This window comes from Dama dama, chromosome 2 (assembly GCF_033118175.1).
Source record: "Dama dama isolate Ldn47 chromosome 2, ASM3311817v1, whole genome shotgun sequence".
Taxonomy (NCBI): domain Eukaryota; kingdom Metazoa; phylum Chordata; class Mammalia; order Artiodactyla; family Cervidae; genus Dama; species Dama dama.
Window position 1 is genome coordinate 1459724 of NC_083682.1, and position 66812 is coordinate 1526535.

At 64.6% G+C, this 66812-nt stretch overlaps 3 protein-coding genes across 11 annotated transcripts in view; 2 read left to right on the plus strand and 1 right to left on the minus strand.

Moving 5' to 3' along the window:
- The first annotated feature begins 6690 nt into the window (after positions 1 to 6690).
- On the plus strand, positions 6691 to 48921 carry LSP1 (lymphocyte specific protein 1). Of its 7 annotated transcripts, none has more exons than XM_061161298.1 (12): positions 6691 to 6765; positions 7257 to 7483; positions 33965 to 34102; positions 37632 to 37802; positions 39377 to 39572; positions 39927 to 40016; positions 40211 to 40254; positions 43020 to 43101; positions 43906 to 44040; positions 44315 to 44392; positions 44536 to 44638; positions 48512 to 48921. In XM_061161298.1, the coding sequence occupies exons 1-11, from the start codon at positions 6706 to 6708 to the stop codon at positions 44623 to 44625; spliced, it is 1311 nt and encodes a 436-aa protein (XP_061017281.1). In that variant the 5' UTR covers positions 6691 to 6705; the 3' UTR covers positions 44626 to 44638; positions 48512 to 48921. The 7 variants fall into 7 exon arrangements, with proteins under 7 accessions (XP_061017281.1, XP_061017258.1, XP_061017268.1 ...); XM_061161275.1 differs by having other exon boundaries at positions 6735 to 6851; XM_061161285.1 differs by having other exon boundaries at positions 6735 to 6851; positions 43026 to 43101.
- PRR33 (proline rich 33) lies at positions 46097 to 47841 on the minus strand. Its single transcript, XM_061120978.1, has one exon. The coding sequence runs from the start codon at positions 47543 to 47545 to the stop codon at positions 46097 to 46099; it is 1449 nt and encodes a 482-aa protein (XP_060976961.1). The 5' UTR covers positions 47546 to 47841.
- A 7976-nt stretch (positions 48922 to 56897) lies between the features above and the next one.
- Positions 56898 to 66812, plus strand: part of TNNT3 (troponin T3, fast skeletal type) — a 12213-nt gene continuing 2298 nt past the window's right edge. For 2 of the 3 annotated variants that reach the window (XM_061161307.1, XM_061161308.1), the window contains exons 1-10: positions 56898 to 56910; positions 57984 to 58001; positions 59365 to 59379; positions 61701 to 61719; positions 64250 to 64295; positions 64993 to 65109; positions 65213 to 65290; positions 65538 to 65651; positions 65729 to 65838; positions 65923 to 66013. In XM_061161307.1, the coding sequence (XP_061017290.1) occupies positions 65026 to 65109; positions 65213 to 65290; positions 65538 to 65651; positions 65729 to 65838; positions 65923 to 66013 (477 nt within the window). In that variant the 5' untranslated portion in view covers positions 56898 to 56910; positions 57984 to 58001; positions 59365 to 59379; ... (1 more) ...; positions 64250 to 64295; positions 64993 to 65025. Of the gene's footprint in view, positions 56911 to 57983; positions 58002 to 58138; positions 58181 to 59137; positions 59159 to 59364; positions 59380 to 61086; positions 61120 to 61700; positions 61720 to 64249; positions 64296 to 64992; positions 65110 to 65212; positions 65291 to 65537; positions 65652 to 65728; positions 65839 to 65922; positions 66014 to 66812 lie in introns of those variants that run through there. The other variant, XM_061161306.1, reaches the window with a different exon arrangement.

A 66812-nucleotide genomic window follows, 5' to 3' on the forward strand; every position in this document is an offset into this window, starting at 1 on the left:
CCCAGCTGCCCCTCCCCAGACCCCAGGCCCCCAGACGGGCTTGGGGGGTGGTCCTGGACCAGACTCCTGGGGGCTTCAAGGGGCTGGGGTCTGTCTCCCCCCGGAGACTGGTGACTAAAGAAGGCAGCCCCACTCTAGGCCCAGCAGGAGGCCTGGCCCTCCTTCCTGCCCGACCCTGGCCCTGGCCACCCCTTCAGGGGACGATGTCCCTGGCATGCCCAGACGGGACTGTCATAGCAAGGCCGCCTTCAGCCTCAGCCTGAGGGATGACGGCGCGGTCCGCGAAGTCCCCGTGCTCAGATCTCTGGTGGGGAGGCCAGGCCGCAGTGGTGATGGAGCGGCTGTCGACCCTGCCCTTGCCCTCGGGAGGCCCCCGGGACTGATGCACAGGGGCCTGGAGCCTTGAGCCTCGAAGGAGGGACGTCAGCCTGCCCAAGGCCTTGGCCCGTCCCGCTGCCTGGCCCTGCTGCTGCAGCCCGGGGACTGGGCTCTGTCCTGCGAGCACCTTCCTGCGGGCCCTCTTGCTACCCTGCGGCTCAGGGCGGGCCCAGCAAGCCCTCCTGCTCGGCTAGCCTAGCGCTCCCGACGGCGGGCAGCTCACGAGTGCGGAGCCCAGAGCGGGCAGGCGGCAGGCGGTGGGCTCCAGGACTGAGTGGGCTGCGGTGGCCAGAGCTCCCAGTGGCAGAGGCGGTACCCGCCCCCCACCCCGCAAAGTGAGCCCAGCACCTGTGCAGGGAAAGGGGGCGTGACTCTGTCCCCGGGGCTGGGGGCGGGGCACCCCAGGGAGGCGACCCCCACAGGCGGGACCCGACTCTGATGGTTTGGGGAATGATCTTCACCCCATGGACTGTAGCCCGCCAGGCTCCTCTGTTCATGGAATTCTCCAGGGAAGAACACTGGAGTGGGTAGCCATTCCCTTCTCCAGGGGACCTTCCCAACCCAGGGATTGAAGCCACCTCTCCCCCATCTGAGTCACCTGGGAAACCCCCAGGCTTATGGGTGCTTGTTACATTTTCCAATGAACAAACGACATGACTGAGGACCATGTGAACCAAGCCAGACGGGCAAACACCCACCACATGCAGCTCGGCCTGGCTCCACGCCCTCTGCCACCCTCTGAGGGTGACCTGTGTCCCTGCAGCCGTATGGACAAGGGGCCAATCGGGGAAGCACGTAGTCCAGCAGCAGGCAAGTGGTGAGGACTCGGCCTTCTAGAAAGTTCTCTGCAGCGTGGAGAATGGCTAAGGCTGGAGGCAGGAAAGGAGCCACTGTCGCTCCTGGGAGGCAGGGGGAGAGCGGCAGTGGGTGCAGAGAGATTCGAGAGGCAGAGCCCGCAGGACGTGGTGGACCAGGGGGACGGGGCACCCAGGCCTGTGCCCAGAGCGGGGACAGGGCTGGTTCTGCGGGCGGAGGAAGCAGCTGCTCCCAGACAGACAGCTGGGCTCAGGGGTCGGGGCTGAAGATGGGGTCTGAGCATCCTCAGCGTTGGGCAAGGTCCCTGACAACGAGTGGGGAGGCAGTGACTCCTGGAGCGCCCGAGCCGGCGCTGCCCGGGAAGAACCCCCGAGGGCAAGAGGAGGCGGCAAGACATGCAGGGGACGTGCCCACCGGGGATGATGCTGGAGGTCAGGAAGTCCCAGGGGACTTGGCTCAGCTGGGCCGGGGGCCAGGTGAGGCTGGCGGAGACTGGCTGGATGCTCCCGGGAGGTGCGGGGTGTGTACGGATTTGGGCCTGCAGCTCGCTCCATCCTGCCCCTGCGAGGGCACCCAGACACCCGGGGCCTCGGTCCCTACACTGTCCTCCAGGAAGTGAGCACGGCCCAGGGGCGGATGGCTGAGCACAGGGGCCGTGGGTGCCCAGAGAGCCTGGACCGTCTCGGCGCCAGAAAGGAGGAGGGCGGAGCGAAGACAGAGTAGACCCAAGGAGGGCAGGTGGGCGGCAGGCAGGGGTGTCCGGCGAGAGCTCCGCGGTGGACTGAGGCTGGGCCTGCCCTGCGGTCAGGGAAGAGGGCTGCTCCTGTTTTAGGAAAGACTGTGAGTCCCTAGGAGTAGAGGAGGCTGGAAGAGGGGCAGAGACGGCAGGTGACGGAGCTGAGGATGTGCAGGGGCTCTGAGGGTCAGTCTTGAAACTTTTCTGACAGCCTGAAATAATTTCCTCCCAATTAAACCTTCTTTAAAAAATGTCAAGCCAAGAAACCTCTTAAACAATGGCAAAATGGTTGTTCTTCAGTTGCTCAGTCGTGTCTGACTCTTTGTGACCCCATGGACTGCAGCACGCCAGGCCTCCCTGTCCTTCACTATCTCCTGGACTTTGCTCAAACTCATGTCCATTGAGTCAGTGATGCCATCCAATCATCTCATCCTCTGTCATCCCCTTCTCTTTCCCAGCATCAGGGTCTTTTCCAATGTGTCGGCTGTTTGCCTCAGGTGACCAAAGTATTGTTGCTTCAGTCCTTCCGATGAATATTCAGGATTAATTTCCTTTAGGATTGACTGGTTTGATCTCCTTGGTGTCCAAGGGACTCTCAAAAGTCTTCTCCAGCACCACAGTTTGAAAACATGGATTGTTTGTCACTCAGCCTTCTTTATGGTCCAACTCTCACATCGGTACATGACTACTGGAAAAACCATAGCTTTGACTATACGGATCTTTGTCAAGAAAGTGATGTCTCTGCTTTTTAATACACCGTCTAGGTTTGCCTAACTTTTCTTCCAAGGAATAAGCATCTTTTGATTTCATGGCTGCAGTCACCATCTGCACTGATTTTGGAGCCCAGGAAAATAAAGTCTCTCACTTTATGGTGGGAGGCCGAGGACCCAGACGGGGATCTCGGGAGGGTTCCGGGCCCACCCTTCTTCAGCAGGTCGGGTGAGTGCGGTGGGCCAAAGAGATAAGGCGGGGCAAGAGGTGCCAGCCTCAGGGATGGGATGCTGCCAGGAGTCCACTCAGGAGCAGACAGAGCCCTGTGGACTAGGACGGGTGTCTTCCCTGTCCTTCACCATCTCCTGGAGTTTGTTTAAACTCATGTCCATTGAGTTGGTGATGTCATCCAACCATTTCATCTTCTACTGCTCCCTTCTCCTCCTGCCCTCAATCTTTCCCAGCATCAGGTCTTTTCCAACGAGTTGGCTCTTTGCGTCAGGTGGCCAAAGTATTGGAGTTTTAGCTTCAGCATCAGTCCTGCTAATGAATATTCAGGGTTGGTTTCCAAGGGACTCTCAAGAGTTTTTTTCCAGCACCACAGTTTGAAAGCATCAATTCTTCGGCATCCGGTGGTTTTTATGGTCCAACTCTTACACCCGTACACGACTATTTGAAAAACCATGGCTTTGACTGTTTGGACCTTTGTCAGCAAAGTGATATCTCTGCTTTTCAATACACTGTCTAGGTTTGTCATAAGTTTCTTTTCAAGAAGCAAGCGTCTTCTAAGTTCACGGCTGCAGTTACCATCTGTAGTGATTTAAAGCCCAAGAAAAGAAAATCAGCCACAGCTTCTACTTTTCCCCCTTCTATCTGCCATGAAGAGATGGGACCGGATGCCATGATCTCCATTTTCTGAATGTTGAGTTTTAAGTCAGCTTTTTTACCCTCTTCTTTCACCCTCATCAAGAGGCTCTTTAGTTCTTCTTCTCTTTCTGCCATTAGAGTGGCATCATCTGTGCATCTGAGGTTGTTGATATTTCTCCAGGCAATCCTGATTCCAGCGTGTGCTTCATCCAGCCCAGCATTTTGCAAGATGCACTCAGAATATAAGTTAAATAAGCAGAGTGATGATATACAGCCTTGACATACTCCTTTCCCGATTTTTAACCAGTCCATTGTTCCGTGTCCAGTTCTAACTGTTGCTTCTTGACCTGCATACAGGTTTCTTGGGAGACAGATAAGGTGGTCTGGTATTCCCACCTCTTCAAGAATTTTCCGCAGTTGGTTGTGATCCATACAGTCAAAGGCTTTCTTGTAGTCAATGAAGCAGAAATAGATGATTTCTGGAATTCCTGTGCTTTTTCTATGATCCAGCGAATGTTGGCAATTTGATCTCTGATTCCTCTGCCTTTTCTAAAGCTCATACATCTGGAAGTTTTTGGTTCACGTACTGCTGAAGCCTAGCTTGGAAGATTCTGAGCATGACCTTGCTAGCATGTGAAAGGAGCGCAACCGGACGGTAGTTTGAACATTCTTTGGCTTCCTGGCAATTCCAGGCCCACTGAAGCTGCCCCCCTTGCAGGGAGACCCAGCCAGGTGCCCGGGGTCCCAGGCGCACCCCTCGGCCTGACCCCCAGCCCCCATCAGGGCTCACGTGTGTGCACAGACACCCTGATCTGTTCCCCATCTCCGATGGCTCCTGTCACCCACCTGCCACCCCCGGGCCCCCACCTGCCCTGGCAGACTCCCTGCCCTTTCTGTCCCCAGGCCAGGACCCTAGGCCCCAGCTCCCCTGACGCGGGAACACGCGGCAGTGGTGGGGGGAGCTGCACCACCAAACCCCGAAGCTCCTCCCAGAGGAAAGCCCGCCCAGCATTGCGCACGCTCGCTCGCGTGAAAGCCGAGCACACGATGAGGGTCACGGTGCAGCTGGAGACCCCGGGCCTCCCTCCGGCCTGCTCACTGCCGCCCGTCTCTCTTCCGGTGTCTCCCCGCTGTGCCCACACCCACACAACCCTCCAGGACACCTCTGCTTGGGTTTCCGCAGTCGGCATCCATGTCCAGACCCTCTCGAGACACGACCTTCTCCCGCTTTCTGTCTGTGCTTGCTGATGCCACGCCTGGGTCCCCGGTGCCTCCAGGCACTCTGACTTCTCAACCCCGTCCCCAGCCTCTCTCATGGTCTCTCCACCCCTCCCCTGCCAGCCGGGGCTCCGAGGTCCTCGGAGGAGGGGCCTGGGGCCCCAGGATGTGGGCCCCCTCCCCTCCCACCTAGATGGGGCTGAGAGTGATGCGCTCTTGGCGCTGAGCCCCGAGGTGTGGGGCTGTTTGTTGCAGCAGCTCCTTCCTTCCCTGACGGGCACATCCCCGAGTCAGCGTCCAGGGCACCGACAAAGGCGAAGCACAGCCCTGCAACTCAAACGGCAGGGCTCACATCTCCAGGCCTGGAGGCCGGAACCCAGACCCGGGTGCGGGCAGGGCTGGCCCTCCTGAGGCCTCCCTCCTGGGCGTGCGGACGGCCGTCTCCTCCCTGCGTCCTCCAGGGTCGCCCCTGTGTGTGTCTGAGCCCTGACCGCCTCTTCCTATAAGGACACCGTCAGCGCTCAGCCGGATCAGACGTGCGTCACCCTCTTCTGCCTTGACCTGTCCCTGCGCTGACCACTTTCCTGATCTTGACCCCTGCTCCTCACACACCCCACCCTCTCTCTCATTCACCACCCCTGCCCCCAGCATCTCATCGCCCGGTCCCTGGAGGGTGGGGTCCTGACACTGCTTTCCCCGGGGCCCTGTCTCACCTGGGCCTTGGAGACCACCTCGTCCGTGGCCCGGCCTCCCCGGGGTGGTCTGCCTGGGCGTCTCGCAGGCAGAGTCAGTGCCCCTGGGCCTTCTGACCCCGTCCGCCTCGCCCAGACCTCCTCCCGGCCAGCACCTCGGGCTCAGGACCTGCACGCCTGGCTCAGAACCTCAGGGGCCAGAAGCCTCCCTGGTGCGCACCCCGCCCTCCCGCAGGACGCGCTGTTTCCCCGGTCCTTCTCGTTGTCGCTGGAGACCCCGGCAGGCTGGGCGCGAGCGGGGGGCTGAACGTGGCCTCGGCCTCCTGAAGGCCCCTCTGGAGTCTGTGTGATCGACGGCGCGTCTGCTTCCTGGGTGGACCCTGGGCTCTTCTGAGGAAGGCCAGCTCTCCTCACCTGCCCCCCAGCGGGGCACAGGGGCCCTCGGGCTCAGGCACTGGGTCCCCAGCAGTGCTGTCTGCCTCGCCCATGTGGGCTGGACGAGAGGGGTGGAGGTGTGAGGAGGCGGGCCTAGGGCATTTCTGCCTGAAGGTGTGAGATTCCAGCACATGCATGCAGAAACGGGCTGAAGGGAGCAGGGGAGGCTGGAGGCATGGTCAGCAGCTGGCTGGCCCTGGGACTTGGGGGCAGAGCCTCAAGGCAGGAGCTGGACCTCAGGAGGGGAGAGGGTGGCGGAGCGAGTTGCGGCCGAGAAGGGGGACCCTGGTGAGTGGGGGGACGCTGCCCTCCGTGGGCCCCAGAGCCCCGAGGCACCCTTGGGCACGGCTGCCATGGGCCCCCACCTTCCAGGCGTGGAGACAGGGTGTCTCCCTTCCTTTCGTTTCGGCAAGTGTCAGGGCCACTTTGCTGGACGCACAGCGGGAGGCAGGGGTGTGAGCGTCCCCGAGTGGCTGCCACACCTCCCGTCCTGCAGCCTGGAGGCAGGGACCCAGCTGTCACAGGGGTTGTTCCTGGCCCCTCCCCAGCGGCTGGTGGTTTCCTGGGGCTTTTCGGTTGGAGACACACCACCTACACCTCACTTTCATCTTCAGTTGGCATCTCCCGACAGGCCAGTCTGCCTCCAAATTTCCCCTTTTGGTAAGGACATCAGTCATCCTGAATTATGACCTAGTGACCTCATCTTAACTGATTGCATCTACAATGACCCTGTTTCCAAATAAGGTCCCATTCTGGGGTGCTGGCCAGCGGGACTCCAGCCTACAGATTTGGGGACACAGTTCAACCCCTCCACAGGAGGGATCTGTTGTTTCTGGGCCTTCGAGGGTGGGGATGGGCAGAGAGGACACACTGTGGAGGGCTCTGGGGTCTGGTGAATGCTTGGTGGTGCGGGTCAGTCCCGAGTCCCCGGCCATGGGAGCTGGCAGAGTCCAGGGGCAGCAGAGAGACCCCAACAGTTCAGGAAAGTAAAGAAAACTGTGAGCAAACACAGGGGTGGGTAAGGGGGCATCTGCGGGCAGAGCAGCTCAGGCTGGGTCCTAGACGTTTGGAGAGCAGGGACCAGTGAGGGGTGAGCCAGGCGAAGACCCGAGATTCGGGAAAGGGGACCATGCTCTGGGAGTGCACACAGGAGACACCACCCAGGGAGGTCACCACGCTTCACGTGAAGGCTTAGGGACCGGGACCGTGCCCCCTGCTTGGGGACACCAGCCAAGCAGAGCTGGACTTCGAGGCCTGGACGGCGGGTGGGTGGGTGGCTCCGGTGTGGGGTCCCAGCCCCCACACCCTGCACCTCCGCCTCACCTCCGCCTCCGGGCCCTCCAGGCCCCTGCAACTTGCTTAACGCTTCCTGGCGACTCGTGTTTTTTTCTCTTCTCTTGCAGCAACAGATTAGAAAACAACACCCCAACCCCAGCCCCGATGCCTTCCAAACCTCAACCTGCAGCCGGAAGGGGGAAGTGAAACCCGGCTGGGGGTGGGGGCTCCGGGACGGCCGCCCCAGGAAGCGCCCAGAGCTGCAGCTCACACGCACAGCGAGGACCATGGCGGAGGCTCCTGGCAACCCAGGCTCCGAGGAGCGGCGGGAGCTGCTGGCGGAAGAAGACACAGGGTAAGGCCCGGCCGCGTGCGCGCCCAGGTCCGCACAAGCTTTTGCATCCGCACGTTGTGGGGTCGCGCTTAACCCGAGGTCTGCGGCAGCGCGGGGCCCGGAGGAGGCTCGCAGGCTGCAGGGCGTCTTCCTGGGTTCTTGTCCCCACCCACCCCCCCGGGGCAGCGAGATGCCTCCTTCCGTCTGCCTCTGTAGCTGGGCCTTGCTGGAGAGGTGGGTTCTGCCACCCGCCAGTAGGATGCGAACCGGGCTCCAGGCGGGCTGGATGCCGAGGGAAGAGCCTGGGCCTCGGGCAGGCAGGGCGGAGACTGTGAGGGCAGGAGGTGGGGTGGGCCCCGTCCAAGAGGCCTGGCCAAGATGGGGTGCTCAGCCTCGGGACCCTCGAAGCCTGTGCTGGGAGCCCGGCCGGGCCCTCTCCCGGGCCGCCCCGCCCCGCCCCGCCGGGGTGAGCAGGCAGAGGGCTCCACGGGTTCTGAGCGCCCGGCTGGCGGTGGGCCGTGAGGGGCCGACCAGGGCTTTGGGCAGGGTGCGTGTGAGCACAGCCGGAGCCGGGGGTGGGGGGGGACGCTGGCGACCCGGGCGTCTGCAGGAGGCCGCTAGGCTCTGTGGAGCGCCCCCCACCTGAGACAGGGCGAGGAGGGGTCCCTGGCTGTGGGGGTCTGCTGGTCCCAGGGTGCGGGGGCTGGACACGGGAGCGGCCAGGGTTCGCGGGTGGACAGACGTCCTGACGGTCGGGGCGTGGGCAGCCGTGTGGAGAGAGACCACGGGCCCAGCGGGAGGATGGCAGAAAGGAAGGGCAGAGGGAGGGGGGTGAGACGCCCAGAGCCACAGGACTGAGATGGAGCCGACCAGCCGCCCCCCTACTGGCTCCAGAGCTGCTGGGGTCAGGGGGTGGGGCAAGGGAGAGCCCGCCGGCCCACTAGGACCCCAGCCGGCCGAGCCACCACAGGCTGGGCTCCCCGCGGCCTCAGGCTCTCCTTGCAAAGTGGATTCTGACCCCAGCTCTCGCACGGGAGGCTGGAGGCAGTGGTACCCGGTTCCGTGATGATGCTTTTAGTGCCGAGGAAGGGAGGCTGGAGCTGTTGGTGAGGCTCATGCACCGGCAGGTGAGGGAGACGCCCTTGCGTCTCCTCCTGGTCAAGTTCCAGGGGAGCCCTGGGATGGGGGCCGTGGGGCTGAGTCCTGGGGGGGCGGGGGCGGCTGGGCAGCTGGGGTCTGGTGGGGTCAGGGTGCGCGTGCCCACCCTGGGCTGTCCGGGGTAGCCAGGGGGTGCCGGGTAGGACCTGCCGCTTGCTGCAGAGGAAGGGAGGGAGGCATGACCCAGGCTTGGTGCCCCAAGGAGGCGGCCTGGCCTCCTGCGGGGGCCGGCCACACCGCATGGAGCAGGTGACGGGAACAGCTGTGTCCTTGCTCGGGAACGGCTCCTCACGTCAGCGCCGCCCAGCCTGGGCTCCCCTGCGCCTCCGGCCGCCGCATGCCCATAGAAGGGCATGGCTTGCGTGGCCTGGCAGGGGCCTGCCCGCTCCTTGGCCCCATCCTTGACCCGCCTCCCCCCAGCTGTTGCGCACCCGGAGGAGAGGGGGCGACGGAGGGCACGGCCACCAGCTCCGGGCCGGGCGGCTCCCCGGGGCCTGTCCCTGGGACTCGGAGTCTGTCGGGCGCTTGGCGGGAGGACCAGTACAGAGACACCCCTGCCCTGGAGCTGGGCGACCCCATGACATCCACCCCCCAGCACGGTGCGCGTCCTGACCTTTCAGAGTGAAACTGAGACCCAGGGTGGGGGCGGGGGGGGTGGTTCTTGTTTCACAAGGTGACGGAGGGAAGCAGGGATTTTCCTGTCGGGGTAAGGGAGAAGTCCCCGATGCCCAGGCAGGGGACCTGTGGCTGGGAAGCCCCTCCCGGGGGCGCCCGGGAGGGCCAGGGTCTGCTGGGGCAGAGAGCAGAGCTCAGAGACGGCCGCGATCTGTCTCCCAGCCCCCACTGGCTGCCCATGGCAGAGCCGTCAGGTCTGTGGGTCCATGGCAAGCCATCCCCTCAGACTGCCCAAGCACAGGACCTGCCTCCTCAAACTGCCCCAGACGCCTTGCAGGCCCATGGGCACCCCAGCCGTCCCCGAGGCCAGGCCGGAGCACGCGGGTCCTCCCTGCACCCGCCGCCACCCGCAGGCAGCGTCCCGGGCCCCTCCCCACCTCCCCCGCCCCCCCAGCTGCAGCCCTGCGCCTCCCAGGTTGGCTGGGACGACGGGGTGGCCTGCAGACCCCTGCCCCTTCCCCGGCCATGCTCTTTGTCCACAAGCCATTGGACTACATCCTTCCACGCGTGGAACTGTGTGCCACGGAGCGGCACGCCCCACGCCCCGGGGCGGCCACTGCTGCCCCAGCCACACGGCCCTCACTGCCCCACAGTCTGGCCTTCCCAGCCCTTCCCCGTTCTGGAAGGTGCCGGAATCATCTCAGACTTTGGACAGGACCCTCCTCAGCCTCTCTGGCCACCCCACTCCCTCTCCAAGCTTCCGAAGTTTCCTCTGAACTCACCTCCGTGGGTGGCCCCTAACCCAGGTTTCCTTTGCATCCACCACTGCCCATGGCAGGGCCCGTGTAGAGCTCCGGTGTGTCCCCTCCCGGGGACAGGGGCAGGCCCTGGCTGACTGTGACTGGGGTGGGATGGGGTGAGCAGGTCTCCCTGACCCCCAGGACACTGTCGCCCCTCCTGGCCCGCCAGATAGGGTGTGACCCCCGCCCAGGTGACGCTGCCCCCTCAGTGCTCCGTGTGCCGAGGTCAGGGGGCAGGCAGGCAGCAGGGGGACAGCTTGTAGGACCCCTTTCTGGGCCGTCTGTACCTACAGGCCCTTTTCAGCCTGCCCTCTGCGCTGCAGGGTCTGCAGGACAAAGGCTGCTGGTCCCCACGGGGCAGCGGGCAGTGGATGAAGGTCTGAGCCGGCCTGGAGGCCTCGGACATGTCCGTCCGGCCGAGGGAGCCGGGCTGGGAGGGGCCCGTGGCACCGGAGAGGCCCTGGGTGGGGACCCCCGGGCACTCCACCACTCTCCCTGTCGCCCACTTGCCCTCCCAGCAGGCCCGGCACCACCTGGCACAGCTGGGCATGCAGCCTGGAGCAGCGAGAGGCGCGAAAGCCTGCTCAGGAGGGCGGCCGGGCCCAGGCAGCGTCAGGCACCCCCCAGCCGCACGGGCTGATGGGGCGGAGGGATGGGGGCCACACACTGGGACTGCTCTCCCGGCCTCCGGCCCAGATCCGGGGGCGGCAGTCAGAGCTGGGTCAGGCCTCAGGACCCCCAGGTGGGCCTCATCTCCTCCTCCCCCAGGTCAGGGGTCTCGGGCGCCCGGAAATTTCCCAGGGGAGCGGGAAGGCTGAGCTCAGCGCAGATGATGGATGCCTTCCTCCTGCGCCTCCTCCCGCCTCCATCTGGACCCTTCACATCCCCTCCTCGGTGCGGGGGAGGGAGAGGACCTTCACACACACTTGGGAAGTCACTGCAGGGCCCACCCTGCCGACTTGGGAAGCCGGAAACCCTTCCCTGCCTCCCCACCCCCTTCCTGGTCCCCATCTGCCTCCTCAGAGAACAATCCTGGAGCCGCAGGGGCAGAACCAGGGGGGTCTTGGGGCCAGGATGGGCGGCCCTGCCCTCCCCCCATGCCCCCCGCCCCAGCCCGCCTCTGCCCCAGCACCCCTCACAGGGCCCAGAGCGAGGGCCAGCCCGCCTCAGGCAGCAGCAAGAAGCCCCCCGGGCTGGCCCTGAGTGTCACCTTTGCCTTCCTCGGCTCTGACCCGGGGCAGGGGGTGGGTGGGCTCACCCCGAGCCCCAGGGCAGATGGTGCCAGCTGCTGGGACTTTCTGGGGTGACTGCATCCCAGCCTGAGGTCTCAGTTTCCTCAAGTGCACAGTCATCGCTCACTCACACCCTGAACCAGCCTCGCTGAGTGCTGTAAACCAAGGTGCTCACTGCCCAGCCAGACAGGCCAGTGCCAGGGCCCCCTTTCGACGGGCAGAGCTGAGGCTGGAGGGCAGCTGGTCGCCAGCTCTGAGCGTCTGCTTCCTAAGCCTGCTGTCCTGCAGGAGCCCAGGCCCCCCAAGACCCAGCGAGGAGTCGGCGGGACCCAGAGTGGGCTGGGCTGCCCTCGCAGGCCCTCAGAAACCCCACACACTGGTGCCCCCTGAGTTTCCTGGGCTGTGGAGAGCCAGCCCGACTAGGGCACAACTCAGAAGACACCCCGGGGTCCGCCCTCGAAGCAGACACGGGGTTCAGCATGCGCAGGGGGAGCAGGTCCTCTCCAGGGCCCCGTGGAGCGGTGCCCTCAGCTTCTCCCCCAGACCCAGCCCCAGCTCTGTGCATCTCGGGGTCCCTTTCCCACAGGCTGCTCAAGGCCTTCTTGGAGAAAGGGAGTGGGGAGGGGGCCTGGGCCACGAGGCCACCAGTGAGGGCAGTTCCCAAACCTCCCCAACCCTGAGCCAGACTCCCGCCGCTGTGATGAGTGGAGACCTAGCAGGGAGGGCACAGGCGGGCGCAGGCCCCGGGAAAGCTCTGCCAAAGGGAGCCCCTCACACCTCCCCTGACACCCGAGAGCGGAGGGAGGGCGCCGGTCTGGCCTGCGAGGGTGTGGAGTTTACAGGAGATAAGGGGATGGGGAAAATCAGGCCTCCTCACGCTGCTCGGCCAGCACGGCCCCGCAGTGCCAGACACAGGCAGATAAGGGGTGGGGGGTGATGGGAGAGGAAAGCCCTGGCCCTTTCCTGGGGTCAGGCCCGTCTGTCCGCACTCCGTCAGCTCCCCGCCTCCAAGCCAGGAAGGTGGGAGCGGGTGGGTGGAGGAGGCCGTCTGGTCCCCCTGGCTGGCGGGGAGGGGCTGTCTGGGAACCTGGGAGCTGGGTGCGCCTCGCCCCGCGGGAGCCTGGACCAGGGCCAGCGCCGGGGGCAGGGGGACGCAGCGGTCAGCAGGCAGAGCTGGCAGGGAGCGGGGGCGCAGAATCAGGCAGTGGTGGTGGGTGCAGCCTCGGCCTCCCTACTGTCCCCCGCGAGAGTGAAGACCAGGAGAGGGTCGCCGCCCGAGTCTGTGCCTGGGAGGTGGGGGTCTCAGACGCTGCCCCTTTCCACCCCCAGGGGGAAAACACAAGCCCCTCACTCCAAAGCGGTCTGTGTGCCTCCGGGAGAGGAGCCTCCTCTGCGAATGGCTTCCCTTCTGAGGTCCCAAGGCTGCCCAGGCACCTTCTCCTCTTCAAAAACAAGTGGGACTTGGGACAGACGGATCCAGCCAGTTGATTCTAGAGGGATCTGGAAAGACATCGTGGGTCTTTCTCCTGGTCCCAGCCCCTCCCCAGATCCCAGCTTCATGGGATTCCCACCACAGCACGACCCTGGCCCCCTCCCCGTGCAGGACTGAGACGCACACAAGACAGATGAATAATCAGGAACACTGCTCTACTGGGGCCACCCAGGAGCCCCTGCCACTGAGACCGCCGGCCCTGACCCCTCTTCCACACTCCGTCCCTCACGGGCTCTCACTGTTGGATACACATTTTTAAAGAAAAATTCATTGATCTGGCTTTACTGGCCCTTACTGGCAGCACGCAGGATCTTCAGTGTATCGTGTAGAATCTTTTGTTCTGGTGCATGGACTCTCCAGGGCAGCGCGGGCTCCAGGGCCCGGGGCTCAGTAGTTGCAGTCTGGGCTTCATTACTCCGCGGCATATGGGATCTTAGTTCCTGAACCCGTGACCCCTGCATTGCAAGGCGGAATCTTAACCACTGGACCACCAGGGAAGTCCCTGATGCAACTTTCACTGAGATACAGCTCTGTAAGCATGTGTGTGTGTGTGTGTGTGTGTGTGTGTGTGTGTGTGTATTGAGAATGTCTAAACAAGAGGACAGATCCCTCGCTCCCCAGACCCTATTTAAGTTTTGTCGTGGCACTAACCTTACTGGGGAGAGGATATGGGCCTTTACCTTCTTTAGCCACAAGTTTATGAACCATGTCTTAGTCCCAGAAGAAAGAAAAAAGATAAAAAGACTCAACAAGAGAAAAGTATAAATGAAATGAACGGTAGATGAAGAAAGGTAGGAAGTAGGAACAACTAGATGATGGATGGGTGAATAGATGGCTAATAGGTGGGTGGAGGGATGGAAGGATGAGCGAGTAGATGGATGGATGGTGAGTAAAGGGATAGATGTGTGGATAGATGGGCGGGCGGATGGGTGGATGGGTGGATAGATGTATCAGTAATGACTGAATGGATGGGTGTCTGGATAGATAAATGGTGGGTAGGTGGGGAGGTGGATGGATGGATGGATGAGTAGATGGATGGAGGGATGAGTGAAAGGATGGATGAGGGATGAGTAGACACATGGATAGATGAAGGGGTGAATGGATGCATAGAAGGATGAAGGAGGAATGATAGGTGAATGGATGGAGAAGTGGATGGATGGATAGGTGGGTGGGTGGATGAATGAATGGATGAGTGCTTGGTTGGGTAAATGGATGGGTGGATTAAACAGATGCAGAATGGTGGGATAGCTGGCTGGCTGGATGATGGTTGGATGGGTGGAAGGATGAATGGATGAAAGAATGGGTGGATAGATGGATGGAGAGAGGAGGGATGGTTGGATGAATGGATGATGGGTGAATGAGGGGATGAAGAGAAGGAATGAATGAGTGAATTTATGGTTGAGAGAATAGTTGGATAGGTGGGTGGATGGATGGATGAGTGAAAAGATGGATGGAGGGGTGAGTAGACAGATGGATAGATGAAGGAGTGAATGGGTGCATAGAAGGATGAAGAAGGGATAGAGAGGTGGATGGATGGAGAGGTGGATGGATGGGTGGGTGGATGAGTGAATGGATGAGTGAATGGGTGGATGGAAGGATAAGGGGTGGATGAATAAATGGATGATGGGTAAGTGGATGATGAATGAATAGATGGATGGAAGGACAGATGTACAGATGGATGAGTGAATAGGTGGATGGATGAATGAATGGGTGAGTGGATGAGTGGTTGGTTGGGTAAATGGGTGGGTGGATGAATGGGTGGAGAATGATGGGATGGCTGGCTGGATGGATGATGGTTGGATGAGTGGATGAAAGAGTGGGTGGCTAGATGGAGGTAGAAGGGAGGGATGGTTGGATGAATGGATGCGTGGCTGATGGGTGAATGAGGGGATGAAGAGAAGGAATGAATGAGTGATTTATGGATGAGAGAATAGTTGGATAGGTGGATGGATGGATGGATAGGTGAATGGATGAATGAACAGATGGGTGAATGAATGAGTGTATGATGAGTGGATGGATAGAAGATGGATGACTATAGATTAATTTTGGGTAGATGGATGAATGAATGGATGGATGGATGGATGGATGAGTGAATGGGTAGATTGATGAATGTATGAATGGAGGGATGTTTGGATGGATGGATGATGTGTGAATTGATTGGTGGGTAGGTAGATGGCTGGATGGCTGGATGTAAAAATGGATTGATAATGGGTGGATGGATGGATGAATGAATAGGTGGATAGATGGAAGTTGATTAAATGGATGGATAGATTATGGGTGGATGAATGGGTGGATGTAAGGGTAGATGAGTGAATAGATGGATGATGGGTGGATGAGTGTATGGATGGATGTGTGAATGAATGGATAGGTAGATGGATGATGGATGGATGAGTTTGCAGATAGACATAGGAATGGCATTAGTGTATGGGTAAATAAATGTAATGTTATAGATAAATAACTGGGCAGATAAATGCAGATGGGTATACATAATTGGTAGATTTTTATGAGTGGACAAATTTAATTCAAATGACCATTATGTTTGCTACTGTGGGAAAGAATCCCTAGAAGAAGTGGAGTAGCCCTCTTGGTCAACAAAACAGTCTGAAAAGCAGTACTTGGGTGCAGTTTCAAAAAGGACAGAACAATCTTGGTTCATTTCCAAGGCAAACCATTCAATATCCCAGTATGCCCCAACCACATCTATGCCTCAGCCACTGATGCTGAAGAAGCTGAAGCTGACTGGTTCTGTGAAGACCTACATGATCTTCTAGCACTAACACCAAAAAAAGACATCCTTTTCATTATAGGGGATTGGAAGGCAAAAGTAGGAAGTCAAGAGATACATGGAGTAACAGGCAAGTTTGACCTTCAAGTACAAAATGAAGCAGGCAAAAGGCTAATAGAATTTTGTCAAAACAATACACTGGTCATAGCAAACACCCTTTTCCAACAACACAAGAGACAATTCTACACATGGATATCACCAAATGGTTGATAACAAAATCAGATTGGTTATATTCTTTGCAGCCAAAAATGGAGAAATTCTCTACAGTCAGCAAAAACAAGACCTCAAGCTAACTGTGGCTCAGACCATTAGCTCTTTCCTGTAAAATTCAGGCTTAAATTAAAGAAAGTAAGCTATGCAGGTATGACCAATAGTTCATTCAGGTATGACCTAAGTCAAATCCCTTATGATTATACAGTGGAAGTGACAAATAGATTCAAGGGATTAGATCTGATAGACAGAGAGCCTGAAGAACTGTGGACAGAGGTTCCACAGTACAGGAGGCGGTGACCAAAACCATCCTCAAAGAAAAAGAAATGCAAGAAGGCAAAATGGTTGTTTGAGGAGGACTTGCAAATAGCTGAGAAAAGCAGAGAAGCTAAAGGCAAAGGAGAAAAGCAAAGATATCCCCATCTGAATGCAGAGTTCCAAAGAATAGCAAGGAGAGATGAGAAAGCTTTCCTAAGTGAACAATGCAAAGAAATAGAGGAAAACAACAGAATGAGAAAGACTAGAGATCTCCTCAAGAATATTAGAAATACCAAGGGAACTTTGCATGCAAAGATGGGCACTATACAGGACAGAACGCTATGGCCCTAACAGAAGCAGAAGAGATTAAGGAGAGGTGGCAGGAATGCACAGAAAAACTGTACAAAAAAGTTCTTAATGATTCAGATAATCACAATGGTGTGATCACTCACCTAGAGTCAGACATCCTGGAGTGTGAAGTCAAGTGGGCCTTAGGAAACATCACTACGAACAAAGCTAGTGGAGGTGATGGAATTCTAGTTGAGCTGTTTCGAATCCTAAAAGATGATGTTGTTAAAGTGCTGCACTTAATATGGCATCAAATTTGAAAAGCTCAGCAGTGGCCACAGGACTGGAAAGGTCAATTTTCATTCCAGTCCCAAAGAAGGGTAATGCCAAAGATTGCTCAAGCTACTGGACAATTTAGCTCATTTCCCATGATAGTAAGTTTATGCTCAAAATCCTTCAAGCTAGGCTTGAGCATTATGTCTACTGAGAACTTCTAGATGTAACAGCTGTGTTTAGAAATGGCAGAGGACCCAGAGATCAAATTGCTATCTGTTGGATCACAGAGAAAGCAAGGAATTCCAGAAAAACATCTACTTCTGCTTCATTGACTACAAGAAAGCCTTTAACTGTGTGGATCACAACAAACTGGAAAATTCTTAAAGAGATGGGAATACCAGACCACCTTATCTGTCTCCTGAGAAACCTGTGTGCAGGTCAAGAAACATCAGTTAGAACCTTACACAGAACAACTGATTGATTCAAAATTGGGAAAGAAGTATGTTAAGGCTGTATATTATCATCCTACTTACTTAAGTTATTCATTTCAGTTCAGTCGCTCAGTTGTGTCCGACTCTTTGTGACCCCATGGACTGCAGCATGCCAGGCTTCCCTGTCCATCACCAACTCCCAGAATTTACTGAAACTCATGTCTGTTAAGTCAGTGATGCCATCCAACGATCTCATCCTCTGTCGTCCCCTTCTCCTCCTGCCTTCAATCTTTCCCAACATCAGGATCTTTTTCAATGAGTCAGTTTTTTTGCATCAGGTGGCCAAAGTATTGGAATTTCAGCTTCAGCATCAGCCCTTTCAATGAATATTCAGTACTGATTTCCTTTATGATTGACTGGTTGGCTCTCCTTGCAGTCCAAGGGACTCTCAAGAGTTTTCTCCAGCAGCACAATTTGAAAACATCAGTTCTTCTGCACTCAGCTTTCTTTATAGTCCAACTGTCTCTTGAGAGTCCAAGGGACTCTCAAGCGTCTTCTCCAACACCACAGTTCAAAAGCATCAAGTCTTTGATGCTCAGCTTTCTTTATAGTCCAACTCTCACATCCATACATGATAGGCAGAGAATATCATGCAAAATGCTGGGGTTGATGAATCATAAGCTAGAATCAAGATTGCTGGAAGAAATAACAACCTCAGATATGTAGATGATATCACTCTAATGGCAGAAAGCGAAGAGGAACTAAAGAACCTCTTGATGAGGATGAAAGAGGAGAGTGAAAAAGCTGGCTTAAAATTCAGTATTTAAAAAACTAACATCATGGCATCTGATCCCATCAACTCATGGCAAATAGGAGAGGAAAAGTAGAAGCAGTGGCAGATTTTCTTTTCTTGGGCTCCAAAGTCACTGTGGATGGTGACTGCAGCCTTGAAATTAGGAGATACTTGCTTCTGGAAGGAAAGCTGTGGCAAAGCTAGACAGCGTATCAAGAACCAAAGACATCACTTTGCCAACAAAAGTCTATGTAGTCAAAGCTATGATTTTTTCAATAGTCATATATGGATGTGAGAGTTGGACCTTAAAAAAGGCTGAGTACCAAAGAATTGATGGTTTTGAATTGTGGTGTTGGAGAAAACTCTTGAGAGTCGCTTGGAGAGCAAGGAGATCCAACCAGTCCATCCTAAAGGAAATCAGTCCTGAATATTCATTGGAAGGACTGATGCTGAAGCTGAAACTCCAATTCTTTGGCCACCTCATGCGAAGAACTGACTCATTTGGAAAGACCCTGATGCTGGGAAAGATCAAAGCCTTAAGGGGAAGAGCGCAACAGAGGATAAGATGGTTGGATGGCATCACCGACTCAACGGACATGAACTTGAGCAAACTCTGGGAGTTGGTGGAGGACAGGGAAGCCTGGTGTGCTGCAGTTCTTGGAGTTGCAAAGAGTCAGACACAACTGAGTGACTGAACAACAACAATGTAAAGATAAATGTAGAGATGAATAAATAGATGGTTGGTTGGATGAGCTATTCCCTGGTAGCTCAGACAGTAAAGAATCTGCCTGTAAATGCCAGAGACTGGGGTTTGATCCCTGGGTCAGGAAGATCCCCTGGAGAAGGGCACGGCAACCCACTCCAGTATTCTTGCCTGGGAAATCCCATGGACAGAGGAACCTGGGGGGCTACAGTCCATGGGGTCACAAAGAGTCAGACACGACTGAGTGGACATGACTTAGTGAATGAGAGATGGATGAATGAATAGATGAATGAAAATAATAGTAACTACCATTGATTGAAATTTACTATGTTCCAATAACTGTTTCAGGTATTAACTCATTTGGATGGTCTTATGGGCAAAATAATGGATAAATATGTATGTGTGTCCAGTTCTTTTCATCCCCGATGGACTGTAGCCCACTAGGCTCCTCTGCCCATAGAGTTTTCCAGGCGAGAATGCTGGAGTCAGTTGACAATTCCTGCTCCAGGGGATCTTCCAGACCCAGGGATTGAAACCACATCTCCTGCATCTCCTGTATTGGCAGGTGGATTCTTTACCCCTGCGCCACCTGAGAAGCCAAATATATACACGAGAGGAGGAACATATATATTCATGTACAGGGGGATGTGTGAAGTGCTAGGCAGGAAGATGGGTGGACATGTGGATGGATGAATAGGCAGATACATAAATGGATGTGCAAATGGGAAAGATAGTGAAATATTGATATTTAGATGAATATAAGTACAATAGGATATTTAGAGAGATAGAAGGACGTATAAAAGAATGAACAAATAGTTCACCAGCTGAGTAACTGGGCAAATGGATATACAAATTGATGGATACATGGATAATAGTAATTAACATATGTTCAGTAGTTATTTTGTTCAGAATGGATGGATGCCTAGCTAAATGATTCTTTTAAGTGTTTTACATGCTTTACATGTATTAAGGCCTTTAAAGAAATGCGCGGATGGACTTGTGGGGGATGGATGGATAGGTGATGGGTGGAGAATGGATGGATAGATGATGGATGGATTGAGTATGGATGGATTGATATTGAACAGAAGATGGATGGACAGATAAATAGATAGATGGATGGATGACAGATGGTGGAGGACGGATGGATGGAAAGATGATGGACGGAGGATGCACGGACAGGGGGATAGATGGATGGATGGAGAGAAATGGTGAAGCTGACGTCAAATGCTCTGCCCTATTTTTCCTGTTGGGACGTGCCGTGGTTGTGAAACTGTGAACCCTCACCTCGGCATTTAGAGTTCTACTCTTGCTATTAATCCCTCCCACCCATAAGTCTGATAAGTAATTGTGCAATTCTATTTCAGTTTCAGGGACAGGAGACTCCCACCACCCCAAGGCAGCCGTTTCCCCTGTGGAAATATTTTTCCTTCTTTTGAACTGAAATATGCTCTGGCACATTTCATTCCTGGCTGTCTGTGCCTGGGATTACAGAACTAAGAGCAAGGGGCAAGGAGGATATGGCCAGTTGAGATGGGGACAAAACGTAAGCTTCCCTTCCCGGGGTAATCTGGCTCAGCCTGCAGCCCATCCCTGCCATCCCCCACAATCCCTCCTCCTCATCCCACCAGCATCCGGGGGTCTCTGCATCTCTGGCCGGGGGCTGGGATGCGCAGTGGGCACAGCGGCCTCTGCAGCACACCCCGCGAAGTCTCTGGCCCCTCCTGGCTACTGCAGGGGGAGGCGGTGGGTCACGGGCTGCAGCCTGAGGCATGGGGGCCAGTCTGAGCTAGAGGGACCACCGCAAAGTCTCCAGCAGGCAGCACCACCCCGAGTCACCGAGGACCCGCGGGCCACGTGGAGTCTCTCTGAAGGCTGCTGCCTCCTCCAACACTCGGGGATTCACCCCATGCCCACCCACTCTCTGGCCTGATCCCAGCCTCGCTCTTTGCCCCCTCGCACGTCTGCAGTGCTCCCAGCCCCAACAGGCCAGCGCAGCCAGAGGTCAGACGAGTTAGGCAGGCAGAGTCCGCGGAGTGGCACTGGGGTGGCCGGCAAGCTTGGTTCTGGTTCTGCCGGGCCCGGACCCTCTGACCGTGGGTACCAGTCCGAGCCTTGGTCTTCCCACCTGGGGCATGGGTGTACGGTGGCATCTGCCTCTCGGGGCGGTCGAGGGCATGGGTGAGCCCAGCCAGCTGCTGGACGCGAGGCAGCCCGGCCCGGAGCTGGCCCTCGGCGGCCCCCCGAGGGCGAGCCGGCTCGGGCCCTCCCCGGTCCGGACACTTGCCCCATGTGCTCCGCGGTGAGTCACCCAGGGCGCCTCAGCCCAACCGGAGGAACAGTGGGCTGGGCTGCTGCTCTGGGGCCTCGGCCAGAGCCTGGGGGGCAAGGGGGGCTGCCGGCCAGGCCACCGCGCTGACCTTGTGCCACTGGCCACTGGTGGGGAGCACGGCTGTCCCGCCCCGACGGGCGAGCCTGCGGCGGCCTCAGGAGCCTCGGGGCCCTGAGCCGCCCCGGGGCCGTCGGGCAGAGGCTGGGGTGGGCAGCAGCCTCCCCACAGGGGAGCAGACGGCATTCCCGGGGTGCCCCGGCCTGCCCCTCGAGGTGATAACAGGAGCAGGGAACTGGAAAGAAACAACGGGAACATGGAGACCAGGGGAGGGAGGGGAGGAGGGAGGGGAGGAGGGAGGGGAGGGGAGGAGGGAGGGGAAGAGGGAGGGAGACAGAGACAGAGACCGAGACACCGGAGGGAAAGAGGAGGCTGTGGGACGGGGGGGGGGGCCGGCGGGCATCAGGCGGAGCGCCGGGCCTGGCCTGGGGCGGCCGGGCGGGGGGTGAGGGCTGGGAGCCCCAGGCCAGGGCCAGGCCCGGGGAGGCGGGCGAGGGCGGGCGCCGGGCACTAGCGGGCGGCGGGCCTGGGCGCGGGGGGCGGGGGCGCTGCGAGGCGGGGGCGAGGGCAGGAGGGGCACTGGCAGGCGGGGGGCGGCCGCCCGCCCGGCACAGGCCTCCCAGGTCTTGCTTAGGCCCCAGGCTGCCGGGCGGCGAGGGCTTCCCTCTGACATTTTTACTAGTCTCAGAAGGAGCTGGGGGTTGGGGGGGGGGGCGGGGGGGTGGACGAGGACGAGGCGGGCGGAGAAGGGGGCTGCGGGGGACCAACGTGAAGCAGCTGCTGGGCGTCCTGGCGCAGGAGCGGGGCCCGGAGGCCCGGAGCCCGCGAGGCCGCAGAGACAGGGCCATTCGGGGTGCCCGGGGCAGCCAGTGGGCAGCCCAGCCAGGTGACCCCCAGGGGCCAGAGGGGCCAGGACAGACAGACGGACGGAGGGTCACAGACCCACAGAGAGAGAGAGGAGACGGGGAGGGGGTGTCAGAGCCGGAGACCAGCCGGCCAGGCACAGGTAGAGGCAGAGCAAGAAGGGGGTTGGGGTAGAGAGAGGAGGGGAGCGGGTCCAGGGCAGGAGGAGCCGGGCCAGCGGGCAGCAGCCTCTGAAGAAGCAGCCACAGCCTCCGGCCCCAGGGCGGGGGTCAGGCCAGGTCGCCGGGCAGCCGGGCACCCAGCAGCATCATGAGCAGCTCTGCGCTCCTGAGGAGGAGTTCTAGCAGACAGGGCCTGGAGAGCCTCCTGAGGTAGGTCCCTCCGCCCAGGCCGGGGCATGGAGGGCAGGGCAGGGTGCCCGCCGGTGCCACCCATGGAGGACGGGCACTGCGTGCCTCCCTGGCGCCCGGCCTGGCGGCCCTGCGGCCCCAACCCACGTGTGTGGGCACCCGCCTGCCCGCCGTCTCCGCTGCCGCTGCGTCCTTCTCGGCTGCCAGCTGCGCACCCGCGCCCCGGTGGCAAGCACGGCCCCCGCGCGGCGTCCCCCGCCTGCTCTGGTCCTGGGGGCCATCGGGTCACCCCTGATGTTGCAGTGGGTGAAGCTGGACCTGGCCCCGCGTTCAGCGCCCTGGCCGGCCCTTGGTGCGCCGCCCTGGGGGGCAGGCGTCGCGGCGTCTGCCTCTCAGAGTCCTGGAGAGAGGGCAGAAGTGAAGGGCTGTGGGTGGGCCTGGGGCCCCCGCGGTGCTGGGGGCCGCGCCTCACATGCCTCTGAGCCACCTGCAGTGCCCTTCTCCTCCTCCACCCTTCCAGGCACCAAGGCCGGGGAGGAAACGCGGCTTCCTCCACCCAGCCCGCCTCCGCCTCTCCCAAGATGGGAGGACCTCCTGCTTCCACAGGGCTGCTGGCCTGCTCCCCACCTCCTCTGACGGCATGGTGCTCCCTGGGCGGACTGCTCGCTCCTGGGGGGACGGGTGGCCCTTAGCACCCCAGGTCCACCGCGGCCCTGACTCGGGACGGAGCAGGGGTGCGGTGTGCAGGTCGGCTCTGCAGCGTCTGAGTGGAGCCGGGAGTCCCGGCCCGTCCCGCTCCGGCTTATGGGGTCTCTGCAGACACAGTCATGGTGCTCTCCCCGTGCCGCCAGGCCAGGGTTGGGCCCATTCAGAGTGTTTTCGGGGGCCGCTTTGCCCGCCAAGCAGGCAGACCCCTGAGGGTCTGGCCCTGGCTTCACACCTGCCCATTGCTGCTCTGCTGGGCTCCCCGGCGCCAGTCACCCTCAGGCGTGTCTCAGGAGGGACTCCCGGACAGCTGGGAGGAGTCACAATTGTCCCCCGTGCCCAGCTTGTGGCCCCAGAGTGAAGGGGTGCCTGCCGGGCCTGGAGGCCCAGCAGTGCCCTATAACAAATGGGGAAACTGGGGCCAGGAGGGGTGTGGGGCGTGGCCGGGGGAGCCCCGGGCTTGCCTGTGTGTGCCTGTCACCCACGTGTTGCTTTGCTTCATCCCCAAACCCATTGCCAGGTTGCGGCCCTGGGCGAGCCGGGGCACACGAGGTGCTGCTGGAGCCTGGATGGGGCGGCAGGGCTGACGGCACAGGCAGGCCTGGCTGTGAGCCCCACAGACCCGGACGGGTGAAGGCGGGCCTGTGGGTGACCGGCCGGGCCAGGGACGGAGGGCAGCCTGCCTCCGAACCCCCTGAGAACGCCTGCCGTCAGGGGCGGGGGGCAGGGAGGTGCCTCGTGAACTGTGGCGGAGAGAGTCTGTCCACCCGGCCGACAGGCATAGGCCCGCACGCCCTCTAGACCCTGGCCCAGTGCGCGTGGGCCCTGACACCCGCTCACCCGCGTGGATGCCACTCCCCACTCCGAATCTAAGAGGCCTCTGGCTGGCAGGCCCTCGCCCTTGGTGGGCGACAGAGCCAGACTCGCAGAGGCTGTGCCTAGCCGCAGGTGCCCTTGGGATCGGGGAGCCGCCCGCCTTGCCAGGTGGGTCACCCTGGCCCTTCACCTGGGACGCCTGGGTGAGGGGCCGGGGGCGCAGAGGGCCCCGTTCATCACTGTGACGGGTGCTGGGAGGGTTTGCTGGGCCAGCAGCGGCCAGGGTGCCTATCAGCTGAATCCACCTGGATCCTCAGTGAGGCCGGGGTTATCCTGGGCTGCGGCTGCGAGGCTGTCCAGAGAGCCAGCAGGAGGCCTCAGGCTGGGACCCTGGAGCTGACCCCTCTCCCCCGCTGTGCCCCATGCCCAGCTCTGCCCCTTCCCAGGTGGCGGGGAGTTACCCCCACCCCCTCCAGCGGCCCCTGGGGGTCTCAGTCCCCGCCTCAGGCCCATCTCCGGCCTGGCCCGTGCAGGGGACCGTCGGGGACAGCCACGGTCCCTGGCCCCGCGCCCTTCCAGAGGACTCTGGATTCAGGGTGTCCTGCGGGCCACGCAGTCGTCCAGGGCCTGGCCTTGTAAGGCGGGGCCGAGCTGATACAGGGCAGGGTAGCCCCGGTCTGCCCGGGGAGGCCCGTGGGGTGGGCTGCCTGCCGCGCTCAGCGCATGTCCATCTCGGACGTGCCAGTCATCCCCGTGCCCGGCTCTCCCGCCTAAAGAAGCCTGGCCCAGGAGGCCTCGAGGGGTGGCCAGAGGGCAAGGAGCGTGGCCACTGCCTGCCGAGCTGGCCCGAGGGCACTGGGAGAAGCCAGGCCCGCAAACCACAGCATCCGCGGGGCGGGGCTGCCTCAAGCCCACCCAGGGCCCCGCATCTGGGGGTGGGCGACCCCTGCCCTGGCAAGGCTGGGTGCCCGGGGGGTGGTGCTGTTGTGGGTCTGGGTGCTCTGCTGCTCAGAGCGAGTCCTGCCCCGGGAGCCTGGGCAAGCCGGCAGGAGGGGGTACGGGGAGCGAGCGGCCCAGCCCCATGGGCAGGCGATCAGGGCCGGAGCCCAGAGCGCCGAGGCTGAGGCCAGGCTCCAGCCCTGACCTGCACACCCGCTGGGGTCAGAGCAGCCAGCCAGCGCGCCGGGCACCTGGGGCTGGCACCCCGTCCCCACGGGAGCCTCAGGAGAGCGCGCCGGGCTCCTGGGCCCCAGACGTGGCCGGAGGGGACGCGGCCCCCGGGGGCACCGCCTCGGGCTTGGAGCAGCTTGGTGCAGGGTGGTGGCAGGGGGCTGACCCCCTGCAGGTGAGGGTTCAGGACGAGAACCCTGGGCGGCCTGTGGACTGGCGGGGCAGTGGGGCCCTGGCCACGCACAGCCACTGAGGGGGACGAGACCCCGGCCCTCCCAGGAAGGGGAAGGCACGGGGCCGTGAGGGCTGGCCGCTGCCCACGACCCGCAGGGCAGTTCTCAGCCCGTGGAGGTGAAGCTGCAGCCGGGCGCCGCGTGCCCTGCGGTCCCAGGGCTCCCGTCCTGCTGGGTGACGGGAGCAGGTAGGAGCGGAGAGACAGGCCGGGCAGGGTGGGGGCAGCGGGACCTCCGTGAAGACAGAAGGAGTGAGCGGGAACAGGAGGGGTGGGGGCACAGGGCCGTGAGCAAGAGGACGGGGAGGCCGCAAAGAAGACGGGATGCTCGAGGGGTCCCGGGACCCCCGGGCCAGGCAGTGTGTGTGCCGAGTGCAGGAGGTGGGGGCAACCCTGGCCGCCCGGGAAGAGGGGCAGGGGCAGGCAGGTGAGAGCAGGACGGGAGTGGGGGGACGGATAGGAAAGCCCACCCTGGGGAGGGCGGGGCGGCCAGGGGGCCTCCTGGCCTGGGGTGAGGCTGCCTGGGTGTTGAGTGGGGTCTGTGGAGTTGGGACCCCAGCTGTGTCTCCCCAGGATGCGGGACCCCCAATGAGTCTGCGCCTCAGTGTCCTTGCCTGTGGAGCGGTCACTTTGCCCCCTAATGGGGCCATCCCGGCAGAGCCCCCAGCTCTCAGCGGAGCCCTTGGTGGGCAGAGGACCAGGGCGGGTCCCGCAGGCTGGCAGAGGCTGGCCCCAGGCTCCCGTCTACGTGGATGGAGAGGCTGAGGCTCGGGGAGGTGGGATCTTGCCCCCGCCCAGGGGCACGGGCCATGGGGTCTGCAGGGTCAGAGAACACGCAGTGGGGATGGCAGGGCCAAGTGTGCATTAGGGCCGGTTCGGTGGCAAAGCCCCCTCACGCCCTGAATGATCCACCCCGAGAGGGTCGGGGACGAGGCGCCCTTTGGAGGAGGGGCTGGGGGCCGGGCAGGGGCTCTGGCGGCAGAGACAGTGCGGAGGCATCACCAGAGCGTCCCGCTGCTCCGCGTGCTTGGGGCCCCAGGGCCCTGCGGGGGGGCCGAGCCAGGAGCAGACAGAGGCGGCCCGTGCCAGGCTGTGCCTGCCCCCAAGGTGGGCAGCCGAGTTTAAATGACAGGCAGACCCCTGGACTCTGCCGAGCACGTGAGCCCCTTTAGCATCGACTGCGGGCAGAGTTGCGTGTGGGGGCGTCGGGGAGTGGGAGCTGGACCCGTGGTCCCGTGCAGGAGGAGACGGGAGGGGGTGGCAGAGGCTCCAACCGGTGCCAGCCACCGGTCGCGTGTCCCGGAGCGTGCCAGAGCCTGGCCTCGTGAGCGCTCCGAGGTCTGTGCCAGGCAGTCCCAGCTGGCTTGGGAGCGTCCGGCTCTCCTGGAGGGCTGTCCAGCGCCAGGAGGAGACCGGGCCGGGCCCGGGGCTGCAGCTGGAGCGGCCGCTCGGTGGGGGTGCCGGGCGGGCGGGCGGCCCCCCGGTCCCGTCCCCCGAGGCAGTGTGTAGGCGTGGGGGTGGGCAGGGCGGCTCGCTGGTGTGAAGGGTGGGGCGGGGGCGCCCGGGGAGGTCTCCTGGGCTGCCTCGGCCCCGGTCCAGGCCCCTGCAGCGCTGTGGTCAGTGACTCGGAGGAGCAAGGAGGGACCCAGGCGCGCGGGGCACGGGGCAGAGGAAGGAGCGGCCTCAGCCCCGCCGGGCCACCCCAGCCCAGACGGGCAGGCTGGTGAGAGCAGACGGGGGCAGAGGCGTGGGAGCACCTCGGCACGGAGGCTGGGCACGGACCACATCACGAGAGGTAGGGCGTGCGGCCAGGGGAGGTGACGGGCTGGGTGCCGGGAGCCCAGCCTGGGGGCCAGCCTTGGGCACCGAGGGCAAGCCTGGGGTCCGGAGGCACAGGGCCCGAGTGCCCACTTCCCAGTCTTGGCAGGGTCTTCCAGGGTCACGTGTGGCCAAGCTGTCGGGGTGGGTGAAGCCCCCATAGGGAAGGTCACAGATGCCCCTTGATGGGAGCCTGGGTGCCTGGGGGCCCCGGTTCCCATCAGGACAGGACACCTTCACCATTCGGATGTTCGGGTGGCTGGTGGGGGTCTGCCCGGCCCGCCTGGACAGCTCTAGGGACGGCGGTGTGGTGGGCAGGCCTGACCTGCAGTGCCCCCCACCCGCCAGTGTCAGAGCCTGGATCCCCGGGAGCTCTGTGGGTCCTGGGTCTGGGGTAAAGGGTACGGCAGGAGCCCGAGGTAGCAGGACAGCGGGCAGTGGGTATGGAGGGGGGCTGGGGTCTTGTCCAGAGTCCGGGGCCAGGCACCACCGGCTTGCAGGGGGTGGGCAGCCACCTCCCCAGGAACGGCAAGCAGCTCCAGATGGGGGGCTGCAGTGGGAGCAGGGAGCCCCGGCCACAGGCACAGAGACCCCTCCTGGAGGGGCGAGGACCAGGGAGCAGCCCCCAGGAGGTGCCAGGGCCGTGCGTCCCCCAGGAGGGGTGGGCCTCCCCCTGGGCTCCCGGGAGGATGGGCAGGGAGAGGCGGGGCCTTGGGGGGCGGGGGGTCGCAGCTCCGAGGGCCGCACCCGCCCATCTGCAGGCCCCTTGGCCGCGACCCCCGGTGTGTCTCCCGGGCGGCCACTGTCCATTTGCTGCCCCGCCCTCTCCCAGGGCCTCCTCCCACCACGGCCTCTTGTCCCTCCAGGCTGAGTGCAGACACGGGGGTCCCTCATCCGAGAGGATGCCCCCCTAAATGAAGCTCAGAACAGGGGTCCTCTTCTGAGGCCCTGGAGCCACGCTGTAGAGCCAACATGAGCTTTCCTGCATCCTCTAAGGGCAGGGAGGGCATCTCACCCATCGCTGGGTCCCTAGGACCTGACAAAATAGAGTGCTGGCAAAAGAAGTGGGGAGGGAGACCCTGACAGGCTGGGGGGGTGGGCTGCACTGGCTGAGGGAGGTGATGGAGCAGGTGGCAGATGCTGGAGTGTCGTCTGGAGGTCCCGGCCGGGGCGGGAGGCCAGGGCAGTGCCGGGCGGCTGTGGTCCCCTTACCCACCTTCCCAGGGAGACCACAGGCCCTGCCGCCTCACCCCTCACCGTCTTCAGCTGTAAGCGGGCACTGAGTCTGCTGAGACCTGGGCAGTGGGGCCAGCAGAGACGGCCCAGGTGCCAGTGGGGTGACGGCCTAGAGGAGGCGTGGGGTGGGGACGTGGCCTGCGGGGCCCCTGGGGGCTGGAAGGCTAAGGCAGGGGTGATCCTCCTTGGTCTGCCCGAGGGGCTGGCTGGAAAGTCATGCAGAAGGGGGTCCAAGCCTTCGGGGGCTCCGGGTGGGCAGGCAGCCAGGGGTCCCCCAAGCGAGAGGCCCCCACATGCTGCCCCACTGCTGGAGGATGGGCGGGTGACAGGCAGGGAGGCTCCACCTGGACCCTGAGAGGCAGCGGTGCCGAAGGACAGGGGCCAGTGCCGGGGGGAGGGGGCCAGGGCTGGGGGGAGGGGGCCAGTGCTGGGGGGAGGGGGCCAGTGCCGGGGGGGGGGGGGGGAGGCCAGTGCTGGGGGGGAGGGGCCAGTGCTGGGGGGGCTCTGGACCGGGGGTGCTGAGGGGAACGGGGCCAGTGCTGGGGGATCTCTGGGCTGGGGGGGAGCGGGCCCATCCACAGGCTGCTCTGGCCTGGTCCCCAGGTCGGAGGGCCGTCCGCCCCCTTGAGGCCGGAGCAGCCGTGGTCCTGGGGAGGGCAGGTCGCTTGCTCTCTGTCCCTGGGCCGCCCAAGGGTGCTGTGGAGCCCCTGCAGGGCTGGCCTCTCTCCTGCGAGCTTTGGGCTCCCAGAGGTTGCCGCTGTGCCCCCTCGCCCCCACGCCCAGAGGTGCGGGCTGGGTGCCCTGGAGACGTAGCAGCCCCTCCTGCACCCCCAGTCTGCACCTCTGGGGTGCCATCCTCTCTGTGGTTGTGGGAAAGCTAGTTTGCAAGCTGATGCCCCCTCCTCCATGGAGGCTTCCCAGATGTGACCTGCCCACGGGGCCAAGAGGACGTGGTGCAGGGGGGAGTGTGGGGTGTGCAGCCCAGACCTCTGAGGGCACTGCGGCCTCCTTCTTGCGGACACGGGTCTGCTGCGGTGCCGGCTGTGGGGAGCGAGAGCTGGGCCCGCCTGGCCAGGGCTGACCTCAGTTCTCACCTTGCCAAGCAGGGTCAGCACCCCTTTTCACAGCTGGGGAGCCGGAGGTTGGGCCTGGGGTCTCGCTTTGGGGAGGAGGGCCAGTGAGGCAGAGCTACAGTTCCTCCCCAGGCGGCCTGGGCCCTCCTCACCCCAGGGCGGGCAGCAGCCCCCCTTCCGCATCCCTGTGGCCCCCTCAGTCACACCAGGGATGGCCGCAGGCTCCCCACCTCAGGCCCCTGCCAGCACCCTCCCGTCTCCTGCTTGAAACCCTCGGTCTCCCAGGGCCCACAGCTCAGCCTCTGCGCTCGATCTTGCCCGGGCCACTCGCGGCCCCCCGCCCCTGAGTCTTGCTCCGGGTCTGGCCCCCCGGTGTTGGGGGTACAGCCGTGGGGAGAGTCAGGAAGAGCTGGCACCCCGCACCCCAGCAGAGGGGGCACCCTGAGGCCCCCGGTGGTGGCTGGCGGTGCTGGCTGGGCCTCAGCTGTGGACAGCAGGCCCTGGTGGTGCCCGTGGGGTGGGCGGGGCCAGAGGGCAGCAGGAGGGGCTCTGCCCGCGGTGGCCGGGAGCTGGGTGCCCCCAGCTGGTCGCTCTCCCGGTTCCCCTGGCCGCCGAAGGGGTTACTAATCCTGGGGTGGGCCAGGGCACCCTATCTGCCTCCCTCCCCACTGCCCTATCTCTCCGAGATCCCAGGGACCCTTGGGGGTCAGCGACCCCAGGCTGACCCTCCCGGGCTCCCGCGTGCCCCCTCCGGGGAGCTCCAGGAGCCTGTCCCTTCTCCCTGCAGTCCGCCCGCCAGCTCCCCACCACGTCTGCTCCTTCCCCGAGGCCCAGCTGGGCCTCCTTCCCAAATGCTGGTCCGACACCACCTGCGCTGCCGTGGGCTCACCTGACGCCCGCCCCCAGGGACAAGGGCACCGCCCCCGCAGACACCCCACTCCCCTCCCAGGCCGGGCCACTCAGCTCTCCCGCCCACCCTATCTCTGCTCTTCCCACAGCCTCCGAGGTCCAACTCACAGACCCCTGCTCATCCTCCAGACCCAAGTTCAAGGTCACCTGCTGAGTGTCCCTGAACAGGGGGCGGGGCTGGCCCCGTGGGGTGTCTCCCTGGTCTAAGGCGCCCAGGCGGGCACAGACACACCCAGGAAGGTGCTGCTGGGGGTGGGCCAGGAGGGGCTGGACCCGCGCCAGGACGGTCAGGAGGGTGGGGGCCCGGTTACCCGCCGCTCCGTGCCAGCCCCCCACCAGGGCGGCCGCCCACACCCTGCGCCACCCGCGTGCTCCTGGCTCAGCCCTCCCGCTGCTGCGGCACGGGTGAGTGACGGCCGGCACCCTGGCCCCCGCGGCCCTCCGTGAGCTGCCTTGGTGGGGCCTGCACTGCACCCAGGGAGTCGGGGAGCGCGGGTGCTGCCCAGCCTCCCGCCCCCTCCCGAGCCCCCCGGCTGGGCCCCGTGCAGTCCCCCAGCCTGGAAGTCGGGCCGAGTGGCCTCTGGGTCCTTCCACACTGTCCCTGCACGCGTGGGCTCTGTGGTCACTAGAGGCACCGGCTGCTCTGTGGCGTCCACCGGGGCGAACGAAAGCCTGGGGAAGGGAGATCCTTTCAGGGGACCGGACGCCCTGCTGGTCACAGGCACACGGGCTGACCGTCCCAGGTCCGCAGGACTCCCGCCCGTGGTGTCCAGGGGACAGTGGTCAGGAGGGTGCCCTGCGGGTCTCCAGAGGGAAAAGCCCTCCACGTCGGCCTGGCCCAGCCTGGCCATCCTCCCTCAGGCCCCAGGCCCCCAGCTAAGGCCCTGGTCCTTCCCGGGACTCTGAGTCGAGCTTTAGGCTCTGGGAGATGGGCAGAAGGTGTGGGGGGTTAGGGGGGACAGGAGCTGCCTGCAGGGGGCAGAGCTGAGACGGGACAGAGGCTTGACGCGCCTTCTGGAGCCGCCAGGCAGGCTGGGAGGAGGGCGGTCAGGATGCCGGGGAGACCAGAGCAGGCCTGGCACCGCCGACGCCTTGGTGGAGACCGGGGGGCTGTGGAGGAAGGGGAGGAGGGGCCCCCGAGGCGGTGGACGTGGCCAGCGGGGGCAGCCGCTGGACTTGGGGACCCCCGCTGAGAACGGGGACCCGCAGCTGGCTCACGGGGGCCTGCACATGCTCGTGAGCCTGGAGGGGTGAGGCTGTTCAGTGGAGCGTGACCGGGCTGGGGAGCGGAGCCCCGCTCCGCGGCCCCTGGGGCTGAGCCCTGGGCGCGCCCGGAGCCAGAGCAGACGCAGGAAGGAGATAATTGCGTTTGTGCAGGAACACCAAATCCCTCGCAGCTGCACGCGGGCCGAGCCAGGGCCACGGGCGGCCGCGCCAGCATCCTGACAGCTCCGCTTGGCGTGCCAAGGGGTCTGGGCCGCCGGCCGGGGGCGCCTTCCCAGGCCAGAGGCCCCCACCCCACCCCAGGAGAGCCGCCCCCCTCTCAGTTCCCAGAACGCGGCCCAGCTGCGGAACAGCAAGGGGGTGAGGTCATGGGAGGGGCCCCAGCCCGTGACTCACATCCTGGGGCTGAGGGAGGGGGGCCGGAGGGAGGGGGCCCGCGCCGCGGGTCAGGGCCCGGGGCAGCGCGGCCTCTCCCCCGGCAGGGGCTGTGGGGAGCCCCCCAAGCCCCTACCCCACGTCCCCCACTCTGTCCCCTGCCTGAGGCTGGGGAGTCACGTGCAGACCGCCGGGAGCTGGGCTGACCTTCGGAGGGGCCTCTTCTCAGGAGCGCAGTTCTCAGAAAACATGCCTTGGCCTCGGGCCAGCGCCGTTGTCAGGACGATGGCGGGAAACAGTAAACACGCGCTGGGGCACCCTGGCTGGGCCGGGGGGCCCGGCCGGGCCTGCCACCTGGCCCTCACCTGGTTCCCAGGCCTGGGTCTGCCACATGCAGACCCCCAGTGTGGGGCGCTGAGACCCGCGTGTGACTGTGGGCCTCTGCCCACGTGGGAGAAGGCGCACCCATGTGTGCATGTGTGTGGTGTGTGTGTGGCAGGGAGGCCCGTCTTGCTGGCGGGCCTGGGACCAGCGTTGGGCGCAGGCTGCGTGGGGCCTGGTGGCCGGGACACACGGTCCGACTGTGGGTGAGCAGTCTGCGTGGTCTCTGCGCTTAGCTGTGCCGGCGAAGGGTCCCCGAGGCTCGGGGAGGGGGCTGGAGTTACAGCCTGAGAGAGGCCCCACCTGGGCACACTCACCCCCCACCGGGGCCCACGCGTACACACTCAGCCCCACACGAACACGCCGTGGGCGTGTGTGCACACAGCAGAGAGGGGGCCCGTGGCTGGTCTCGCCCCTCCGAGAAGCCCCCCGCCCCGGGTGCCTCCAGGAGACAGCTGTGGACACCTCTCCACCCCACGGCGGGGGGCCTGGTCCCACTTCCCGGCCCTGCTCGCCTCCCACCGTTGGCCTGGGGGGCTGTGGGTGCTCACAGGAGGGTGGACCCCCAGACCCCGGGTCCCCCCATCCTCAGGATCACCCAGGCTCTTCCCCCCTAGACAGGACATGGCCCCCAGCCCCCGCCGAGGGCCTGGAGCGGGAAGCTGGCTCCATCGGCAGTGTGATGGGGCCAGGTGTGGGGGATTAGGGGCTCCCTGGAGCTCGGGGGGGAGTCAGAGGCACTTCTGAGGCGCGGGGGTGGACGGGCGGGGGGCGCCGAGGTCTGAGCGGGAGGCTGGGTTTGCACGGCTGGGGTCCCCTGCGGCTGCCGCGGGGGGGAGTGGGCCTGGAGCTGGGGCTGTGGAGGGGCCTGGCTTTTGTCTAGGAAGCTCCGGGGAGACCTAGGAGAGATTAGATCATGTGTTGGCAGGCCTGCCGAGACCACAGAGCCGGCCCACCCTGGCCAGGGGACGGGGCTCTGAAGGAGCGGGCTGTGGGGTCAGGCGGGGGACACAGCAGGAAGGCGCTGAGACCCCGGTTCTGGAGACCCGGGACCCTCCTCTCCGGCTCCAGGGGAGCCGGGGCAGGCAGGCTGGCCGGGACCTGTGGTGCACGCTGGGTGCCAGCAACTCGAGAGCTACTGGGCCAGGGCTGGGGTGGCCAGGCCCCGGGACCCGGGCTCAGGCCTCCTTGTGTAGCCTGGGTGAGGGACCTTGGGAATGCTGGGGGTCAGCAGGCCTGCGGGAGGAAGCTCCCCGGGGCCCGGCTCCACATGGGCCTCAGTTTCTCGTGGACAGCGCGGTCTGGAGTGAGCCCACATGGGGTTCTGGGTTGGAGGGTGGCTCTGGGGGAGCTGAGGGCTCAGGCCCTGGCTGAAGGCAGCCCCTCCCAGGTCCTTTAATGGGGCCTCTGTCTCCCAATGCCTTTTACTCTCGGGGTGGGGGTCAGGCAGGAATGATCGCCCCCTGCCCAAGACAGTCTCCTGAGGGGCTGGGCTGCCTCTGGCCTGACCCCCACCCAGGCTACCAGTGCCCGACAGCCACGTGACTCGGGGAGAAGGAGGGACAGCAGCTCTCCGCACCTCTGCCGGAGGTGAGGTGCCCACCAGGCCCTGCCTGGAGCCAGAGCTGCGCTGGCCAGTGTCCGGCTGCGATGAGGGCCAGGGAGCCGGGCTGCTGGCAGGGGCAGAGGGTCTGGCCCCATCCCTGGGGCTCCCCAGGCCCATCTGACTGTGAGCCCCTCGTCACTAGGAGGCACGTGGACATCCAGAGGCCAGCTCCACTGGCCGAAGGCACCTTCCTGACCCTCTCTCCTGGTCTCTGCTTTAGAAACGGGGAAACTGAGGCCTCGAGGGTCCCCAGCTGGCCTGCTGGGGTGGGAGGTGGGGGCGTGGGCCCCGAGGTGACCCCTTCTCATGTCCCCAGGCTCGCCGCTCAGTGGAGTGTGGAGGATGAGGAGGAGGCCGTCCGCGAGCGGCGCCGGCGGGAGAGGGAGCAGCAGCTTCGGGCTCAAGACGAAGACGAAGGAAGCCCATCCCCAGAGCAGTCGGAGCAGGAGAAGCTGTGAGCCCCCCTCGCCAGCTCACCCGTCCCGCACCGCACTGCTGGGCAGAGGGGGCCCCGGGCTGGAGGCCACAGAGCAGAGGGGATGAGGAGGCAGGGGCAGGGCCTTCCTGGAACCCGGGCACGGTGGGGATGTCTTCAGGGTGAGGGTCACTGCAGCGCTGGGGGCCAGAGAACTCTGCTGGACCCCCTCCAGCCCCTCCTGGAGGGGCCCCCTCCCCTCCAGCCTCCTGGGGCCCTGACTCAGCCCCGTCCCCCTGCACAGTCCCCCTGCTTGGACCGATTCTGAGCGCAGCTGTGGGGCCCTGGGCCCCAAGCCCCCGGCCCCGCTCCTCAGAGCCAGTGACTCACGGAGGCCACGTCCAACTTGGCGGCTGAGGCCGGCTCGTCCCCTCCCGGGGCCCGGGAGGCCGCTGTGGCTGGGCTGGGCTGTTTTTCCAATAATGCCCCCCCCTCCTCCTGGCCCTGTTTTGTTCCATTTTCTCTGAGTCAGCAGCTCTGGGTGGGGTGGTGTGCTGTAGCGGTCAAGGCCCTTCGAGCCAGGTCCACATCCTAGCAGGCAGAGACCACCGCGGCCGGGGCCCGGCCTGAAGCAGGGTGCAGGGTGCGGGGCTCACCCCACTGCCCAGGGAAGGAGCCTGGTGCCGGCCCCTGCTGCCTCAGCTGGGGGAGCAGAGGGGGCTCCTCACCCACACTTGGGGACCACAGGCTGAGGGGGGAGGCTCGGCCCAGCACTTGAGGAGCCCTAAACTGATGGGGAAGACCCAGCCCAGCACTTGGGGACCCCAGACTGAGGGAGGAGGCTCAGCCCAGCACTTGCGGAGCCCCAGACTGAGGGGGGAGGCTCAGCCCAGCACTTGGGGAGCCCCAGACTGAGGGGGGAGGCTCAGCCCAGCACTTGGGGAGCCCCAGACTAATGGGGAAGACCCAGCCCAGCACTTGGGGACCCCAGACTGAGGGAGGAGGCTCAGCCCAGCACTTGGGGAGCCCCAGACTAATGGGGAAGACCCAGCCCAGCACTTGGGGACCCCAGACTGAGGGGGGAGGCTCAGCCCAGCACTTGGGGAGCCCCAGACTAATGGGGGAGGCTCAGCCCAGCACTTGGGGAGCCCCAGACTAATGGGGGAGGCTCAGCCCAGCACTTGGGGAGCACCAGACTAATGGGGGAGGCTCAGCCCAGCACTTGGGGAGCACCAGACTAATGGGGGAGGCTCAGCCCAGCACTTGGGGACCCCAGACTAATGGGGGAGGCTCAGCCCAGCACTTGGGGAGCCCCAGACTAATGGGGGAGGCTCAGCCCAGCACTTGGGGACCCCAGACTGAGGGGGAAGGCTCAGCCCAGCACTTGGGGAGCACCAGACTAATGGGGGAGGCTCAGCCCAGCACTTGGGGACCCCAGACTGAGGAGGAAGGCTCAGCCCAGCACTTGGGGAGCACGAGACTAATGGGGGAGGCTCAGCCCAGCACTTGGGGAGCCCCAGACTGAGGGGGGAGGCTCAGCCCAGCACTTGGGGAGCCCCAGACTGAGGGGGGAGGCTCAGCCCAGCACTTGGGGAGCCCCAGACTAATGGGGGAGGCTCAGCCCAGCACTTGGGGAGCCCCAGACTAATGGGGGAGGCTCAGCCCAGCACTTGGGGAGCACCAGACTAATGGGGGAGGCTCAGCCCAGCACTTGGGGACCCCAGACTAATGGGGGAGGCTCAGCCCAGCACTTGGGGAGCCCCAGACTAATGGGGGAGGCTCAGCCCAGCACTTGGGGACCCCAGACTGAGGGGGAAGGCTCAGCCCAGCACTTGGGGAGCCCCAGACTAATGGGGGAGGCTCAGCCCAGCACTTGGGGACCCCAGACTGAGGAGGAAGGCTCAGCCCAGCACTTGGGGAGCACGAGACTAATGGGGGAGGCTCAGCCCAGCACTTGGGGAGCACCAGACTGAGGGGGGAGGCCTGGCCCAGCACTTGGGGAGCACCAGACTGAGGGGGGAGGCTCAGCCCAGCACTTGGGGAGTCCCAGACTAATGGGGGAGGCTCAGCCCAGCACTTGCGGAGCCCCAGACTAATGGGGGAGGCTCAGCCCAGCACTTGGGGAGCCCCAGACTAATGGGGGAGGCCCAGCCCAGCACTTGGGGACCCCAGACTGAGGGGGAGGCTCAGCCCAGCACTTGGGGAGCCCCAGACTAATGGGGGAGGCTCAGCCCAGCACTTGGGGAGCCCCAGACTAATGGGGGAGGCTTAGCCCAGCACTTGGGGACCCCAGACTGAGGGGGAAGGCTCAGCCCAGCACTTGGGGAGCCCCAGACTAATGGGGGAGGCTCAGCCCAGCACTTGGGGACCCCAGACTGAGGAGGAAGGCTCAGCCCAGCACTTGGGGAACACCAGACTAATGGGGGAGGCTCAGCCCAGCACTTGGGGAGCCCCAGACTGAGGGGGGAGGCCTGGCCCAGCACTTGGGGAGCACCAGACTGAGGGGGGAGGCTCAGACCAGCACTTGGGGACCCCAGACTGATGGAGGAGGCTCAGCCCAGCACTTGGGGACCCCAGACTGAGGGAGGAGCCTCGGCCCAGCACTTGGGGAGCCTCAGACTGAGGGGGGAGGCTCAGCCCAGCACTTGGGGAGCCCCAGACTGAGGGGGGAGGCTCAGCCCAGCACTTGGGGAGCCCCAGACTAATGGGGGAGGCTCAGCCCAGCACTTGGGGACCCCAGACTGAGGAGGAAGGCTCAGCCCAGCACTTGGGGAACACCAGACTAATGGGGGAGGCTCAGCCCAGCACTTGGGGAGCGCCAGACTGAGGGGGGAGGCCTGGCCCAGCACTTGGGGAGCACCAGACTGAGGGGGGAGGCTCAGCCCAGCACTTGGGGACCCCAGACTGATGGAGGAGGCTCAGCCCAGCACTTGGGGACCCCAGACTGAGGGAGGAGCCTCGGCCCAGCACTTGGGGAGCCTCAGACTGAGGGGGGAGGCTCAGCCCAGCACTTGGGGAGCCCCAGACTGAGGGGGGAGGCTCAGCCCAGCACTTGGGGAGCACCAGACTAATGGGGGAGGCTCAGCCCAGCACTTGGGGAGCCCCAGACTGAGGGGGGAGGCTCAGCCCAGCACTTGGGGAGCCCCAGACTAATGGGGGAGGCCCAGCCCAGCACTTGGGGACCCCAGACTGAGGGGGAGGCTCAGCCCAGCACTTGGGGAGACCCAGACTAATGGGGGAGGCTCAGCCCAGCACTTGGGGAGCCCCAGACTAATGGGGGAGGCTCAGCCCAGCACTTGGGGAGCACCAGACCAATGGGGGAGGCTCGGCCCAGCACTTGGGGAGCCCTAGACTGAGGAGAAAGACTCAGCTCAGAAGCTGGGGAGGCCTAGACTGAGGGGGAGGAACACCCCAGCACTTGGGGAGCCCCAGACTGATGGGGGAGACCCAGCCCAGCAGTGGAGTGCTGCGTCTGTGCAGACCGGGGTCTCCCATGCTTGGCACCCAGGGTCTGAGAGCCCCCGGCCCCACCTCCAGCCTGGCCCTGAGACCCTGCCTGCTCTTCCAGCCTCAGCCCGAAGCCCTCAGAGGCCCCTGAACTGGACGAGGATGAGGGCTTTGGCGACTGGTCCCAGAAGCCGGAGCAGCAGCGGCAGCAGCACTGGGGTGCTGGGGAGACCACGGATGCGGGGGACCCCCCTGGGGGCGAGAGTCCGGAGGGGACGCAGGAGGACGACAGGCAAGTGGAGGTCACAGCCTGGGGGTGGCGGGCTCCCTCCAGCCCCCTAACCCGTGTCCGGGCCACGCCCTCTGTGCCCCTCCCCAGCAGCCCCCCAAAACGCCCTTGCGGCCGTGGGGGCAGGAGGAGGAAGAGAACGAGACGGGGGCGGCAGGCGGGGCTCGCTCCGGGCTCCCAGGGCCCCGGCCCGTCCAGACCAGCTGCGGCCCGCTCAGCACGTGTGCAGCCCGCTGACGTCAGGGAGGCCCCGCGCCCCCGGGCCCCTTCCTCCCCGGGGGCGGCGCGCGCTGTTCCCACGGAGGGGAGCAGGTATTTCCAGATGTGCGGCCTCGAGGCGGCCTGGGGGACAAGCTTTCCAGATGCGCAGCCGCTGAGCTGGGGCTGGTGGGGGGAGGGGGCCTTGCCCCCACCCGCCTCGGGGGGCTCTCAGCCGGGCTCCAGGCCCTCGGCCGTGGTCAGGGCCCAGATGGGCTCGGGAGCGCTGTGCTTGGGGCCCTGGCCCCCTCCCCAGGCCATCTACGGTCCCCCCACCCCGAGGTCCCCAAGCAGCCCGAGCTCTCACTAAGACCCCTCCCGTCCCTCTGTCAACCCTAGTCCTCCTGCAAGCAGCCCCCACACCCAGAGCCGGCCGGGCCCTGGTCCTGCTGTGGCCCTTCGGCCAGGACCCCCTCCAGGCCTCAGTTCCCCGCGGTCTCTGGGGGCCGGGTGCACCCTGCATTGCTGAGCTGGGGCGGGGGGCAGCAGGGAGGCCCCTCTCCTCTGGTCGGAGTGGCCGCCGAGCTGGCTCCCTTTGTCCCCGGCGGCCTGGCCCGCCAGCAGGGGGCACTGTGGCTCTTCCGCGGACCCTCCTGGGCGCCAGGCCTCCCTGCCCCCCGCACCTGCCTGGCCGCCCGCAGCCGGGGCTGAATGGGCCTCTGTGAGGCTGCTGCTGGCTCCGACCCCGGCACACCTTGGGTGGTGGGTCTGGGTCTTGGCTGGCACGAACACCAAGGGGCCTGAAATCATGGAAAATGCGAGAATTTCCCATCTTCTTCTCCAGGTTCAGTCCCGCTCAAATGCAGGCCTGCACAGGCTGCCAGCGGCCGGCCTCCCCTGCCCCCAGCCAGCCGTGTCCGGCCCGCTCCTCTGGGCTGTGGTCCCGGCTGTGACCCCAGTTCTTGCCTTGTCTCCCACTGCACTAGCTCCCAAACCCCCCTCAGCCCCCTCCTCAGGCCTACTGGACGCCCAGGCCTGTCGCCCCTACACGGATCGGGCAGGAACAGGGGCCCCGCCTAGGCCAACCAGGCAGACACTGACAAGCAGGACACGGGCCCGGCCTGGGGCCTGGGAGTAGCCTCAGTGAGCCGGTGGCCCTCTGTCCACGGGGCAGTGGGCACTGGTCACCATGGGGCAGACGCTGAGGTCCTTGGCCTCACTTCCCCAAAGATGCTGGGGTCTTGGGATTCCTTGGCACTCAGCTGGTCTGAGGGCCCCAACTTACAGACGGGGAAACCAAGGCTCAGACCTGGGGAGGCCCTCAAAGCAAACCATCAGATGACCTTTGACTGATCGGATTGCCTCCCTCACGACCACAGGCCCCACCAGCGCACCTCTGGGACCCAGGGTGCCGACGAGCTGAGCCCAGCTGAGGTCCGTCTGGAGGAGCTGCATCTGAGCCCTGACTTGGAGCCCCGGGAGGGGCTGGCCGCAGAGGCCCCAGAGCCCAGCGGGTCCGAGGAGCCCGTGCAGGGCAGCCCAGGGCTGGTGGGGACCGAGGAGGCAGAGGTGCAGGTGCGGGGGCTCCCCACAGGTCTGGGTGGCACTCCAGCCCTGGGCTGGCTCTTTCTCTGCTACCTGCAGGCCCTGTGGGCCTCATGGGACCGGCCCAGAGGGAGCCGTCACCCCCACCTGCAGACAGTAGCCCCTGCAGCCCCCAAGGGCAGTGAGGCTGGTGACCGAGGCATGGAACAGCATGTTCCCAGACTCACCAGCTCCCGCGACAGAGAATTCAGAACCAGAGCACGTCAGGCAGGAGAGGAGCCGAGGAGGCCCAGGGAGGGGCAGCGTCCGCTGGGGCCCTGGGGGGGGCAGGAGGGGGACGAGGGGACAGTGGTCCAACCCTAACCCCAGACATTCTGCTCCCAGCACCAGAGCTGCCGACAGCCCAGGACACCCAGCCCCCTGGTCTTGGAGGGGACCGAAGTGGGCTCGCCTCCCCTGAGCCCCAGCACCAAAGTAGGTTCCGCCCCATGCCTTGTCCTCTTTCCTGCATGGGCTGCTGCCTGTGTGCCGTGCGGCGCTTGGCAGGGCCTGGGATGGGCATGAGCTGGGCCGTGGGACGGGGGGTGGGGCACGGGGTGCAGCTGTGGGGCGGGGGCTCTGGGCCTCGCTCCGGCTTTCGAGGCTCCATCTCCGCCTGCCCTCCACAGCTCAGCGACAGAACCGAGTCCCTGAACCGCTCCATTAAGAAGAGGTATGTCTGGCTGCTTCCCAGGCAGGACCCAGGGTTCTCCAGGGGAAGGCAGGACCCAGGGTTCTCCAGGGGAAGGCAGGGCCTAGGTTCTCCAGGGGAAGCAGGACCCAGGGTTCTCCAGGGGAAGCAGGGCCCAGGTTCTCCAGAGAAAGCAGGGCCCTGGTTCTCCAGAGAAAGCAGGGCCCTGGTTCTCCAGGGGAGGCAGGACCCAGGTTCTCCAGAGAAAGCAGGGCCCTGGTTCTCCAGAGGAAGCAGGGCCCTGGTTCTCCAGGGGAAGCAGGGCCCTGGTTCTCCAGGGGAAGCAGGGCCCTGGTTCTCCAGGGGAAGCAGGACCCAGGGTTCTCCAGGGGAAGCAGGGCCCAGGGTCTCCAGAGAAAGCAGGGCCCTGGTTCTCCAGAGAAAGCAGGGCCCTGGTTCTCCAGGGGAAGCAGGGCCCAGGTTCTCCAGAGAAAGCAGGGCCCTGGTTCTCCAGAGAAAGCAGGGCCCAGGTTCTCCAGGGGAAGCAGGACCCAGGTTCTCCAGGGGAGGCAGGGCCCAGGGTTCTCCAGGGGAGGCAGGGCCCAGGGTTCTCCAGGGGAGGCAGGACCCAGGGTTCTCCAGGGGAAGGCAGGACCCAGGGTTCTCCACGGGAAGGCAGGACCCAGGTTCTCCAGGGGAAGCAGGGCCCAGGTTCTCCAGGGGAAGGCAGGACCCAGGGTTCTCCAGGGGAAGGCAGGACCCAGGTTCTCAAGGGGAAGCAGGACCCAGGGTTCTCCAGGGGAATGTAGGGCCCAGGTTCTCCAGGGGAATGTAGGGCCCAGGTTCTCCAGGGGAATGTAGGGCCCAGGTTCTCCATGGGAAGCAGGGCCCAGGTTCTCCAGGGGAATGTAGGGCCCAGGTTCTCCAGGGGAATGTAGGGCCCAGGTTCTCCAGGGGAAGGCAGGGCCCAGGTTCTCCAGGGGAAGGCAGGGCCCAGGTTCTCCAGGGGAAGCAGGGCCCGGGGTTCTCCAGGGGAAGGCAGGACCCAGGGTTCTCCAGGGGAGGCAGGGCCCAGGGTTCTCCAGGGGAAGCAGGGCCCAGGTTCTCCAGGGGAAGCAGGGCCCAGGTTCCCCAGGGGAGGCAGGGCCCAGGGTTCTCCAGGGGAGGCAGGGCCCAGGGTTCTCCAGGGGAGGCAGGGCCCAGGTTCCCCAGGGGAGGCAGGACCCAGGGTTCTCCAGGGGAAGCAGGGCCCAGGTTCTTCAAGGGGAAGCAGGGCCCAGGTTCTCCAGGGGAAGGCAGGACCCAGGGTTCTCCAGGGGAGGCAGGACCCAGGGTTCTCCAGGGGAGGCAGGGCCCAGGTTCCCCAGGGGAGGCAGGACCCAGGGTTCTCCGGGGGAAGCAGGGCCCAGGTTCTTCAAGGGAAGACAGGACCCAGTGTTCTTCAAGGGGAAGCAGGACCCAGGGTTCTCCAAGGGAGGCAGGGCCCAGGTTCTCCAGGGGAAGCAGGACCCAGGGTTCTCCAGGGGAAGCAGGGCCCAGGTTCTTCAAGGGGAAGCAGGGCCCAGGTTCTCCAGGGGAAGGCAGGACCCAGGGTTCTCCAGGGGAGGCAGGACCCAGGGTTCTCCAGGGGAGGCAGGGCCCAGGTTCCCCAGGGGAGGCAGGACCCAGGGTTCTCCAGGGGAAGCAGGGCCCAGGTTCTTCAAGGGGAAGCAGGGCCCAGGTTCTCCAGGGGAAGGCAGGACCCAGGGTTCTCCAGGGGAGGCAGGACCCAGGGTTCTCCAGGGGAGGCAGGGCCCAGGTTCCCCAGGGGAGGCAGGACCCAGGGTTCTCCAGGGGAAGCAGGGCCCAGGTTCTTCAAGGGGAAGCAGGGCCCAGGTTCTCCAGGGGAAGGCAGGACCCAGGGTTCTCCAGGGGAGGCAGGACCCAGGGTTCTCCAGGGGAAGCAGGGCCCAGGTTCCCCAGGGGAGGCAGGACCCAGGGTTCTCCAGGGGAAGCAGGGCCCAGGTTCTCCAGGGGAAGCAGGGCCCAGGTTCTTCAAGGGAAGACAGGACCCAGTGTTCTTCAAGGGGAAGCAGGACCCAGGGTTCTCCAGGGGAGGCAGGGCCCAGGTTCCCCAGGGGAGGCAGGACCCAGGGTTCTCCAGGGGAAGCAGGGCCCAGGTTCTCCAGGGGAAGCAGGGCCCAGGTTCTTCAAGGGAAGACAGGACCCAGTGTTCTTCAAGGGGAAGCAGGACCCAGGGTTCTCCAGGGGAGGCAGGGCCCAGGTTCTCCAGGGGAAGCAGGACCCAGGGTTCTCCAGGGGAAGCAGGGCCCAGGTTCTTCAAGGGGAAGCAGGGCCCAGGTTCTCCAGGGGAAGGCAGGACCCAGGGTTCCCCAGGGGAGGCAGGACCCAGGGTTCTCCAGGGGAGGCAGGGCCCAGGTTCTCCAGGGGAGGCAGGACCCAGGGTTCTCCAGGGGAGGCAGGACCCAGGGTTCTCCAGGGGAGGCAGGGCCCAGGTTCCCCAGGGGAGGCAGGACCCAGGGTTCTCCAGGGGAAGCAGGGCCCAGGTTCTTCAAGGGGAAGCAGGGCCCAGGTTCTCCAGGGGAAGGCAGGACCCAGGGTTCTCCAGGGGAGGCAGGACCCAGGGTTCTCCAGGGGAGGCAGGGCCCAGGTTCCCCAGGGGAGGCAGGACCCAGGGTTCTCCGGGGGAAGACTGAAGAGGGGGCCCAGGAGGTGGAGATCTGGGGCCCGAGAGACCTGTGGCGGGTGCTCAGGGTGAGGCCAGAAGCTGAGGGTGGGGCCCTGGGCCAAGACCCTTCTCTCCCCAGTAACAGTGTGAAGAGGTCCCAGCCGGCCCTGCCCATCTCCAAGATTGATGAGCGGCTGGAGCAGTACACCCAGGCCGTTGAGGTGGGCACAGGTGCCCTCACTTTCTGCGGGGTGCTTTGTCCCTTCGTGTGCCCTTTCCTTCATCCAACCAGTGTCCCTCCACTGATCCTACTGCCCTCAGCCAACTAACACCCTTTTATTCAACTAACCTTCTATTCGACCAACACTACTGCACCCTTCCACATTCTTCCATCTCGCCCTTTATCCATCCAACCACGGTTCCTCCGTCGATCCTACCCCCACCCCGCATCCAACTAGCACATTGTTTATTCAGCTCTCTTCCATCCAACCTACACCCCTCCTTGCAATCAACACCCCTTTATCCAACCAATGACCCTCCAGCCAACCAATACCACTCTGTCCAGCCAACATCCTTCCATCCAACCAACACTTCTCTATTCAAGCGATGGCCTTCTATCCAAGCAACACTTCTTTGTTTAACCAATGTTCCTCTATCCAACCAACACCTCTCCATCCGACCAATGTCCATCCTCTAATTCCACATCCCTCTATCCGACTAACACCCTTTTATCCAACTAACACCCTTCCATACAATCTGCACCCCTCCATCCAACCAATACCCTTCTAACCAGTACCCCTCCATTTAGCCAGTGTCTTTCCACCCAATATTTCTTTGTTCAATGTATGTTCCTCTATGCAACCAACGCCATTCACCCCGACCCACACCTCCATACAACCAGCGCCCTTTCACCCAACTAACTCCTGTCCACCCAACCGTCACTCCATCCAAGGCCCTTCCGTTCAAGCTCTGCTCCTCCAACCCCGTGCCCGAGCAGAGCGAGGATGGCCCTGTCTCCTCTGCAGACCGCGGGCCGGACCCCCAAGCTCACCCGCCAGCCCTCCATCGAGCTGCCCAGCATGGCTGTGGCGAGCACTAAGAGCCGCTGGGAGACGGGAGAGGTGCAGGCTCAGTCGGCCGCCAAGTCCGCCCCCTGCAAGGTAGGCGTCCCTCCTGGGGCGGGGCCGGGCCCCTAGGCACAGGAAGCGCGGGCCATCCGGGCTGAAGTGTGGGCCGCAGGGCCCGTGGTCGCAGGGCTGGTCCCGGGGGAGGGCTGGGGGGCGGCTTCCGGGCCTCGTCCGTGGGCGCTCCCCGCAAGGAGGCACGCGAGCCGGCCCTGCGGCCCTGGACTTGCGGGGCCGGCGGCAGCCGTGCCCGGGGCTCCCAGCTCCCCCTGTGGGGGCCCCCTGTGACGCGGCTTCCCTCTGCCCCCAGGATATTGTGGCCGGAGACATGAGCAGGCGGGATCTCTGGGAGCAGAAGGGAGGCCCCAAGACTTCGTCCACGGTCAAGGTGCGTCTGAACGCGGCTAACGCCGGGGGCAGGTCGAGCGGGTGGGCGGGGAGCGCGGCTCCTCGGCGCCACTGGGAGGCCTTCCCCGCGGCCGGCGTTGTCTCCCTCCGCGGCGCTCACCTTGACCCCGGGCTTCCCGGCAGAGCACCCCGTCTGGGAAGAGGTACAAGTTTGTGGCCACCGGACATGGAAAGTATGAGAAGGTGCTTGTGGACGAGGGCCCGGCGCCCTAGGCCCATCCGCCTGGTGAGTCCGCAGCAGCGGCCCGCGTGCGATGTGTTGTGTGTGAAATTTGCCGCCCTGGGCGCCGGTGGCCGGGGCCAGGAGGAGGCTCGTGAGGGCGGAGTGCCCGGCTCAGGGCGGGCCGGAGCCTGCCCCTCTGGCCCCCTTGCCCACCCCCATCCTTCTGGGGTCCTGCCCCGCCCCCGGCAAAGCTCGGACTCCCTCCTGGGAGGAGCCACGATGCCCCGTCTGCGCCGCTGGGGCAGGGGAGGCCTTCCCGGGCACTGTAGGGCGATCGTGGCCAGAAGCGGAGTCCTGGGGCTCGGCCCCGCCCGTCAGTGGGCGGAGGGTCTCGGAGGGCCCTCCCTCTGGTCCCCGCGGGAGCTGCTCCTGTGGCTACCGCGCGCCCCATCGCCTGGTGGAGGCAGAAAGCCGACGGCGGCGTGGTCATGCACACTTTTATTAGTGGCCTGGGTCCCAGGATCCATGTACAGCACCCGGCACGTCCCCCTGCCAACCGCCTCCTTCCCTCCTGAGTCCTGCCCGCCACACGTCCGTGTTTCTCTCCCACTGCTGGTCAGAGCCCCAGCGCTGGTCCTGAGTCAGACCCCGTCTGAGGGCACAGTGGGGGCCCCCTTCCCCACCTGTCCAGGCCTTGCCTGGACCTTGCCCACTGGGCCAGGCTGTTCTCCACCAGTCTCCTCATCCAGCCTCAGAGGCTGAGACAGCCCCTCCCACCCCGTCTCATCAGCAAGTGCCCCCGGAGCTTGGCCCTCAGTCCAGGGGGAGCAAAAGCCACAACAAAGGGCAGCAGTGAGGGGCTGGCTCACCACCCCCACCCCGGCCTCAGCCTGCTCCCAGCGCTGGCCAGGGCCCCATCCTCGGGCGGCACGGCAGTCCCGCCGCCAGGGAAGCCCACGCAGGCGACCCCGCCCGAGCCCCCAGCCACTACCCGCCCCCACGGAGACACAAGTCTCCCCTGCTTTCTCGGCAGAAGGGAGCAGCCCCAGAGTCCTCCTTGTCCTGGCACATGTGAGGACTCTCGACCCAGAGCTCCCGGGATTCACCCTGGCCCTGCTTCCTGGAGCCGGGCAGACCCTCCCGAGCACCACGGCCCCTCCAGCCCCGCGGGTGACCGCCCCCTGCAGCCCCTGCCCCAAGCCCCGTGCAGATGCCCAGGCTGGCCCTGCCCTGCGAGGCTACTCAGACAACCCTGACCTCGAGGCGGCCTCCTGAACTGTCTGCCTCCCCAGAGGTTCACCCCCAAAGCCCCCACACTCAGACCTCTCTCTGCCCCTCCGCACCGTCCAAACCCGCCTCCTGGCTACCCGCTTCTTCCCGCCGTGCTGCTTCCTGCTCCCATCTGCCCCAGCGCCCCTCCAGACCCCAGGCCGCCAGGCTCCCCTCTTGAACGGTTTCAGTTTCCCAGCTGGACACTCAGCCCCTCTCGTCCACCCCACGGCCCTGGGGTCTCCCAGCCATTCAGTGGAGCCCCCAGCCGGCCGCCGTCCGGTTGAAGTTCTTGGGCTGGGGGTTCAGGACCAGGACCGGGGAGGTCACGGGAGGGGGTCGGGCGGCCACCTCCTGCAGCTTGCGGGCGTTGAAGCGAGGCCGATAAAGGAAAGGCAGGCGACTGAGGCCGGCCAGGGTAGGTGCCCCGGCTCCGGGCCCCGCCTGGCCGCCGCGGGACGCGGCCACCGACATGCGGTAGAGCACCGCATCCCACATCTTGGAGGCCCGGGAGGCGGGGGGCCGGGGCGCCGGGCTGGCGAGGGCACTCCCGCCCTGGCCCACCTGCCCCGGGCTGGGCTCCGGCCCCGGGAACTGGGGCTCCTCCGGCTCCTCCAGCAGCTGCTGCTTCAGGCGCGTCCAGCCGCTGAGCTGGGACCTGGCTGCGGCTCTGGGGGCCAGGCAGGGCTGGGGGCCTGCCGAAGGGGTGGGGGGCGAGGCGCCGCGGGGGCTGGAGACTCTCTCGGCCTCAGCAGGGCCAGCCGCGGGGGGCTCCTCCAGGCGCCCAGCTTCGGGGGTCCCAGAGGCTGGCCTGAAAGGCGAGGGCCCTGGCGAATGGTAGGTGGGGGCGACGGGCACCACCACCCGGGTGCCAGCCTCCCTGGGCACCGAGGCCTGCAGGCCAGGGGGAGGCCTGGGCACTGGGGATGCCGCAGGCCGGGGGCTGGCCGCCTGCGTCCCAGTGGGCAGTGGGCGGATGTGGGCCACAGGGATCAGGGGCTGAGCCCCGGGAGGGCGGGGGGCCGTGTACTGATCCTGGGGGGCTGCCGGGGGGGGCTCGGGGGTCCCGGCCTGTGGCGATGGCGCCAGCCGGACTTGCACTTGGCTGACGTGGCGGCCCCTCGCTGCAGGGGCCGGGACCTGGGCGAAGCCGCTGGGGCACCAGGCGAGCTCCGGGGCTGGGGCTGCGAGCTGGGGGCCCGTGGCCCTGAAGTGGGAAGCCAGGCTCCTGCGCTGGGCAAGGCTGAAGGAGAACGTGGACCTCTGTGTGGGGGAGGCCACGTGGTGGATGACAGGTGTCGGGGGGCAACGGGGCGTGGCAGCTACAGCCTGCAGGGCCTCAGCCGGACGCGGGGCCTCTATGGGACGCGGGGCCTCTGCTGGACGCGGGGCCTCTGTGGGACGCAGGGCTTCAGCCGGATGCGGGGCCTCTGCTGGACGCGGGGCCTCTGTGGGACGTGGGCTCGGGGCCTCCTGGTCGTGGCTGGCCTCGCTCACGGGGGACAGGGAGGTGCGGAAAGCCCCGGGTTGGGCGGTGGGCCCGCCCCCGCCCATCCTCTTCCGGGCCGCCTTCCTCAGCAGCTTTTGCAGGCGCAGGTTGTCTTTTCCCGGCTTGGGCAACAGAGGTGGTGGAGGTCCGGGATGCCCCGGGCGACACGGCCCAGCCGTCCCCGGGGCCACGGAGGCGGCCGAGATGAGCATGGCTGCTCCCTGGGGTGGGAAGGAGGCGGCGGTGAGCCGAGCCCTCTGCCCGCAGGTCCCGTCCCTGAGGGGGGCACACGGCCCCCTTGTCTGCAGGGGGGCCCCCAGGTGCTCTGCTCCCTGAGGCCAGGTGCACTCAGGGCAGGAATGTTGGCAGCATTGATCAAGGGGGTGTCCCCGACATCACCCCCAGACTAGAAGTGAGCCCACCGCGGCCCGAGGTGCCTGGTGGGAGGCAGCAGGAGCCGGGCTGGGAGACCCACGGGCAGGCGCCAAGCGGGGGCACGTGCTGGGCCGGCCGCCCACAGAGGCAGGAGGGGCGGCCGCCCGCAAACGTGAGGGCCGCCTTGCTGTCGCCGGGCCAACCACAGGCGCGTCCGCTGCGAGCCGCGGCGAGGTGGCGGCCAGCGGCCAGGGAGGCAGGGGCAGCGTCCCGAGAGGTCGGCTGGCTGGGCGGAGGCGGGAGCCGCTCCCTCCGAGCTCCGGCTAAACGGGACGTTCCCACAGGCCTCCCGGCGGGCTGGTCCCGGCCAAGCCGCCCACCCCGCTTTGTGGGCGCCACGTGCTCGCAGGGACGTTGACGGATGGCGGCCGGGCAGAGCGGGGGCTGCGGGCTGGAAAGGAGGGAGGCCAGGGCTGCGGCCGTGGGGCCGCTCCGTCAGGCAGGAGCTGGGGGGCCCAGGAGGGGCCCAGGAGGGGGTCTGCTCCCGGCTGCTGCCCGCGACCGGAGGACCGGGACCTCCTCGGGAAGGGCGGGGTGCCCAGGCCAAGTCCCTCCACTCTGAGCCCTGAGCAGGGTCCAGGTGGCAGCGTCGGGAGCCAGCCTCCAGGCTGCAGGGGGACCAGGGAGGCTGCTCCTGGCGGCCGGAGGGGTTGGATGGAGCCGGGTGGCCCCCGGAGAGGGGCAGCGGCCCTCCTGGGACTGCGCCTGACGCCGCCCTCCCCCCACCTCCCCGTGTGTTTCAGCTTTCCCAGGAGCAGGGCACAGGCCAGCAGCACGTCCTGCCTCCGAGTCTGCACGCCCAGGGGAGAACCTGGCCAGATCCGCCCTCACGCCCCCCGAACCCGACCTTGCCGAAGAAGCTGCTTCTCACACCTGCTCTCGCCCCGCAACCCTGGCAGCTCTTGCTTCGGGGCCTGCCAACCTCGCCCTCCAATGTGGCGCTCACTGCCCCCACAGTTCCGGGAGGAGAGGAACTCCGGCTGTTGGTTGGTAAAGGGACCCTCTCCAGAGAAGCCACAAGCTCCCAGGGAAGGCGCCGTCAGTGCTGGGAGCGGCCACGTGCCGGAGTCTCCAGGTCAAGAGCCACAACCCCTGCCCTGCCTGCACTGTCCCCCCGCCCCCCGCTGTCCAGTAAAGCTCCCATGTGTCTCCACGTGCCGGCTCTCTGGGGCTCGCTGACGGGGCAGGGACGAAGCGCGGGGGTCTGGAAGGGCCATCGGCCCTGCCCAGTGGTGGGGTCCGAGCCTCTGCAGGTCCTGTCCTGCCCAGTGGCCTTCTGTGCGTGAGGCTCTGGGGTCTGAGGGGCGTGGTGGCCACAGTCAGGGTGCACACGGGCTCAGTCCTCCTCTGGGACATCTGTGGCACTCGCCCCCCAAAGTCTGCAGCCCCCGAGACTGTGTACACGTCACTCTGTGCCCCTAAGCTGTGCGTTCTCTGAGGACGAGACCTTCCTTAGGGTCATCCTCATACTGGTACCCAGGAGATTTGGTGGATGTGTGGATGATGGATGATGGATGATGGATGATGGACGGAGGGTTAAGATCCATGGACAGATGGAGGGATGGATGGATAGGTGGATGGAAGGATGGAGGAAGGAATGGTTGGAAGGAGGGTTAAGGCTGATGGACAGATGGAGGGATGGGGAAGGGAGGGAGAGGTAGGTGGATGGATGAGGGGATAAGGTTTGTGGACAGATGGATAGAAGGAGGGAGGGAGGGAGAGGTAGGTGGATGGATGGATGGATGGATGGATGAAGGGATAAGGTTTATGGACAGATGGATAGAAGGAGGGAGGGAGAATGGATGGAGGGAGGGAGGAAAGTATAGATGGATAGATGGATGAAGGGATGGATGGATGGATAGATGGGTGGAGGGACGGGTGGATGGATGAAGAGGTGGATGGATGGATGGATGGATGAAGAGATGGATGGATGGATGGATGGATGGGGAGGGAGGGAGGGAGAGGTAGGTGGATGGATGAATGGATGGAGGGAGGAATGGATGGGTAGATGGGGAGGGAGGGAGGGATGGCTAGGCAGATGGACGGATGGATGGATGGATGGATGGATGGAGGGACAAGGTTGATGGACAGATGGATAGAAGGAGGGAGGGATGGGTAGGCGGATGGACTGGTGTGGAAACAGCAAGAGAGGTGAGGCCCCCTTGGGTGACAGATTTGCACCGCGTGCACGGACAGGCCTGTGGCAGGGGCAGGCTGGGGCTGTCCTTCCAGCCCGTGTGCGCCCCCCCGGCCTGCGACCCCCTGCACTGCGGGGCCCTGCTGCCCTCCATGTCAGGGGAGCCCCTTCGATGAGCAGGCCCCCAGGTCCTCTGGTACCCCAGGCCTGGGTCTGCTCAGAGCCCACTTTCTGAGGCCTCCTGAAGGGGAGCAGGAGTACGGGCGGGCCGGGGGTGTTAGAGCCTGGGCACGGCACACACGGTCTGTCACCCGTGGCCCCTCCACGGGGGCGTCCAGGGCTGTGCCCGCCAGCTGGGGGCATCTCCTAGGGAAGGAGGGCTTCTTGTCCACCGACCGGATGGGACGTTAGCTGAGGGCCACAGGCAGAGGCAGCCCCTGGGCCTCTGGGCAGCGAGCGGAGCCCCGAGGGCCGAGGGGTGGACGGGGCTGGGCAAAAGAAGCAGCCGGTCACTCAGCCCGCACCCAGCCCAGCCCCTCTCGGGGTCCTGGCCTCGGGGAAAGGACTCCAGGGCCTGTTTCCTCTGCTGCGGCAGCATTAAGTCCCCGCCTTGCAGAACCTGGGGTCAGGGCCTGCCCACCACAGAGGTCGAGAGGCTCGGGGGCCACTGCCTGGGCTCTGGCGCTCTGCCCTCCGTCTTGACTGCCTCAGTGCCCCCCACCCCCAGGCAGCCCCTGACCCCCAGCTACGGGCGCAGATGCCAGCCCCACACAGCGCAAACCAGCGACCCACTGTGGAGCCCGCAGAAGTGCTCAGGGTGTGTGGGGGTGGCCACCCAGGCTGGGACGGGCTCACCCCACAGTGCTGCGTCAGCGGCTTCTATCTGGGGCCTGGCAGAGCCTGAGCCCGCGGGCTGGGCCGACTGGGAGCTCAGACCGGTGCTGGAGTGGGCGCCCAGGTCAGCTCAGGGCTGCCAGGCGCAGTTCAAGGTCTCTGGGCCCCGCCACCCCCAACCATGCACACGCGGGGCCCCCTGCCCTCCCCCGTCCCCTGGGCATCAACCCTGCAGGAACCTGAGGGGGTGCCCCCCCCCCCAGCCTCCTCCTGCTCCGTGGCTCAGCTCAGCTTTGCAGGCTTGAGAAGCCCACCCCAGCTCACCGCACTCTGTCCCCAGGCCAAGGCCCTGCCCCATCAGCCCTCAAACTCTTCCTGGGGCTCAGGTCATTCCCTTGCTGCAGCCTCGGGCTGGGCCGCCCGGTCCGTGCCTCCAGCCCAGATCCCCAGGCCTGGGGGGACCCAGCCCTGCCCCCTGCTCCCAGCCCAGGCTGGCACACGGGGTGTGGATTACCTGTCGCAGGCCCCGGGCAGCCGGCAGCCGGTCCAGCAGCACCCGCTCGACGCCGTCCTGCTGAACCCCGGGCCTGGCGCCCCGAGAGGGAGGTCGCCGATACCCAAAATAAAACCTGCCGCATCCCTCTGACCTCAGCGCCTGCTCTCTGGCAATGCCCGCTCATGGGCGCGCTCCTGCCAGGGCCAAGGCCGCTGAGCGGACAGCCACCCTCCTCTGCTGGCCGAGCAGGGTCACTGCAGGGCCAAGGAGTGCCCCCCTGTGGGTAAAGATGCCCCAGGCCTGGGCGAGGTGTGGCCGGCTGCTCCGGGCACTGGCGGCCGGTGGGGCTGGACGCACGTGAGCCCCTACTGTGCTCCCCCAGAGTCTCCCTGCATCTGTGTACGGGGGGACGTGGTCACTGTCAGCAGAGCACGGGGTGCCCGCCTGAGAAGGGCCGTCAGCTCCCACCGTGGGGAGCAGACGGGGCAGGGGGTCCACAGGAGGAGCCCGGGGCTCTCATGCGGATGTGTCTTTACGGCTGAGCCCACTGGACATAGAGCTGGTCAGGTTATCCCAGGGTCAGCGCTGTGTGTGGCCTGTCCCAGGTCCTGGGCCGGAGGAGGGATTCAGAGACCCTGCGAGGGAGGCAAGACAGCCCGGCGCCTCTGGCTTCGGGGGCTCCCCACCCCCAGGAGCTCTGGGAGGGTGGACAGGATGGGGGCTCCATCCGCCCTCTGGCTGAGGACGGCGGGCCCACCCTGCCTGTCTCGAGCCCCACGGCCTTATCTCCGGCTTGCAGAAATTGGATGAGGTGCTGAGGGAAACCTTCCAGAAGGCTCGGGGGGCCAGAGCAGGGCGCGGAGCCAGGGGGCTCCAGGGCTGGGGTGTGAGCGCGGCCGTCCTGACACCCCTGGCCCTCAGCCTCGGGAGGACAGGACCCTCATCCGAGTCTGCCGGAGACCACCCCCTGGCCTGGCCCCTGGCCCACCAGCCTCGGCTCTGGGTCAGGCCAGCATCCTCGGAGCAACCACGGCCCCACCGAGCCTCTCGGGTCTTTCAGGCCCCTCTCCCCTGCTCTGCATCTCGGCTTCCCTACCCGAGGGGCAGACCCAGAGGAGCGTGTGGCCTCAGTGGCCCACGAGGGACCCATGGGAGGCCGCGGGCGAGATGCCTGCCGATTGGATGGTGCCGCCCGGGGTCTGGTGAGAAGAGAAAGAGTGGGCTCCACGGGCGAGTGGCAGAGCCCGCCATGGGCAGCATGAGGAGCCCAGCCTGCGGGCAGAGGGAGGCCCGCAGGGTCTGGACCCCGAGGTGGGAGTTCCCGGGCTAACTGCAGAGGTGCGGCCCCCGGCACCAGGAGCTGCCAGACCCCGCGCGGTCAGACGCGGGTTAGCATCCCGCTCGCCCGTGTATTCTGTGTGTCCCCAGCGCGTCACCCAGGGAACCTGGCTCCGACCCTCTGGGGGCCTGGCCGAGGCCTCACAGGCCCTCCGTTCCCCGAGGGCGCAGAGACCGCAGGCCGCCCCCTCCGACGAGGAGGCTGGGTGGGCCCGGGGCCTGGCTGGACAGACGGCAGACCCCCTCTCTGGGCATCTCCTTGGAGGGAGGGGCAGCTGCTGGGAAGTCAGAGCCCCAGCCCTGGGGGCTCCAGTCCAGCCAGGCCCCAGGAGAGTCCTTGGCTGCCTCCTCAGAGCCACCCAACACCTTCTTCACCCTCCTCGGCCCATCAAGAATGTGCCTGCTGTCGGGGGAGTAAAAATAGAAGCTGACACTTGCGGGGGAGGAGGGCGCCCCCGACTCCTCGGACGTGGCCCCCTCCTTGGGCCTCCTCTTCTATTCCTATACTTGGTCAGGGGCCTCGGGGCACGGCCCCTGCCCGCCTGCGCGCGCCCGGCCACCCAGGCCCGGCCAATGGGCTGCCGGGCAAGATCGAGTGTCACTATAACTCCAGGGCACGCGGTCGGCGGGCAGTGCCTGAGCCAGTCTCGTCCACAGGGAGCTCCTGCCCGTCTCTCCAGACCCAGCTGCAGGTCAGTAGAACCATGGGCAGCCCCGGGCCTGGGCCAGCCTGCTGCGTGTTGGCAGCCTGGGGTCCCTGGACGTGGACACTGGGTCTTCCAGCCTCTCCACTCTAGGGACAGCATCTCAGAGATGCCGGGAAGCCACCCTGGGGTCTCAAGGGTCTGGGATGTGAGCACTCCAGGGTCACGTACTCTGAACATTGGATGGGGAAGAAGCTGTTTTATACCTGAGCTCTGGGAGGATCAAGAGGGAGGAAGGAGGGGGCCCCTGGAAGGCCCAGGGGGGTGGTCCCCGGGGAAGACAGCCAGAGAGAGCTGAGGATGTAGGGTGAAGAGGCCGGGAAGGGGCTCTGTCCAGGGCTGCAAGGCCACCCGCTGCTGTGGGACCACTGCTGCCCACTTGGCCTCGGCCAGCGTTCCCTCGGAGGCTGACGCTCTTGGCCCAGCGGCCGCTGCCCCCAACACCGCCGTCCGTGAAGACGAAAATGAGGGTGGGCCTTGTGTGACGCCCTGCAGAGCGGGTCTGTACAAGGGGGTGGCCGGGACCCCAGCAGTCTGGGAGTGAGTATCCAGTGGTCCAGGCCAGGAGTGGACAGGACGGGGGCCGGGGCAGAGGGAGCAGCGGGCAGCCGGCGTCTGTCCTGCCCGCCCGCCTCGGCCTGGGCAGAGAAACACGTGCTCCCAGGAGGCCCAGCCCGAGCTCCCCAGCCCCGTCCCCCACCCCCCGCCTTTCCTGTGCCCCCTGGGGCCGGGGCCCAGCCACCCTCCTGACGTCATGGGATGGGGCACCCTGGCTAGGCAGCAACCTTTCTGGCGCCCTAGACCATTCTGGGAGGAGACGGCTGGGGAGCCACGGCCACACGGGACGGCGGGGCCCCAGGGGTCATGGAAGAGGGTCAGGGTCCCACAGTGAGCGAGCGCAGGGCCTCCTGGCTCCTCGCCCACACCCCCCCCTTGTCACTTGGGAAGGAAGGAAGGAGGAGGGGTCCCCGAGGAGCAGTGACCTCAGAGGCTGTTTGCACAATGGCCCCTCTGAGGGCAGGACACGAAATGGACAGCCGGTTTCCTTCTCAGCTGTCTCAGTGCCAGCCTGCCCCCAAGCGCAGCCCACCCCGGGCCCCTCCCCGGCGGCGGCAGGGGGGTGGGGGTGGGCACAGAGGAGCCACGGCAGGCATCACCCCCTGGCCTTCACTGGGCGGGGGAGCAGGGGCCCCGAGGGCCCTCAGTTTCCCTGTTTGGAGGCTGGGCACCCTTCCCGGGGGTGCAGGGCAGAGTCCTCTGGCCCAGAAGACAAGAGGGCAAGTGGAGACCTGCAGGGGAGCTTACGGGGGAAGAGGGGTGGGCAGGCCAAGACCTGAACCAGAGGCTGTTCTCAGCCCCCCTCCCACCATCTTGGGTTTCTGGGCAGAGGTGTCTTGGCTAATCTGGGTGCCTATTTCTGGACGTCTCAGCTGCCACTGACTCCTTAAAAATAACCCACCCTGGACTCCGGCCATGACCACCCCTCTCAAGGCGGTGACAGGTGTCAGGCGCTGCCAGGGGGAGAGGTGGGCACAGCCAGGGTGTGATGGCATCCTGTGTGGGGTGGGGGCCCATGGAAGGCTGTGGGAGCCGTGTGCTGGATGAAGCAGGAGGCTGTGACTTGAGGGGGCAGCAGGGCCCCAGGAAGGGAGAGCAGGCTTGGGAAGCGCTGCTCGGTTTCCTGGAGGGGGTTAGCAGAGATCCATCCGCTGGTTAATTTTGCATGGAGCTTAAATTGCTTTGGGAAAATTAACATTCTTGACAGAGGCTTCGGAAAACTGTTCCCACCTTAGCAATGCGATGTAAATGCATTTTTCGATGATGAACTTGTGTTTTTCTTATACAAAGCTCCCGGGGGGACCAGAACGATTGTCTTCAAGTGGGCTGTAGCGTTGTCATGAACTCTGTTTTTCAAAACCCCGGGCCAAAATTCTGATGCAGCTGCCCCGCGCGTTCCCAGGCCCCGGCTGCCTCAGGCCTGCACGGGGGCCAGCTCACGGAGAGACGGTCCCTGAGCGTGCTGGCCCGGAGCCGGCCGCACCTGGACGCACGCAGCCGGGCCCGGGCAAGAGCTTCTTTGCAGACGTTGACAAATTCAAGAACATCTTTGGGGCCTGGGAAAGCAGGCTGAGGAGGAATGGGGCCGTTTGCTCGGTTCTCAGAGGGCGTGTGGGCCTGGCAGGGGCACCAGGCTGGGGAAGGGGGTGGCCACGTGGACTCTCAGAAACAAACCAGACCCATCCCGATGAGCTCAGGGCTCAGCCTGCGGGGGCAACGGGGAGAAGGGAGGAAATGGATGCCTCGTGCTCTCTGGTGATTTTGGAAAAGGGCTCTGCAGAGGGCCGTGAGGGACCCCAAGGAATCCCCGGGTGCCCCCATCAGAGGACGCAGCACCCTCATGGGAAACCATGAGTGGGAGAAAGGAGCATGGCTCATTCCTGAGGAGCAGGCCTTGTGGGCACGGTATGCAGGAAGGACAGGGAAGGTCCACGGTGCCCATTTTGAGGAGGCAAGCTCTGAAATTCAGAGACTCCCTGGGAGCCCCCTCCCCTCCCGCCCCACTATCTAGACCTAAGAGCAGAGACCACCAAGAGGGATGTTTTGAGCAACCTCAGCAGGGCCTCGCGGGGGCCCGGAGCTGCCAGGAAGGGCCCCCCGCCCCGGCCCGCTCAGCCGCATGCTTTCTGGATGATCCTCCTTGGGGAACGTTGCAGAGAGCATTTCGGCCCGGCCACCACCTCCCAGCTCCCGCCCAGCTCCAGGATTCCAGGCTGCAGGCCGGAGCCAGGTCCGGAAGGGGGGCGGAGGGGGATCGGATCTGGGGCGAAGAGAGCTGGGGGCCTGGGGCCTCAGAGGAAGCAAGGCAGCCTGCCGAGGAGGCCCCGCGCAGGCCCGGCCCGCCCAGGCCAGGGAGCTGGCCCTCGACCCCTGTGCAAGGATGGCCCCCCACAGTCAGCTCACTGAGCCCACCCCCCACACTCCTGCACCTCGAGGCCCAGGCAGCCCCTCACTCTTGCCCCGTCTCCCCCCACCCCCCGCAGAAAGCACCCAGCCGCCATGTCGGACGAGGAAGTGTGAGTACCCGCCCGCTTCTGGACCCCTGGACCTCGCGTGCTCAGAGGCCAGAGGAGACCCCCCCCACCCCGCCAAGAACCGACCCCTCACCCTTGCCCCTCTCCCCACAGTGAGCACGTGGAGGGTAAGTGTGGACGCCAGACTCTCTCTGCATCGGCTCTAGACAGAAAGCCCAGGTGGGACGGGGCCCTCCATCTGCGGCCAGTGCCTCGCCCGGGGAGCCCCCCGGAAGCCACAGGCGTGTGGACGCCCCTCTGCAAAAGGGCCCCCACCCCTGACCCCGCGCCTCTTCTCAAAGGACAGGTCCCCAGCCCAGCCCGTGGACACCCTGCCCCGTGACACCCTGCTTGCAGAGTGGGGAGCGTGATCCCATTGCAGGACCAGGCCTTCGAGGCCCAGACCCCTCTGCCCACGAGCCTCGGCCTCTTGGCCGTCCTCCCCTGACAGTGGGCGCCAGGCAGGCTGGCCCCCCGCCTCTGTCCAGGCTGGGCCCCTGCCACCCTCTAACCGCTTCCTCTCCTTTGTTCTACCCCCTTGCAGAAGAGTACGAGGAGGAAGGTAACGGAGGCGCCCCCCAGGCCCCCGCCCAGCTCACCCGTTAACCGTCCACCTCCGTGGTCATTAATCCCCACCCCCCGCACCCCTAACAGCCACCTCTTCCCTCCATCGAGAGGCGCTCATTAATTGTTCATTAATACTTTTGTATTATTATGTATCATTTATACATAATAATCTCACGGTATCCCTGGTGTGTGAGGTTAGCTGGAATTTGGTCATGAAGACACTCACCTCATTAATAGCAAGTCTGGTACGCCGCCCACCCGTCCCTCACTCTCTGATTGTCCCTGTCTGTCTCTCTTTGTCTCTCTATCTCTGTCTCTCTGTCTCTCTCTCTGTTTCTCTATCTCCATCTCTATGTCTCTGTCTCTCCCAGCCTCTCCCCCTCTCCCTCTCTCTGGGAGTGGGGACCCCCAGGTGGGTCAGGAGACCCCTCCCGGCAGGCGCAGAGCCTGGCCCCGGGAAGGGTGTGCAGGGTGGTCTGCAGGCCCGACGGGCGCCCTGGGCCCCACTCAGCCGCGGCCAGGCTCTCCCGAGCTCCGCTGGGCCGGCTCTCCTGTGGGCTGTTCTGAGCGCTAGGTTTTGAAAATATTTTGAAAACACTTGGCTACCCTAACAACGTGAGCAAAGCTCTTCTTTTTTCTGCTGAAAAGGTGGAGAGACTTCTTTCTGAGAGGGAAGCGTGGTCCCAGGCAGTGCCTTCCCAGGGGGTCGATGGGGCGCGTTGGCAGGTCCCGCGAGTGGGCTCCTCCAATGCCTGCCTCTGCCACGGGGCCCCCGAGGACGCCAGCCCACACCCGTCCAGGTCCCCACCTCTGGTACCTTCAGGGCCAGGTTACTTAGCGATGCAGAGACACCTCAGTCCACTCCCCAAGGACAGGGGAGGGCGGGACCCCCAGGACCCAGAGCAGGCTGCGCCGCAGAGGCCCTGCGGGTCCACGATGCCCACCAGCCTCCCTGGTGCCCGCGGCCCCCACCCCGGGGCGCCTCCCTTCCCGGCCACCCCCCGCCCGGCCCGCTAACGACTGTCCTGTTCCCTCTCTCCCTCCTGCTCCCCCCGGGTCCCACCACAGAAGAGGCCCAGGAGGAAGGTAAGTGGGGTCCAAGACCCCGGCCCCCAGCCACCCCCCAGCCCTCTGTCCCGCGACCCCGCGTGCCCCACCCTCTAAGGGCGTGCCGTGCGCTCCCGGCCTAACCTCTCGTCTCTCCTTCGGCCCTGCTCACCCAGCGCACCCCCCGCCTGCAGAAGTCCCTGAGGTCCACGAGGAAGGTATGCGGACGCAGGACTTCTGACCCCCATGTGGGGCCCGGGGCTGGCTGCGGCACAGTGGGCGGGGGAGGGGGCGGCGAGGTGCCAGCCAGCCAAGGGGCCCCCACATGTGGCCACCCCGTAACCCACTAACCATGGCCAATGCTTGACCTGAGCGGGCCGGCCCCCCGAGGGCCAGCACTACCCCCTCAACATGGGCACAGCCACCCCCTAGCCCAGGGAGGGCGGGTCAGCGGGGAGACCGCTGGACCACATGAGACCTAGCTGCCCCGGGGGCATCCCTGAAGCCAGCCTCCTGCCCCAGGGTGGGCACCGAGAGCCCCCGGCACCTGGCCCCCCCACAGGGGTCTCTCCTGCGGTCTGTGCCCTGCGGCTGTGCCCCCGCCAGGCAGCAGTGCCCCCCGCGGGCCCCCTCCAGCCTGCCCCCGGGAGTTCCCTCCCGGGTCAGGGGCGGGACTGGGCAGTGGGGGGGCAGGGAGACCTGGGGTTGGCGCAGTGGTCAGGGCAGCTGAGAGCTGGTACCCAACGCCCAGGCTCCTCCGTGGGTGCCGAGAGAAAAGGCAGTGGGCGCCCTGGCCTCGGGCTGGTAGGAAGCTTCCCTTCCAGGCCCCGGGGGCCACCCTCCAGGCCACGGCCCTGCCCCCATGGAAGTCCTCGGGGGCCTGAAGGAGACGGGAAGCGGCGGTGGGGGCGGCCAAGTGAGACAGGACCCCAGTGGCCCCTCAAGCAGCAGGGGTGTCCCGAGAGAAGCGAAGCCCGGCGTGCAGGCAGGGACAGGACTGGGGGCCGCTGCCCCGGCCGACATTGACCTTGTCTCGCTCACTCCCCACACGCTTCCCACCCCCCGGCCTCGGCCACTGACCCTCCTGTGGCGACCGGCTGTTTCCATTAACTCGGGATCCTTGCTCCTTTGACCTCTGACCCGCGTGTTGCCTCTTGCTCCATGGCCCTCCTTAGTCCATGAAGTTCATGAACCAGGTATGTGCCATGGCTCCAGTCCCGTGTGGGCGCGTGTGCACACGGGGTGTGTGTGGGTGTGAGCCGCAGCCTGGCCGACGAGGAACAAGAGGGGCCACGTAACCCACTCACCTGCTTGCCCGCCGCCCGCCCCCCGCCTCTGCCCGAGGTTCACAGTGGTTCTCTCTCCCCCCGCCCCGCCCCACCCCACGGTGCCGCTTCTACAGAAGAAGTCCAGGAAGGTAGGCTCGCCCCCCATGCTGAGGCCTGAGCTCCGCCGCTCCTGCCTGACTCTCCCTGCCGCCATCCCGAGGGCTGGGCACGGGGTGGAACGCTTAGGCCGGGGATGGGGAGGGTGGCTGTGTGTCAGACGGCAGACAGGCAGCGAGCATTCGGGGCTGAGGGGGTGAGGCCCCGCCTGGGTCGCCGCAGGAAGGTGGGGGTGGCCAGCCTCAAAGGGCCTCAGAGAGGGGTGCTAGGAGGATGGCACTGGGGTCCACTGGGACCCCCGGGACCCACCAGGCTGGGTGGAGAAGGGCAGGGGGGAGAGGCAGGGCCCCAGACAGCAAGGAAGGCAGAGTGGGGAAGTCACTTGGGGGGGACGGGAAGGGTGGGGAGGCAAGTGGGTGAAGCAGAAAGTCAGGCTGAGGCCGCAGGGGGGGCCCAGGGGCCTGGAAGCGCTGGGGCCCCCTGGGTGGAGCCATGGGGGCCCAAGTCAGAGCCCCCCGCCTTCACACAGCCCTCGTTGGGGCTGCGGAGGGCCTCCCCGCAGGGTCTGCACCCAGAGTGCAGGCTCCAAGCTGCCTCCCTGTCCCAGGCCTCAGCGAGACCGCCTGCAAGAGAGAGGGGCCGGCTGGGCCTGAGGTCAGGGGGTGGACACTGGGCCTGGCGGGGATGTGGGGGTCAGGAGGTCACCCAGTCACCCTGGAACCAGCCCTGGGGCCTACAGACAGACAGACAGACAGACAGGCTGGGGATGCCAGGTTGCTTCCCGCTCGCCCGCCGCCTGGGAGCTTTGCCGTGTGGCGCTTTGCCTCCCCCTGCTCCCCGCCCCCCTCCCAGCCCCCCACCAGGTGCCGGGGGTGGGGGGCAGTGACGTCAGGCCCACCTGAAAGCTGAGCGGCCCCAGCAGGCGCAGGAGGCTGTTTGTGCAAGTGGGAGCTGGTTGCTAAGCAACCCAGGGATCTGCCAGGGGAGACCCTGACCACAGTCCTCCCGCCCCGGCAGCTCAGACAGCCTGAGGGCCAGATGTGAACGGCGCTGTCCCTGCCACCAAAGGCCCGGGAACAGGGGCAGGCCCTCATGGCCGAGCTGATCCAGGCTCCCGCGCGCCTCGGTGCTCTCGTCCCCTTGGCTTGGGACCTCAACTAGCCAGGCTTCCGCAGGTCTGAGGCCCCAGGAGACGTTATCAGCCTCCTTGTTTGAAAACCCCTGGGTTTCAACCCAACAAAATCCAGGAGTCAGGCCCCCAGAACCAGCCAGCCCTGGTCACTGAGGCTCAGTCACTCAGGCATGCCCGACTTTGCTCACAGTCACGTCCGCGGAGTCGGTGATGCCACCCAGCCATATCATCCTTCGTCACCCCTTTTCTTGCCCTCAGTCTGGACCAGCATCAGGGTCTAGGTTTCCCGTAGCTTTTCTTCCAGGGAGGTCACCCCCAGTGGAAAGGCTTAAGGAAACCCGCAGCCAGAGCCCACAGGCCCTCAGTGGCCCCTCCAGCCACTGCTGGTCTTCTGGGGCAGGGGGCAGTCTCCCTGGGCATCCTGGCCCTGCAGCTAGCTCTTCCGACCCTCCTGGACAGAAGCGCTGCAGCCTTCAGAGGGGGTCAACAGTGGGGTCCAGGACAGCACCCGCCCGGGGGGCGCGGGCTCAGCTGTGCCCTGGCTGGCCCGCCCCTAGCCCGCGCCCGCGCCCGCCGCTTTCTCTTGCATGTGCGCTTTCACCCGAAGACGCGGAGCAGGAGGACTGGGAGGACCAGGCAGGTAAGGCCAGGCCCCTGGCCGCACGCGGTGCCCGCGCAGTCCGCACAGGCCCTGGCAGAGAGGCCCGCCCGCCCGCCCGGGTCCATCTTGAGGGCTCTCGGTGCCTCTGGCTCGGCCGCCTGCCCACCCGTCCGTCCTCCTCTTCTGACGCCGGGGCCTCCGAGGGCCGGGCCTTGCTGCTTCGAGCTGCGTCTGCCGCAGGGCTTAGCTCTGTCCTGAGCTTCACACCACCCCACACGGACACCAGGGGGTCAGCAGGCACATCAGGAGGCGGGCAGGAAGACGTGTCCTCCACCCGGGCCCCCAGCCTTAGCCTTGTCTCTGCCCCGAGGGCGGGGCACCCCTGGGCCCCTTCTCCCCTTCTCTCCGCGCCCCCTGCCCTGAGCCCTGCACCCATTCTCCTCCTCAGAGCCCACAGGGAATCCTGTGGGCCCCGGTGGGGGCAAGTCCCTGGCCCCTGGTGGGTGGGAGGGCGGGTCCACTGTGGGGGGGGGCCCGGTCAGGGGCGCGGGGACCGGCGGGCTGCCCTCTCACCTGGCCTCCCCTCTCTTCTCTCCCCCCGCTGCTGCCCTGCTGACCAGAGGAGAAGCCGAGACCCAGGTGAGTGCGGGGCTGGGCCGGGCTGGACGCCGGGCGGGCGAGGGGAGCCTATGAGGTCCGGGGGCCGGGCTCAGATGGGGCTGCGAAGTTTGTTGGGCCCTGCGGACCCAAACCCTCGAGGGGCCGCAGCCACTCCTTTGCTCCTGAATTCGGGGTCCTGGATTCTGGGTGAGGCTCGCCTGGGGAACAGGGTCACCGGGGCAGTGGTGCACTCCTCCGGGCGGGGCTCACACCTGCCCTGGGGCTTCACCCTGGGGATGGGTAGGGACGGACTCTGGAGGCCCAGTCCGTGCCCCGACCATGCAGAGTAGACAAAGATGGCTTCCTGCAGGAGGAGGCGCTGGGCAGAGGAAGGAAGGGGGCAGGAAGTTGGGGGAGTCGGGGCAGAGAGAGGGAGGCCCCATGGAGCTCCCGCGGCCCTTTCTGGTGCCCACCCTCCTGGCCACCCTGCCCCCTGCATCTCCCGGGGCCCCTGATGTGAATGGTGGGGTGCTGGGAGGGAGGCTTTCGGCCTTGAAACCCGCCTGGGAGCAAAACCTTGACCGGAGCCCCAATCTTCCCCTTCGTGGGGGCCTTGAGCCCCCGGGGGAAGCTTCGTCCTGGTTCAAAGAGACTTTCGCTCATTTGGCCCGTGTGCTAGTGGTTCAGAGGTTTCTGAAAAAATCAGGCGTTACTGATTTTCTGTTTCTGATAAGTACGTGCGAGCCCACGGCCCTCGTACGTGATTCACCCCCCGTCCTCGGGGGACACGTGCCTCCTTGCTCTGCGGGGGAAGGCGTGTCAGAGCCCGTGAGCACAGGCCAAGTGCTCTCTCCCACTCAGGGGAGCCCCGCGGACTCTGCACAGAGGGCTGGAAATATGCGAGTGTGTAGCCAGCACATTTCCATCCGTTACACTTTATTTTTCAGCAATTTTAAAGAAAGCTGCCGGGTCACAAGATATTTTCTAGTTTTAAAAAAATGTTTGTGTTTTCATTATGAAAATAAAACACCTCATTAAAGAAAATTTGGAAAATACGTAAAAGTCCAATGAAAAAAAAAATCATCTATAACTCTCCCACCCCGCCAGCCAGACTGCGGAAAAGAGGAGAAAGAAATAAAAAGGCTTATTTCTTCCTACTCTTTTTCCATGCATAGGACTTGGAAAAAAGGTTTGAAACTCTGAGCTGTTTTTCAAACATCGTCTTGTCTATACGGCCTTGAATTCTGCTTTTCTAAAATGCAGAGCTGTGTCCTAAGTATTTTTCCATGTTTTTACATAGTCTTCTTAAATATTTTGAATGGCCACATAATATTCCATCAATTGGACAAACCATAATTTTCCTAACCATTCCTCTATTGCAGGATATTAAGGCTTTCCCCAATATTTTACTATCATAAATAACGCTGGGTGGAAAGCATTTTCTGTCTTTCGGGTTATTTCCCTAGGCCGCATTCCCAGAATGGAATTACTGGGTCAAAGAGTAGGAACGTTCTTAAGGCTTTTGATGTCCTCTGCCAAAAGGCTTCCACGAGGGCCGCCAGCGCGGTCTCCACACCACATGCCCAGGGCCCGCGACGTGCCTGCACACGGGGCCTCTGACGGGTGGATGAGAAACGGCCTCTCTGGCTTGTTTTTGTTCACATTCCTTTGATGGCTCGGGAGCCTCTCCCACGTGTGTTGACTGGTGGTCTTTCTTCTCGGGGAGCTGCTAGCGTTCACCCTCTGCCCATTTATCTAACGGCGGGGGCGTCTCTATGTTTTCTTAATCATCGGTTTGCATAAGGATATAAGTCTTCTCTGTATTTGCTGAAAATATTTTTCTAGTCTGGTTTTTCCCCCCCTTTCACGTTGTGCCTTTTTCCATAAGTTTTTCATTTGCATGGCCTCCTCTGGCCATCTTTGCCTGAGTGGGACCTTCTGAGCTCAGAAAATCGCTTCCCTCGCCAGCATGCCGATCTACGTTCAGTTCCACTCTCTTCTTTTTTGAAGAAGCTCTTGTTTCTGTTGTTGATTTAACTCTGTGCTCCGTCCGAGATGTATGGGGGGAGGGGGAGTCACGGCCAAAGGGATTCGGGAGGGATATCCTTTCTTCTCTGCACGACGTGCGTTCTGCCCAGCACCCCCTCCTCTGGATCCCCAGAAAGAAAGGTCAAAGATGGACCAGAGAAATGCAAAGGGTCAGCCGAGATGGCCGTTCCTGACCACAGAGGCCAAAGACCCCAGAAGGGTCTATGGTGACCACCTTGCCTTCAAGAAAGAGAGCAAGGTCACCCTTCCTGGGTGAGCAGGGGTGAAGCAGCCCTTGAGAGGCCCAGGAGTGGGCAAGACAGGCTGACGCTAAGAGGTTATAAACTTCTAGAAGGGTCAAGCCACTCTGGGGACAGTGGGCTATATATTTGACAAGAACAAGGTCAGGCCATGTGCCCTCAACTGGGTGCCAGGGTGAAGGGCAGGAGGGCCAGCCTAAGGCCAGGCCAGGTTGGGTCCAGCCCACCGTCCTGGTGGGGACCCGCTCACCCGTACTCATGAGCCTCTCTCTCTTCTTCAGACTCACTGCTCCTAAGATCCCGGAAGGGGAGAAAGTCGACTTTGATGTAAGTTTATGGGACCTGGGTTCACAGAGTCTCCCCAGGCCTCCAGCCTTTGGCTCCAGGCTAAGCCTGAGAAGGGGACATCGTTTAGAACAGCCAGAACTGGGGCCTCCTGGCTCCATGCAATCTTGCTGTGATTCATTCCTGCATCAGAGGGAACTCATCCAGGAATAACACCTCCTCCCCACTCATCCATCCACCCATCTCCCCATCTCTCCCCATCCATCCAATCACCCACCCAACTATCCATCATCCATCTGTGCATCCTCCCATCTGTCCATCCACTCCCCACCCATCCATCCACTCATCTCTCCATCCATCCAGTCACCCACCCAACTATCCATCATCCATCTGTGCATCCTCCCATCCATCCACCCACTTCCCACCCATCCATCCACCCCCCATCTACTCACTCATCATGCCCCCACTCACTGTTACACCCATTTACCCACCCATCCATCTGTGTGTCCAACAGACTACTTCATTCCCCAATTTCCTTTCTGTCCAACCCACCCAGGCATCTCTGGGCATAACAATGGGGCCAAGTCAGAGGAGTCCATCCCAGGGGTGCTCACTGACCTCAGGGCTCTGCATGGCCTGGACTCAGCCACAAGGAGGGTACCACTCTGACCCTGTGGCTGAGGGAGCAGGCAGCCCGAGGATCGAGAGGAGAGCGGGTGTGACGGGCCTGTCCCCACAGGACATCCAGAAGAAGCGCCAGAACAAAGACCTCATGGAGCTCCAGGCTCTCATCGACAGCCACTTCGAGGCTCGGAAGAAGGAGGAAGAGGAGCTGGTCGCCCTCAAGGAGAGAATCGTGAGTCCAGCCCTGCAGCTCTGGGTGGCAGTCGGGCTGGTGGATGTGGCCGGGGGTCCAGGGGAGGGCCAGGCCAGGCTGACCCGCTTCCCTCCGGCCGCAGGAGAAGCGCCGAGCAGAGAGAGCTGAGCAGCAGAGGATCCGGGCGGAGAAGGAGCGCGAACGCCAGAACAGACTGGCGGTGAGACGGCCCCCCGGCCCCCAGCCCCCCCATTCAGGAGCCCCTGCTCCCAGACCTCCCCCTTTCTGACAATCCCCTTGACACTGGCCTAGGAACCCAGGCCATCAGCCAAGTCCCCCCTGCCCCGCAGAACCCCTGTGAGAGGGTGGACCCAACAGGGACCAGGACCTTCCAGAAGGTTCCAGGCCCAAGCAGGTCCTCGACGCCTGCACTGAGGTCTTGGTTGGGGGTGGGGGTGTGCCCGCAGGAGGAGAAGGCGCGGCGGGAGGAGGAGGACGCCAAGAGGCGGGCTGAGGACGACCTGAAGAAAAAGAAGGCTCTGTCCTCCATGGGTGCCAACTACAGCAGCTACCTGGCCAAGGTGAGTGCGGGCATGGGGCTGAGCGCCCCGCCACGGCCCCAGACCGGCTCGACGCGCCCCCTCCCGTGTCCCCCCAGGCAGACCAGAAGAGGGGCAAGAAGCAGACAGCCCGGGAGATGAAGAAGAAGGTCCTGGCCGAGCGGAGGAAGCCCCTCAACATCGACCACCTCAGCGAGGACAAGCTCAGGTGAGGACCCGCCCGGTGGTGGGGGGCGCCCGGACCCTCCTGCCGGGGCTGACCCAGCAGCCCCTCACTCACGGCCACCCCCAGGGACAAGGCCAAGGAGCTCTGGGACACCTTGTACAAGCTAGAGACGGACAAGTTTGAGTATGGAGAGAAGCTGAAGCGTCAGAAATACGACGTGAGTGTCCTGTCCCTGGCTTTGCCTGCTGGCGGGCGCCCCGCGTCCCCAGACCTCGACCAAGGCCCCTGCCCTGCGGGGGGCCCTGCCCGGGGTCCTCCAGGCCGGCCTCACGTCAGGATGGCGCTTATGGCTGGCGGGGGCTGCGGTGGCGCAGAGTGCCCTTGTCCGGGAGCAGGGGTCTGGAGACCCAGTGTCCTGAGCCCGCCAGGGAGGCATTGAGTTCCTCAGGGGTGGGGTTTCCACCTCACCCAGACTCCTCTGCACACCCAAGTTCCGGCCAGGCCAGCCCTGGGGACTCAGAGCTGGGGAGGGGGCCTGGGTGGGGTCTCCCCCACCCTGGAGTCACAGCTCAGGTCGGCAGCCCTGGGTGGACACTCCCCTCGGAGTCAACACGGGCCTGGGATGGGGCCGGGTACAGACCCTGATGATAGATCTGCGGCAGACCCTTCCCTCCAGCCTCCGGTGTCCCCCCGGGAGGACCATTCACTCTCAGGGCCCCTCTCCCGCTGGCCCTTGAGACAGAGGGTGTGGGCGAGCAGTGCTGACAGATGGAGGAGTCCTGCCTCCTTCTCAGGAGCCCGGGGCCCTTGGTGGGTTGCCTGGCCCTCCTGCACTTGAATTTCTCCACCTTCCTCTGGGGGAAAACCCTCCCCCGGCGGCCCAGGTGAGGGGGCACCACGCTCTGTGCCAATGCTCCCGGCCGGCCTTGGAAATGGGCTTCAGAGGGTCCAGACGGGCCCCACTCGTGCTGAGCCAGGAGAGCAGGCCCCGACACACGTGTGCACAGGGGTTCCCC

What these genes read in the sequence shown, in the direction of transcription:
- LSP1 (XM_061161275.1), top strand. Translation starts at nt 6,750, where the DNA reads ATGCTTGGTGGTGCGGGTCAGTCCCGAGTCCCCGGCCATGGGAGCTGG. An exon ending in AACCGCTCCATTAAGAAGAG is followed by an intron (nt 40,255 to 43,019) that starts GTATGTCTGGCT and finishes TTCTCTCCCCAG; the next exon opens with TAACAGTGTGAAGAGGTCCC. An exon ending in AGTACACCCAGGCCGTTGAG is followed by an intron (nt 43,102 to 43,905) that starts GTGGGCACAGGT and finishes TCTCCTCTGCAG; the next exon opens with ACCGCGGGCCGGACCCCCAA.
- PRR33 (XM_061120978.1), bottom strand. Translation starts at nt 47,545, where the DNA reads ATGCTCATCTCGGCCGCCTCCGTGGCCCCGGGGACGGCTGGGCCGTGT.